The sequence below is a fragment of the Mytilus californianus genome, unplaced genomic scaffold (genome assembly GCF_021869535.1).
Source record: "Mytilus californianus isolate M0D057914Y unplaced genomic scaffold, xbMytCali1.0.p SCAF_3, whole genome shotgun sequence".
Classification (NCBI taxonomy): Eukaryota; Metazoa; Mollusca; class Bivalvia; order Mytilida; family Mytilidae; genus Mytilus; species Mytilus californianus.
The window spans coordinates 104,740,212-104,812,300 of record NW_026262679.1 but is presented as its reverse complement, the minus strand read 5'-3'; the positions used below and the strand labels follow the sequence as shown (position 1 = coordinate 104,812,300).

At 32.5% G+C, this 72,089-nt stretch overlaps 2 protein-coding genes across 2 annotated transcripts; one reads left to right on the top strand and one right to left on the bottom strand.

Moving 5' to 3' along the window:
- Positions 1–21,349: 21,349 nt before the first annotated feature.
- LOC127735657 (uncharacterized) lies at positions 21,350–23,282 on the bottom strand. The gene is made up of 2 exons (XM_052245901.1): positions 23,100–23,282; positions 21,350–22,579 (listed from the first exon to the last, which is right to left on the bottom strand). Exons 1-2 carry the CDS (start codon positions 23,212–23,214, stop codon positions 21,687–21,689), a joined length of 1,008 nt encoding a protein of 335 aa, XP_052101861.1. The 5' UTR covers positions 23,215–23,282; the 3' UTR covers positions 21,350–21,686.
- Positions 23,283–43,917: 20,635 nt separating this feature from the next.
- LOC127735660 (homeobox protein ceh-2-like) lies at positions 43,918–54,936 on the top strand. Its single transcript, XM_052245904.1, has 3 exons — positions 43,918–44,521; positions 45,450–45,619; positions 54,594–54,936. Exons 1-3 carry the CDS (start codon positions 44,110–44,112, stop codon positions 54,747–54,749), a joined length of 738 nt encoding a protein of 245 aa, XP_052101864.1. The 5' UTR covers positions 43,918–44,109; the 3' UTR covers positions 54,750–54,936.
- Positions 54,937–72,089: the final 17,153 nt, after the last annotated feature.

Below are 72,089 nucleotides of genomic sequence, written 5' to 3'. Positions count from 1 at the left end.
ATTGGTCCTGGACCCGATTGATTTTAACAGATTAATTATGAGTGGATCAGATCATCTATACAAATTTGCTTTCAACCAAGTCTTGTAAATTCCCCCACATCTATCCCAAATTGTTTTTTTCCCCTTTTACAGGAAGGTAAAAGGCCATTTCAGCATATGTTCCTCCTCATGGATTAAAAATGTACAACTAAACTATATTCTATATAACCAACTCCCTAAAAATTTGAGGTTCATTAGGATTAGAATTAAGTACACCAGACGCGTGTTTCAACTACACAAGACTGAAATACTAAACAAAATAAATAATCAAACAAATAAAGACAAGCTTATAGATACTTCTAACGAAATCTGTACAGCCGGTCGATTGTATTTACATAAAACCTTCACTACGAAGGGGTTCTTGGAAGATTAATAGAACTAATCAATAGTTTTAATAATCATTTTATTTTTAAATAATGGATTATAACCTTAGAATACAAGTTAGACCACTGCAAGTTGACTTTTGCTCTATCCATTATATAGTGTCATCTGTAGGTCCCTCAATATAACTCGTGCCGGTTGTAAGAATAACATAATTGGTGACCGTAAAACAACGCACGGGAACCTGAGATGAATGAACTCGTTGTTTTAAGACAATAAGCTGTTTCGGTTTGTATAAGATATGGTTCTCCTCACCACCCATTTTGTCATATTCTTTTATCATCAGTAAGTTGATATGCGAGCTTCAATCCTTTAGCTTTTCATGTTCTCTTCAGATTGATTACTATATGTCATTTTTTTTAATTATAGCCATTCAACAATTTTTGGCGGCTTTACTCTTTAATTTGTATAAATATACATATAAGAGACATACATGAGACTGTATTTTTATACAAAATGTAAAGAGTGTATTTGTTATTTACACTTCAAATATATTCCCATCGAAATAAACTGTTTCCATAACAGTACATCCTACTTTCATCTTTGAACCATAACAATATCTACAATTTGTATGTGTTGATCAATGGCTTTATTACTGCTAACATTGCCGAAACTATTAAACAGTCTTGCTGTTGAGTAATTTCTTTTGTGCCAATTGAAAACGACAATTGTATTTCATGTTGACGGCACTGCTATACAAGGATAGCCGATGGACTTCCACTCGCCATCATTTTTATGAGCCTCCCTATGTGTCATATTTTCTTATCGACATATTGTTAACATCGGGTCGTTGATAGACAAGATTTAATCCTTTAACATTGACCCAGATTTTATCGTCTTTCTGCAAGTTAAGATTAACACTAGCCGTCACAGACCTCTGCATGTGTGCTGGAAGAACTTCAGGGATACACCGGTTTCCAATCTTGTCTCTGCTATTCAAAATACATACAGATGCAGTGACTGACTCTTTATTACGTCTGTCACCCAAATTCAACGTTACATCGATTGAATAGGATCCAGGTTGGAGAACGCATATCATTGTGCCATTCACTTCTAATATAACGAAATTTGCGTCGATGGGTCTCCATGGAATTTTCCCAGATGTAGTTTCAAAACTACGTAAATCAAAGTTAACCTTCAGATTGACAAACTGGCTTGTACCATTTCTATTTAATATGATGTAACATACAAAAATTACTAATACTACCAGTAAAGTACATATATTAGGTAGCAATTTTTTTAATTGATTTGCTATTTTCGAAGGTTGCTCTTTCTTGTCTGTTTCCTTTTTATTATGGTTGATCGGAATAGTGTTTTCTGACGGTAAAACAGACGCCGCGTTTTCGGGTATATCAACGATACTGTGTACATCTATGGTTTTGGAGCTTTGAAGTAGGGTGGCGTGTTCGCTTCAAAATCTGTCTGAAAAATAAATTAATTTTATACAATGAGTAATAAAAGAGCTGCACAGATGCAAATATAATCAACCTCCAAAATTAAGTCACTGGTAAATATTTTAGATCACAAAAGTGTATATTTGTTGGCATTTTAAGCAATACAATGGGCTGAAATAAACAATTTTGTTTCGATCTATATGTTAAGTAGTGACAGTCACGCTTTCTATCCCTATTCCAATGGTAATGATTAAACCCTTGCCGTTTTAGAGAGCACAAGCAATATACAACAATCTGTCAAATATAATGTAAAGCGTGTTTTAGCTTTAGCTTTTCTCCACGGATACGGCAGATCAAGTTTCATCATGTACTCTTCTCTCGTGGAAACAATTATATCTAAATAATCCAAGCCAAATTAATCTTATATTGTGATTTTCAACAGATACAATGATTTTTATTCATGATATAGTAGGAAAACCCCTTAAAAACAAATATGCGGGTTTTGGCTACATATATGAAACTGATATGAATCACATAAAAATTGTTAAATATTTATGATAACAACCTCTATTGTGTTCCTAATTATAAAATTTAAGACACTACCAAATTTTGTACACACTTTTTCAATGAAAATCATAACTCTCTGCCAGAGACCAAATGACATAGAAGGTTAGCAACTAAAGGTCATCGTACGGCCTTCAACAATGAGCAAAACACATACCGCATAGCAAGCTATTAAAAAAATCCATGAAATGACAAATGTTAAGCAATTCAAACAAGAAAACTAACTGCCTGATTTATGCACACAACAATAAACATAAAACAAATATGATATACATAAAAAAAAAAACCCGACAACCAATGAATTACAGGCTCCTGACTTGGGACAGCACATACATAATTTGGCTTGTTCAAACATGGTTGCGGGCACGCCAACCCTCCCTCTTATCTGGGACACTGGTTTCACAGCACAACATAAGAACAACCAAGGCTAGTTAGGTGTTATATGATATAGCGCCAAGTGTTATAGTATGTATCTAAAACGTTATGTTACATATACCCAACCCAAATATTTTACACAATTTAATTAAATAGTGGATACAGCAAACACATATCATCACACTTGAACTTGACCTCAAAGCACATATTGAAATTCCCAATAACCCATCCATATTAGCCACACAAAGCATATCAAAGCTGATATTGTAAAAATTTCCTGGACATTATACACTCATGGCTATTTACACTAAATTAACCACTGGAAAATTAATGAGTTGAAGACGATACATGTACACGCATATTAATGAAACGGAGTGTTAAGTGGTACGTTATCATGTCAAATGTAGACAGGGATTCGAGAAATGCCAAAATCAAATAATTGAAAACAGTAAGAAAATACTACAGGGGCAAATACTGAAGTCTTCTTTGTGTATTCATCACATTAATGATATTTTTGGTCGGAAATTTAATTTATCTATATCCCGAAAAGTTTTAAAAAAATTATTTTCATTTCCGGTTGAACATTCTCTAGTTTCATGCAATTTTTTTTTTTCGAATATAGAGTATTTCATCATCTACCAAAAAGCTAGTGCTCTTGTACCAACATGAGCTAAATGATGCACTGTAAATTTCCAGTTCATGAATTATGTCATGGAACTAAAAATAAGGTGAAAACTCCCTCAGGCGAACTTGACCTTCGACTGTCTAGACTATTTTGCTAAAGTTGAATTCCGTTATATGTTTTTATGCTCTCGACGAATAAATTTAGCTTTCGACACTGTTTGTACATAATGGATGCCACTTCAGAAACATGCGACGTGCTCACGGACTATCTGCTGTTTTCACTATCACTTGTTTAGTATCATTGCACTATACAAGTATACCATCACCCAACAACAGGCCCCTCGGGACAGGCACAATTTAAATGACACATTTGTCGGTAAAGGTCCAGTTCTTATATTAAATAATTTTACAAAAGCCGACAGGAATGTTACATTTTATTGGGAAATACAATCGGATTTTGGAATGTCTCTCGTTTGTTATCAGCCTATCAATAGTTCGGATTTTTATGAAACATATATGTAATGTAATTATTCAAGTTTGGCTATCCTGTTTTTTACCTTTTTAAGGTGTTCTCTCAAACATTTCATATATTTGGCTTTACAAACTTTTCGTGCGTACATGATGACGGTCATTCTATAAACACATGTCACGCCCAACGAAATCAATGTCATGCGTATTTTTATATATCGTTAAACTCATGAAAGAGAACGATTATTCTTCATAAAATTCTGCAACCGTTTGTAATTTCCATACTTCTAACATGTCTTACAAACACACAAATATCGCGCTTCTCTTTTTCAGATTTACGTTTTACTAAGATAAAACTTTACATGCTTAATAAGTTAAAAAGCACCCACACTGTTAACTTTTCCTAGTAAGGTGAAATACTAAAAATCTTCAAATAAACGTTATCAAACCTTTTTATTTTAAATCTTACAACTCCGTTATCATCTTAACATTGTGATACAGCAATTACACAAAATCTTACCAGTACATTTGTCTTGATCTGTTATTATTTAAGTATGTCCCGGTTTCAAATAAGTAGCTGTGTCGTTTCCATCAATAGTACGAGACATATTTCTTTCGTCCTCTCTGCAATAGTTATTTTTTTTCTGAACTACACTATACACTCTTTTAAGCAGTTATATAGTTTAAATTTGTTAGACAAAATAGTTTTTTTTTATTGTGAATACACACAATTCTATTTTTAACTTTATAAACTTTTGATCTGACGTACGTTGTTCTATAAATAACTAATCATAGATAGTTAGTCACAAGTCAATTTTAGAACGTCTTGACTGAGGATGTTTACAAAATTATACTTTTTCATACACTCCTTAAAATTGTGACTTTGTTATGGCTTTGTAAATCTTTAAAACTATTTTAATTGAAACAGTTTCAAAAGGCTTTTGATGTATTACATGTATGTTCTCAGAGAAAACAGAAATGTAAGCGACATTCCTGCATTTGCTTGAGTCTTGAATTTGGTTAGATCAAGGTATTTCTGACAGGAATCGTTGCCTGTGTTCCATTCATGGACGGCAGAAAATTCCAACTTAATGGTAAATTGTTCCCTGGCAAACAAGGAATTTATACGATTATACGAGATTGAATTACGTTGTGTGTGTTTCTTAGAACGGTGCGAGGTCTATATTTCTCTTTTTTTCTCTCACTATTTTCACATTTCCCAACAGATTGTGAAACAATTGTTCTCTTCACTAGTGAAATGTTTGTTCTCGGCAAAGATTGGTCGAAATTTAATTATGACGTCAAATTTCCATGGTTTCTTCTAAATGTCCTATTGTGACGTCATGAAAAAAGGCGACCAGGCCTGATGACGTCACATATAAAGAACACATGTTTCTGCAAATCTTTGAAAAGGAAGGATAAAAGTCATTAGAGAAACAGATTCCACCACTATAACTCGTGTATTACGATATTTCGCCACTCTCAACAGTTAAATTTTAATTATTTAAAAAGCTCGGCAAGCCTCGCGCTTTAAATATTAAAATTTAACTGTCTCGAGTGGAGAAATATCGTAACACATCTGTTACAATGGTGGAATCTATATGTCTCTTGTAATGCATTCGGATAGAAATAATAAAATTTTTCTTCAACTAAAGGTAAACGCCACATAAATGATCATAAACTATATGAATAATACTGTTTAAGCTCAACTGTTTTCCACCACTCTTTTTTTTTTAATTAATAATCGGCTTTCTAGCTGTTGGAATATAGTTCGTTGTATTGACAAACAACTCACCAATGGCACATATTGAGATACAATTACAAACACAGAGCAACAAGTCAGCGTTAGTTTTATGGTGGTTATGTTGTTAATTCTTCGCGATCGTACATTTATTTCAGAAGTTGAGAAATGTGCAACGATTCTTCTGTTGAAGACATCTTATTAGACAAACAAAATCGTAAAGAAACAAGAACGAACAATCTGGATATGAAAACGATGAGGAAAACATACAATTTTACAAATTGAAAAACAAAACTAAATTAAATTTAATTCACCAGAAAGAATAAATTATAATTTAGAATCCTTTAAATATATGTTCCGGACCATATGAGTATTTGGACCATATGCGTATATACTCATATGTTCAGGGTGATTTTTTCAAAATACGATGAACGTTGAAAAGTTTTTATTTCCTGCAAATTGTATGATAACCCTTCAATGTGTCATAAATTTAGTGTTTCTACAAATAAAATTTTGAACTATTCAATTATATGGAAATCATTATTTCTCTTTTTTTCTTTTTTCTGGTTTTTAAATTTGTTTTTAGTAAAAAAAATATTTCATATTAGTTTTAGTAATTAAATGTGTTCTTGCTCATATTCATACGATTTTACAATAACAGTAGTTTATACATGCTGTCCCTTTACTTTTATATGGAAAAATTAGCAGATATTAGATTTTTTTTTCTTTTTTAAACAAATCTAAACACCGGCCGAGGAAAACGAGAAAACGTCCATTCCCAAAATAAATATAATAAAGGCGCTTTGAAACCACTCCAGCAAAGGCAAAATAACATACACCAACAAGTCAAAGATAAAGCATTTCAGTAAGTAAACGTGTACCAATTTCGGTTCGGAAAACGACTTGTGCGTTCCTGCGAAGGAAGTTAGAATTTATTTGAAAAATACCTATATGGCCTGAATACTAATATGGTCCGACCCGTTAATAACCAAACGAGTATATACTCATATGGTCCTAATAATAAGATGGTCTGGGACATATACATATACAAGATCTTCAATCAGTGATAACCAAGCACGGAACATTTCATTGTTAGAAAGATAAGCCATGAAAATCTAAAAAGATTGTTTTATATCTACATGTAGCTAATCGATAAAAAATCTCTTGATCAAAATAGTCATTTTTTATATTTAAGTATATAAAAACAATTAAAAAAAAACCGAGAAAACACTTTGCATACCATTATTTTGACACCATAAATTTAGAATTAGTGATTATCCCAAACCTTTTGACACGGGTAGGTATATACAGTTTAAGGTCAAAAGTTACACGTTCTCCGTTCGGAAATTCTGTTATAATTTCACATAAAACACAGTTTTAATAAAAATTCTACTAAGCTATTTCTTGTCCAAGTTGAATGATTTTTTTTTTATACAGAAATGTCTGCAGTTTCTTAAAAAAAATGAAATACTTTTATGATTGTTATGTTTTACATTTTTAGTGAAATCACTGTTTAAAGACAAATATGAATTTCTGCACGAAAAAAATAGTATGGCTATATAGGAAAAAAAATCACTTAATTTCCATATATGTATATGTTACAGGCATTTTCTAAACTTAGGCATTTTGTAAAATGCCTGAAAACTTTAGGCATTTTCTAAAATGTAAGGTTCAGGCATTTTATATATTGACTATTTTAATCAGGCATTCTACAAAATACCTGATTATTTTATAGAATGAAATATTCACAAAAACTGAGCAATTGAAAGTTTTGAACAACAGGGCAGTTTTATCTATGATAATTACTGAATTTTAAAGCTTGAATTTTCAGAAATCTAACAATTAAAAATATATTCTACTGAATTATTTAAAATTCCTGCACCGAACTCGACAATTATTTCTTGTTGCATATAATGTTTCACGGATGGAAGGATTTGTTACACATGTGTCCTGATTTTTTTGCAAATAAATCGTCTGACATAAAATCTGTTCTTAGCACTACAACCACATTTGGTGAAACCCGGACCATGCAACATTCAGCCTTGTCAATACTATTTCTTATAAAACACTTAACGTTCGACCCACATTGGGTTTCACAAAAAGCACATACATGATTATCGTCTTTATCATGTGTTTCCAATAGATTCAAAGTCACATTAGCATGATTAGGTTGACTGACATATTTTTGCTTATCAAAGCATTTGATAATCTGAAGCAGATATATGCACGTCGGGTGGTGCATCCATTGCAGTAGACGCTTACTCTGACTTTGCACCTTTATTTGTCTCTTTTTTGTCTATTTTTGAGATTTTAACAACGGTTAACTACTGTGGCATTAATTCATCAGATTGGAAAGACCCAACAATGCCCTTGAGATAGTGAAAATTAAGATACTCATATCTTTGCATCACAACCAAGCACGATCTTGTTTGGCGAAACCCATGCTATATATAGAGGGGAATTCGTTCCGCTGTGCAGGGTGTTTAATTTCGCATTCTTTCAAAATGGGGACATTAAATATGATGCCACATGTTAGGAAAGTGCAACACTATCTTCACGTTAAGAACTCTTTGACCGGTTTGTTGGTGGCCTGTTGAAAGGCAACTTTTCTGTCCCTATTCAACATACCTTCATATCAAGCGGCCGTCGAAATTCTTGTTTACACATTGTTGTCAATATAATAGAATTTTATGCGACTGTCATACAAGTGAGAGGTTTAGCTAGCTATAAAACCACGTTTAATCCACCATTTTCTACATAAGGAAATGCCTGTACCAAGTCAGGAATATGACAGTTGTTTCCATTCGTTTTGATGTGTTTGGGCTTTTGATTTTGCAATTTGATAAGGGACTTTCGATTTCAATTTCCCTTGGAGCTCGGTATTTATATTATTTTACTTTTTATCAGGGCCAATCCATTGCAGAACTTACCTCTTTGTTTTACATACTTCACATAGTTTCACTAAAAAGAACTTATTATGACATACAGACTGTATTTGGTGGTTTTAGAAGAATAGACTCAGTTTTACCGAACCATTAAATATTTTCTATGCATGATATTGTGTTTTGGGTCATATGAATGTAAATGATAATCATATTTTCTTTTAAAAGTTATCTGAAACTGAACAAGCAATTTGTTGAATTTTGTTTCAAAATTTCAGTCATTTTACCAAATGACTAGGTGTTTTAACCCTTTATATATAATGCCTGTCAGGGTTTTCAATTTGATTGAAGTTTAAGAAAAAACAAACCTGAAAGATAAACCGAGATATTGTTTTACTTTATTTTCAGTCAGAAGTTGTGTTGCTAAACTCCTTTTGGGTAGTATATGTAAGCTTGCAAGAGAAATGTTTAGGGTACTGCATTAAATGGTGTAATAGTAAGGCACCGACAATCATTTTTATGTGGGGGCATTTTTTTTTTTCTTTTGGAACAAGTATTTTTTTCTACTTTGGCAAAAACAAAATATTTTTTCCACAGAAATACAGGAACAAGAAAACAAATTTGAAACTCAATGTAGTATTGATGTTTTCCCCTAGCTTACAATGGAAACAAACTATTTTTTTCCTTCCCTTCTGGAAAATAATATTTTTAAAGAAATTTAGAATAAAAAAAAACATGCTCTCCCTTACGATAAATGGTCGGTGATTAAGGAGTAGTAAGGCATCGACAATTCATCATTTTCGACTTAAGTTTACACCCTAGACCATTTGACGATACTTGAATTTTTACCCATATGTTCTATGGCGACCATTTTTTTTTACAATATACATTATACATAATACAGCACATAACAACCGAAGCACACACTAACACACCGCAAAAGGCGTGTCATAGATAATTTTGAATTAAATCCGCCCAACAAAATCATTTACACATGCACTTAATTTTAATAAAATAAAAAGTCAATTCTTTCCGATGACGGTGTCTCAAAAGAAATAACTTTCTTTCTTTACAAAGAAACAAATTCTTAAAGCATAGCATACTCATTTAAAAGAAAGTACTAGAAATAAAGTCAAGGAATACACAGCCTCCTTGAAAAACATAATTATACCCCAACAATTTACAACGAATAATATATTATTTTGCAAGAGCTGTTCTTCAAGGAATAAATTACATCCTTGTTAGGACTATTCCTAATTTTTTGTTAGAAATATTTTCACAGGCATGGCAGACACGAAACAAAAATGTATACGACTTCATGATTTTGTAATGCTTTTTACACGTGTATATCCTTTGTACCAATGTGAAAATTATGTAATCATAAGTATACAAACTTAGATTATCATGTTTTATAAAATATTCAACATCACCTATAGTCATTTCCCGTATGACTGAACTTTCTAACTATTTACCTAAATTCACGTATTTAGCTATATAAGGTCTGAAATCTGAATGGCTTTCATTTCATCTAAAATATATTCAATGTCATCTTATTTGCCACGGAAACATTAAGCAAAAAAAATAGACAATGTTTTTCAACTGCATTTAAAGTCAAGTTTTGCCGCATGACCATATGTATTTTTTGGGTTGTTATGCAACACTGGCATTTCCAGTAACAGGAACTGCTACCCGTTTTTTGCTAGTTTGTGTAGTCTTCGAGAAAAAAATACGGAACACCACTGGTACCCTATGGAAAATGCATTACGAATAATTGCGCTCTTGTAACCTATAGGAAAATGACATTTTTTTTTATAAGGCTTTGGAAAATGTTAAAAATAGTCATTTGCTTGGAAAAAATGTGAAACAGAAATTTATGGGGTCAAATGGACTTTTCATCAGCGTGTATTCAAGCTAAAGTCTGTTTCCTATTTGTATTGATTTCTATATCTGAAACTAGGGTGGGCTCGAATGTTGATATAGTATGAAGAGAATAGAACGTTTTTGTGATATCTACTGATTTTATTGGGAAAAGCATGTATATAGCTTGCATTTGGAGATATATTTTGTTTTTTAAACATAATGATCGTGACTCAGTTGCTAATCTAACAAAAAGCAAATTTGGAGAAAATTGCCAGGAAGAGCCCCTCAGCAAACACCAATGATTGAGTTGAATTGCAATGTGGAAAAATTAATCTTTGCATTATGTATTGTAGTTAGAGAATAGTTTTTCATGCCAAAGTAGTAATATTCTCATATATTCGAAATTTGGAAAAACTATAGTCTGTTTCAAAAACGTATTTTTTTCAAAAAATGGTTTCATTTAAAGCCATTCTTCAAAATTCTATGTAGCTTTTCCATATCAGAACGGTTTTTTCGGCAAAATGATTAGTGCTGGATGACCTTTAAAAAATTAGGGCAGTAAATTAACATTATTTTCTTGTCCTTTTGAACAGTGCCGTATTTGGTCAAAAAATCGACGTCCAATAAATTAATCTCAAAATTCAGAGAGTGATCAGATAATGTTTTGAAGCTGTGATATGAGCTAGATAGACGCTTGCGCTTCATATGGCCCGTGCGCCTAATTTTTGAAAAATTTCTCCATCACTCTATAGGTTACAAGAGCGCAATTATTTGTTTACATTTTACCGGCAAGTTTTTTACCCCAAGATGGTACTCAGAATAGAATCGTGTACGGCTTCTGATTGGATGATACAGAATTGGAATTCCTTTTAATCGAAAGCTTATCCAATTAGGTTTAAAAAATCCAGAAAATCAAATTTCTATGATAATTACTGAATTTTAAAGCTTGAATTTTCAGAAATCTAATAATTAAAAATATATTCTACTGAATTATTTAAAATTCCTGCACCGAACTCGACAATTATTTCTTGTTGCATATAATGTTTCACGGATGGAAGGATTTGTTACACATGTGTCCTGATTTTTTTGCAAATAAATCGTCTGACATAAAATCTGTTCTTAGCACTACAACCACATTTGGTGAAACCCGGACCATGCAACATTCAGCCTTGTCAATACTATTTCTTATAAAACACTTAACGTTCGACCCACATTGGGTTTCACAAAAAGCATATACATGATTATCGTCTTTATCATGTGTTTCCAATAGATTCAAAGTCACATTAGCATGATTAGGTTGACTGACATATTTTTGCTTATCAAAGCATTTGATAATCTGAAGCAGATATATGCACGTCGGGTGGTGCATCCATTGCAGTAGACGCTTACTCTGACTTTGCACCTTTATTTGTCTCTTTTTTGTCTATTTTTGAGATTTTAACAACGGTTAACTACTGTGGCATTAATTCATCAGATTGGAAAGACCCAACAATGCCCTTGAGATAGTGAAAATTAAGATACTCATATCTTTGCATCACAACCAAGCACGATCTTGTTTGGCGAAACCCATGCTATATATAGAGGGGAATTCGTTCCGCTGTGCAGGGTGTTTAATTTCGCATTCTTTCAAAATGGGGACATTAAATATGATGCCACATGTTAGGAAAGTGCAACACTATCTTCACGTTAAGAACTCTTTGACCGGTTTGTTGGTGGCCTGTTGAAAGGCAACTTTTCTGTCCCTATTCAACATACCTTCATATCAAGCGGCCGTCGAAATTCTTGTTTACACATTGTTGTCAATATAATGGAATTTTATGCGACTGTCATACAAGTGAGAGGTTTAGCTAGCTATAAAACCACGTTTAATCCACCATTTTCTACATAAGGAAATGCCTGTACCAAGTCAGGAATATGACAATTGTTTCCATTCGTTTTGATGTGTTTGGGCTTTTGATTTTGCAATTTGATAAGGGACTTTCGATTTCAATTTCCCTTGGAGCTCGGTATTTATATTATTTTACATTTTATCAGGGCCAATCCATTGCAGAACTTACCTCTTTGTTTTACATACTTCACATAGTTTCACTAAAAAGAACTTATTATGACATACAGACTGTATTTGGTGGTTTTAGAAGAATAGACTCAGTTTTACCGAACCATTAAATATTTTCTATGCATGATATTGTGTTTTGGGTCATATGAATGTAAATGATAATCATATTTTCTTTTAAAAGTTATCTGAAACTGAACAAGCAATTTGTTGAATTTTGTTTCAAAATTTCAGTCATTTTACCAAATGACTAGGTGTTTTAACCCTTTATATATAATGCCTGTCAGGGTTTTCAATTTGATTGAAGTTTAAGAAAAAACAAACCTGAAAGATAAACCGAGATATTGTTTTACTTTATTTTCAGTCAGAAGTTGTGTTGCTAAACTCCTTTTGGGTAGTATATGTAAGCTTGCAAGAGAAATGTTTAGGGTACTGCATTAAATGGTATTATAGTAAGGCACCGACAATCATTTTTATGTGGGGGCATTTTTTTTTCTTTTGGAACAAGTATTTTTTTCTACTTTGGCAAAAACAAAATATTTTTTCCACAGAAATACAGGAACAAGAAAACAAATTTGAAACTCAATGTAGTATTGATGTGTTCCCCTGGCTTACAATGGAAACAAACTATTTTTTTCCTTCCCTTCTGGAAAATAATATTTTTAAAGAAATTTGGAATAAAAAAAAACATGCTCTCCCTTACGATAAATGGTCGGTGATTAAGGAGTAGTAAGGCAACGAGAATTCATCATTTTCGACTTAAGTTTACACCCTAGACCATTTGACGATACTTGAATTTTTACCCATATGTTCTATGGCGACCAATTTTGTTTTACACTATACATTATACATAATACAGCACATAACAACCGAAGCACACACTAACACACTGCAAAAGGCGTGTCATAAATAATTTTGAATAAAATCCGCCCAACAAAATCATTTACACATGCACTTAATTTAAAAAAAATAAAAAGTCAATTCTTTCCGGTGACGGTGTCTCAAAAGAAATAACTTTCTTTCTTTACAAAGAAACAAAATTCTTACAGCATAGCATACTCATTTAAAAGAAAGTACTAGAAATAAAGTCAAGGAATACACAGCCTCCTTGAAAAACATAATTATACCCAAACAATTTACAAAGAATAATATATTATTTTGTAAGAGCTCAGTTCTTCAAGGAATAAATTACATCCTTGTTAGAACTATTCCAAATTTTTTGTTAGAAATATTTTCACAGGCATGGCAGACACGAAACAAAAATGTATACGACTTCATGATTTTGTAATGCTTTTTATACGTGTATATCCTTTGTACCAATGTGAAAATTATGTAATCATAAGTATACAAACTTAGATTATCATGTTTTATAAAATATTCAACATCACCTATAGTCATTTCCCGTATGACTGAACTTTCTAACTATTTACCTTATTCACGTATTTAGCTATATCAGGTCTGAAATCTGAATGGCTTTCATTTCATCTAAAATATATTCAATATCATCTTATTTGCCACGGAAACTTTAGATAGCGCTATAGGTAACAAGAGCGAAATTATTTGTTTACATTTTACCGGCAAGTTTTTTACCCCAAGATGGTACTAAGAATAGAATCTTGTACGGCTTCTGATTGGATGATACAGGATTGGAATTACTTTTAATCGAAAGCTCATCCAATTAGGTTTAAAAAATCCAGAAAATCAAATTCACATTTTACAAAGTATAGAAAATATCTTCCATTTCTGCACGTCGGAGCCATTAAAAATATGCCCTTTTCATTAAGCCAAAAAAATAGACGATGTTTTTCAACTGCATTTTAAGTCAATTTTTGCCGCATGACCATATGTATATTTTGGGTTGTTATGCAACACAGGCATTTCCAGTAACAGGAACTGCTACCCGTTTTTTGCTAGTTTGTGTAGTCTTCGAGAAAAAAATACGGAACACCACTGGTACCCTATGGAAAATGCATTACGAATAATTGCGCTCTTGTAACCTATAGGAAAATGACATTTTTTTTATAAGGCTTTGAAAAATGTTAAAAATAGTCATTTTGCTTGGAAAAAATGTGAAACAGAAATTTATGGGGTCAAATGGACTTTTCATCAGCGTGTATTCAAGCTATAGTCTGTTTCCTATTTGTATTGATTTCTATATCTGAAACTAGGGTGGGCTCGAATGTTGATATAGTATGAAGAGAATAGAACGTTTTTGTGATATCTACTGATTTTATTGGGAAAAGCATGTATATAGCTTCCATTTGGAGATATATTTTGTTTTTTAAACATAATGATCGTGACTCAGTTGCTAATCTAACAAAAAGCAAATTTGGTGAAAATTGCCAGAAAGAGCCCCTCAGCAAACACAAATGATTGAGTTGAATTGCAAAGTGGAAAAATTAATCTTTGCATTAAGTATTGTAGTTAGAGAATAGTTTTTCATGCCAAAGTAGTAATATTCTCATATATTCGAGATTTGGAAAAACTATAGTCTGTTTCAAAAACGTATTTTTTCAAAAAATGGTTTCATTTAAAGCCATTCTTCAAAATTCTATGTAGCTTTTCCATATCAGAACGGTTTTGTCGGCAAAATGATTAGTGCTGGATGACCTTTAAAAAATTAGGGCAGTAAATTAGCATTATCTTCTTGTCCTTTTGAACAGTGTCGTATTTGGTCAAAAAATCAGTTCAAATTTTAGGCCAGATCGACGTCCAATAAATTAATCTCAAGATTCAGAGAGTGATCAGATAATGTTTTGAAGCTGTGATATGAGCTAGATAGACGCTTGCGCTTCATATGGCCCGTACGCTTAATTTTTGAAAAATTTCTCCATCACTCTATAGGTTACAAGAGCGCAATTATTTGTTTACCTTTTACCGGCAAGTTTTTTACCCCAAGATGGTACTCAGAATAGAATCTTGTACGGCTTCTGATTGGATGATACAGGATTGGAATTACTTATAACCGAAAGCTTATCCAATTAGGTTTAAAAAATCCAGAAAATCAAATTCACATTTTACAAAGTATAGAAAATATCTCCCATTTCTGCACGTCGGAGCCATTAAAAATATGCCCTTTTCATTAAGCCAAAAAAATAGACGATGTTTTTCAACTGCATTTTAAGTCAATTTTTGCCGCATGACCATATGTATTTTTTGGGTTGTTATGCAACACTGGCGTTTCCAGTAACAGGAACTGCTACCCTTTTTTTGCTAGTTTGTGTAGTCTTCGAGAAAAAAATACGGAACACCACTGGTACCCTATGGAAAATGCATTACGAATAATTGCGCTCTTGTAACCTATATACGAGTCACACCAACAGTTACTGATCAATGTAAATATAGATCAGGTGTTTTATATATTTTAATATATAAATAGACAGTATATGAAAGATGTAAGCAATATTAAAAGACAAGAATAATTGTGTGTTTTGTGTGTATTTTAGTGATGTCTGATAAAAAAAAATTAAAAGAATACTAGAAATTTGTTACGTTCGAAGCGCTTTTCTGGATAAAGCTTCATATGGAACGCATATACCCAAATTGATTGATAGGCAAGGATGTATAATCACCCAAACTCGTTAAGTGCTTTATGTTGCTCAGTATTTAGTTTTTTCTATGTTGGATTTTGTTTACTGTTGTTTATCTTTTAGTCTTTTCTTTCCTCTTTTTGACATGGTGTTGTCACTTTATTTTCGACTTATGAGTTTGAATGTCCCTTTCGTATCTTTCGCCTCCCTTTCAAAAGGGGTCTACAGAATAACCAATTTCATCTGTGGTCAACTTTCCCTAGGGAAAATGGATTTTTTAATTAATAAATTCTCAACCTATCGACGGAATATGTAATTGAAAAGTATGATAAAATTCAATCTGCAGTGTAAAAAGAAAAGACAATGACTAAAAATACGTAAAAAACTGTAACAATATTCGACTTATATCCCGACAAGCAAAGGGAAAGATATGCTGGTGAAATTTCTCTGATGATGATAGATTCTTGTGTAGATGTAAGTGTACTATCGTTTGACTAGAAACAGGGGGATTTTCGAAATACATAGTCTGACCAGGAAAGAACTACAAAAACAATAACATTGCCCACTATGGGATGAAAATGAATATTCTGCTCAACAAAAATGCAGGATAGCAACAGATAAAAATGAATATCCCAACCGTTTTAATGCCAATCTTTCGTAAAGATTATGTCTCGTTGGTGAATATATCTACATTTTGGTTCCTGCTCAACTTTAATACTATACTTCATGGCCTCTTGAATATTCTCATTTTATAGAGAAATTACCTTGGCATACGTCTCTGGATAGTTGGCCAACCATATGATATTGTTCTCTTGCAGGAAGCTGTGTGGCATAAGGTCTATTATACTCCTAAAGTATGTCATTATGTGTTCTTTTAAGTCCACCAATTACCTGTATGACGTCTCCTCAGGACACCATACACATATTACAGACAGTCTTTTAAGTAGAGCTGCTGCAAGATAGTTTTCCTATTACCTCTTAGTCCGAAAGGCCATATGACATTTCACCCCACTTGTGATGATGGTCTCATTCTGTAATAGAATCAAAATTTGTAAATCCCTCCAAGATACAATAAATATAAATGTATGTAGTGTGACTATATGTAATCCTCGCCTATAAAGCATCTACTGCTCTCGTGAATGAATCAGCCTAATATTTCAATAAAAATGTGGTCTCCTCCTTTCCTTTGGTCTTCCTTTTTCCCAAACTCCTTTCTCAAGATCAAAAGTTATCCAAGTTTTCCCTACCCACTGTTCGCAATGTCAAGTTACGGAAGTAACTTCAAATCTGCCATTCAATTTGCAGGAAGGTCCAGCCCTCTTTTGCTCTGGTAAACAATGTTCATTTGTCCCCCTTATCTACCTGTTCTTCTAGGATTGATCCAACCATAGGAATTCTAACTTTACTCTCGCATTTCCGAGGATATAAAAAAATAAAATAAAAAGGGAACAACTTGTTATAACCAAGGTCCTCTGATCTTAATACGAATAACAACACCGAAAGGCTCCTCGAGCATTTAATCTGGAGAACTAAGTCGGTGTATTTCGTCCTTGATAGGACAGTATCAATGTTTTGACCTTGTTGTTTCTTTTTTCAAAGAGTAAGTAATGTCATCAATTTTTATTGTAACTTTTCATTTCGATGTCATTTATGACAAGTTCTAACCCTTTTTATGCATCATACAGCAATAGAGCTTGTCCAATTTGTCATTTTCGTTTTACTGCCTTTAAATCGTAGTACTTTTTAGTATCGTTTCTGATAAAATTGAGAATGGAAACGGGGAATGTGTCAAAGAGACAACAACCCGACCAAAGAGCAGAAAACAGCCCAATGCCACCAATCGGTCTTCAAAACAGCAACAAAATCCCGCACCCGTAGGCGGGCTTCATTTGTAATTTGTAATTATGACTTTAAAACAATCCTGCTCAAGTTCATTTATCGCATCTGGTATTTTACAAAACGATTTTTCATGAGGAATATAGATACTACCAATTTAAACATCTTCCAAAGTACCAAAATTGTCTGTCTGCAGAGATTTGACCCAAAGCACCAATTTCTCAATTTACTGTCTGTTTCAATAAGATGTACATTTTTTAAAACTTTTCTTTATAACAAAAAGCTATGCCACATGAAACTATTGTTTACTCAGTTTTTCTATTTTTGAATACAAATTTATACCTCGGTACCATATCGAATTCATCTCAGTTTTTTGCTAAGATAAACAAATGAAATCACATTTCCGTGTAAGGTCAGCAAATTCTGGATATTGCATTGTAATCTTTCAGCCAACTTAATGTCCCACACCTTTATCCTGATATAAGCTCGAGCATTTGTATATATTCATATTTATAAATAAATGATTTACTTGGTTTTCCCTATCAAATTCCTGACTTGGACAATGGTACAGGCATTTCGTATTGTTGAAAATGGTGGATTAAACCTGGTTTTATAGCTAGCGAAACGTCTCACTTTTATGACAGTCACATAGAATAAGAACAGAATGTCGAGTTTCAAAAACGTTTATCGGTTAATCGGACCTATTTAAATTTTAATACATCCAAGGTTTGGTCATACAAAATATTGATTAACAAAAGAATCTCTTTTTCCTTTTGATAAACAGAACACTTGCAATGCTTCATGATCAATCAATTGTACTTAATCATTTGTACATGGCCACAAGCTTTTTTTTAGACGAGTTTAAATTGCATTCCGTGCAGAACGTATTTTCATTCTTCCCTTTCATCAGATAGGAAACAATTTCATTAAAAAAAACAAGATTAGAAACAGGTTGTTACTACATTACGGTCTCTGTTCAACGGATAACGTTATGATGATGATAGAAGGGAAAGGGTTTCTTTATTAATAGTTCTACACAGGGAACCTTGTACTCAGTACACCCCTTCCCTGGAGCACTGAATGAGCGTGAATTTGTAAGAGGGGTGTATATAAATGTATCGATAAATATCGCCTTTTACAGCGAGATTGTCAAAATATTGGGAATATGATTGATTTATTTAACCTGTCTTAAAGTACGTTTGTCTTGAAACTGAATTACTGTATCAAATAACCCTTTGAAAAGGATATTATTATACAGACACCTTATCAGAAATACATGTAAGTAGATACATCTAGATATCATTTTGTGAACAGAGCCTTATGATCTGCTGACATCATTTTGCATCAGTTTTTTTCTTTATCAAACTATTTCTTTTTGTCCTAGTTTCTTCTGTAATATCAAGGCCACTTCCAACCAATCATTGTGGATTATATGGATAGCTTTTAAAAGTAAAAACAGAATTGTCATCAACTAAACAAAACACAGCAAGCTATCGATGACCATTGTATGGTGTGACAACTTAATATTATTGTACAGAAGAATTTCGGGCGAATTTCAAGATATGCCCTCAATAAGAATTTTCTGAAACTGTCATGAAATTCGAAATCATCACGTTTTTCATAAATTTTAGTTTGAAGTCGTCCATCTGTGTAAATATTGAGGAAGGATCAAGATATAAAGCAACCTTTTTACTTACGGTAGAATCCTAAATGTCACGTTCACTGGAATTAAAGAGATGTAAGAATTCATTGAAATGTGGGCTATTAAGTGACAGGACAACATCAGTATATTTGAAAGTGAAATTAAAAATATTTTGCATAATGCTTTTTTTGTCTTTGAGACAGTTTTGTGTGATTTCTGCTGCATAAGAGTACAAAAACAAATAGGCCAGTTGTGGTGCCGAATTCATACCCATTGGATAAACGGCTGTCTGCTGAAATTGCAATCCACCCACCTCAACAAATTTGTTGTAGATCGTAACTCCAGCATTATCATACTTTTATGTTCAGTGTATTTGTTGTAGAAACCATTGTGGTTTTTCACAAATTAAAATGTGTGCATGACTCTAAACAATGAACTTGTATCTACGTTTCTAACTTTTGTAGAAATAATTGTGTTTAAATCATCAAACCTCTTCTAAAATCATAACATGTACTACTATTCTTTCTACAGTAAAAGATGGCCTTAAATAATATTGTGATGTTGTATACTCAACCAGCAATGCCAATCAAATTCGATGCTTAAAGATTCTGAAGATCTAAATCAAATGGCAAAACACAATCAAGAACACCTTTGATTTGTCTAAGCTCTATTCTTCTATTCCGAATGCTCAATTTAAAGATTCACTACTTTTTCTAATGCAAATCGTGGATATAAATTTGTCTTGGGTTACGAAGAATTGTTATTTGCCATTCCCAGTTGTAACATACCCTCTTAAACATCGTATGGTGTTAAAATTTAATTGACATTTTACAAGGATGCATGTTCATTTTAAACAGACTTCATTCACAGAGAGTGATCATAATGCAAAAAACTGCTACAGCAGGGTTTTGAGGAAGAATACTTTAAATATGAAAACAACACGTTATATAAGTTTCATACGTCCGAGGCGCTTTTCTAGATTTACCTTCATCAGGAACGCTCAACGCCAAATGTTTGAAAGCCAAGGAGTTATAAGAACCGAAACAATTGAACAGCTATATGACCAAAAAGAACCTAAAAAATAACCAAATTCATATAAGGCCAACTTTGCCTGAGGGAGTTGACACCTTAGTTTCTTTAAAGTTTCAAAATTTATAAACGGACAATTTTAGAAAGGATTGTTATAAATCATGTCACTGATGTCAGTACCGAAGTACTGATTACTGAGCTGATGATACCCCCAGTGACTGATAGTCCACCAGCAGAGGTATCGGCCCAGTGCTGTAAAAAATGAAAACAACACGTTATATAAATTTCATGCGTCCGAATCGCTTTTCTGGATTTACCTTCATCAAGAACGCTCAAAGCCAAATATTTGAAAGCCAAAGATTTATAAAAGTTTTACAGTCACCTTCACAAATTGATCGATACCATAATATCCGTTTTATTTGTAAACATACCGATGGATCATCTTCCGTATCATGACATTTTAAGTCTGGGTTTGCATGGCAGGTAATTAATGTACAACAGGAGACGCTAAACCTTTCGGCGTACCTGGTCTTGCTCTTTTCGGAGTTCATACTTTTCCCTCAGTAGTTTTCAATTACTTTTTATATCTAAAATAATTTTAAAAAAAGTAACCTATAGTTGTTTATATACACGTCATTTTGTCGTTGGTGGATATAACTAAAGCATATTTGTCTCATAAATTGCAGTTATACCACATCTCCTTATTCGAACATTAATTTGGTTAACTACTGTTATCTCTTATTTGTTTTAGGTATAATCGTTTGTCTGTTTGAGCTTTTGATATCTTAAATCCTGTATTTTAATCTAACATCCAATTTATATGCTTTATATATAATCATTTCGTGAATATTGTTGTTTTAATAATTAACATATCGCATACAAAATTCAATTAAACGATTTAAAAATAAACCAATAATAAAACGTCAAAATGTTATTTTAAAATTTTAATAAAATTGACATTAATGCAATCTAAGCGACACATTACTTTAGTTCATGAATTTTCACATAAATACAATTCTGCAGATACAAAAGACTAAAATACTATTGAAATATCTGAAACAAGGACGTAGTAAGTGTATTCATTCATGACACATTATCCAAACATGCACTCGACGAAAAGGCAAAGCAAAGGAACACAATTTCTACTGCTGTTCGTTATTAGTCGATTATTGTAAATTGTAATTTTACTCTATGACTCATCTCTAAAGAGGCATCATCCCTTTGTACCCAATAATCTTCAGCATATATATGAATCTCCAAACCATACATTATTTGTCAAATTTTCTTATTGTCATAAAGTTAGCATCCGAACGTTGATAGACACGCTTTAATCCTTCAACACTGACCCAGATTGTATCGTCTTTCATTAAGTGCAGGTCAACTGTGACAAATACAGAACGTTGTGTGTGTGCATGAAGAACTTCAGGGTTACACCGTACCTCAGTTCTGTTTCTGCTGTTCAAAATACAAACAAATACAGGGTACTGGTATTTCTTAGATCTGTTATCAAAATTCAACGAAACACTAATTGAGTAGGATCCAGATTCGAGCATACGGATAACTTTGCCGTGTCCGTCTAATGTAACGAAAGATGTGTTTATAGGTTTCCATGGAATTTTTCCAGATGTATAATTGTTCTTTTTAAGTAAATCTAAGTTTATTTTAGGATTGACAAACGTGAATTCTCCATGTGATTCATGGCATGTGTTATCTCTATTGTCTTTGAAGTAACAAACTAGTGCATAACTTACTATTAAAATTATACAAAAAATTACACAAGGAGACCACAACTTACATTTGTTTCCTATATAATGTTTTTTTGAATCTTTCAGTTTGTTTTTAATATCTGTTCCGTTAACGTCGATAGTAGAGCTGTCTCCTGACCGTACTGAATTCACATTTGGGGGTATATGAACAATGCTTTGTTCACCTGAAGTATTTGCACTGACGCAACCGTTCGTGTTATTTAAGGGGTAAGTATTTCTTCCACTTTGAGTAATATCAACACGTGGGTTGAGAGCTCTGCAGTTAACAAAATTTGAATTACAATTTTTAAATTCCGTTTCATTAGTGTTCTCGTTAAGACACAAATTTGAAAACGTTTCTGCCTTGAGTTGTGATACATGTAACTGGTTGGTGTGTTCATCACTACAATCAGAGTCTGAAATATAAGATTAAATATCAAATTCAATTATTATTTTAAATCCATATAAAATGAAGCGAATACTAAAAACTAAGTATATAGAAAAAACTAGATATCGTTGTTCTATACAATATAAAATAAATAAAACATGTGAACTGTAAGTATGGTACATATAATATGAATGTTAGAAGTAATACGAGATTTACCAGATGCTTGAGTTGGGAAATGGCAACAATGCTTAATATCAACGAACCAATGACGTGTTGATGGTAATGTAAGTACAACGCTATATTTCTTCAAATGGAAAAGAAAATACATAGCTTTTAGTCTGTCTAAGCTAAGTTTGAGCAGGCAGTTACCCCCCCCCCCCCCTCGTTTTTCTATCTTGATCTGTGAAAAAAAGGTAAATATATAGGCGAAATCACATTAAATGATAAAAGTGCTTAATGCAGAATACACACAGCTACATTATCAAATACGTAAAATATTCAGCAATCATTCTTTACATTGTGATACAGCTACAATCTAGAAAACTTACCAGTCCGAGGCCTGTCCATAAATTGACATGCTGTTGTGTTCAACATATGATCTGTGATGTCTATTGGTATCGTATTTCCATGTTTTCTTTGAGTCGCTGAGTCGTTGTCTTCCATAATCGGAGAAAAAATATTTCACTCTGTAATACTAATACCTAACGGGAAGCATTTATATACCATAAAATTTAGTAAACATACAGGTTATCTTAGGGGATTTTGATACATTTATTAATTGTGGATTTCCCTTTTCTATTTATAGGTTAAATTAAAATTCAAATATATTAACGTAAACAGCTCATGATATATATATGACATAGCGGGACCCAAGTGTACAACAAAAACAACATCACAAATAATACACAATAAGTTAAAATTAGTTGATAAACAGACTTTGTCAATAATTATTGTGTTAGTCTTCTATGAAGAGTGGGGGAGGGAAGGGGGGGGGATAATAAGAGCAAAACAGCAAATCGATTTTTCTTTAAACAGATAACAGGGAATTGAAATTATTGAAAACAGTAAATAAAAATCAATAACAGATAACAGTAAAATGAAAATAGCTAATAACAGTTAATAGCATCGGTCTTCGATTTGTTTAATGTCTTAAATTTCTCTACCCGCTGTTTCTTCAATAAATAATAATTAAAACAAACATAAGACAAAGTTGACTCTTTGATAATCAATGGTTAACGGAATTTCATCGAAATTCTTATACTCCTCCCACGTGTTCTGGTGGTAACATAACAGCTCTCATGAAGTCCAAAGCTGTTGAAGAAATTGATGGTCCCAACTCGGATGGTATTGTTTTTTTTTTTATTATAATTTTAATTTATTTAATTTTATTTAATCTTATTTAACAAATGCAAAGATTCCCATCAGCAACATACATACTAAAAAAATCTCAAGACTAAGAAAGAATTAGATCTAACATCTTTTTCAAAAGTTATTTTGGAGAACAATGAGTTCCAATTATTGGAACCTTATATAAACAAGTTATAGGGACGCCTCAAGGTTGAATATTATCACCCACTGTGACCGATCTGCATCTGTCAACAATGATGACGACATAATATCTCGATCAGTTTAATTGAGGCCTGGGGCTGTCATGTCAGTAACTGCTAGTAGTCCTTTGTTAATGTATGTTGATCATTGTCATTTTGCTTAGTTTCTTCTGTTACCTATTCTAACATCGGACTCGGAATTCTTTTAAACTGTAATAGAATTGAGAATGGAAACGGGGAATATGCCATGGAAACATCTTAGTCTTGATTTTTTTTTCTGTGCGTATTGTTGTGTGTTTGTTTATTCTATATTAGTTAGACGTATAGGGGAGGGTTGAGATCTCACAAAACATGTTTAACCCCGCCGAATTTTTGCGCCTGTCCCAAGCCAGGAACCTCTGGCCTTTGCTAGTCTTGAATGTCTTTTAATTTTGGTTCATTTATTTGTTTCGTAGTTAAGTGTGACGTGCATTTCTCTGAACTAGTACACATTTTTGTTTAGGGGCCAGCTGAAACCCGCCTACGGGTGCGGGATTTTCTCTCTGTGTTGAAGACCGTTTGGTGGCATTGAGTTGTTTTCTGCTCTTTGGTTGGGTTGTTGTCTCTTTTTAACATCGGACTCGGACTTCTTTTCAACTGAGTTTTTGCTGTGTGTCTGTTTATTCCACATTGGCTTGAAGTATTAGGGGAGGGTTGAGATCTAACAAAACATGTTTAACCCCGCCGCATTTTTGCTCCTGTCCCAAGTCAGGAACCTCTAGCATTTCAACTGTTAGTATTGTGGTTTATTTTACATTTTGGTTCATTTGTATGTTTCAGAGTTTAGTGTGGCATCAATTCCGCTGAACTAGCATACCATGCATGCATTGTTGTTGAGGGGACAGCTGACGCCTGCCTCCTGATGCGGGAATTTTCTCGCTGCGTTGAAGACCCATTGGTGGCCTTGGCCTGTTTTCTGCTCTTTGGTCGGGTTTTTGTCTCCATGGCATATTCCCCGTTTCCATTCTCAATTCTATTACAAACATCGTAAACAGATTTCTATTTACAAATAGTATAAGTATGATTTGTCAATACCGTGATGATGGCTGCATGGTTGCAGCGTGCAACAAATCACAAGTTCTGTGAAATTCCAAATAGTATTGACTTGTGACTTATGATTGACGTATGATTTCTCCAAAACAGAAGTGACGTACTTAGATAATGAGATGTACAAAGAGGAGCCAGCTGGTTACATGCCAAACATATTGAAACTTATCAGTATATTTCTCCCAATTACTAGTTCACATCCTTGACATACTTTTAAAAGTATTATTACAGGTGAAACAATTCTTCACATAAGAAATAATAGCAACACAACTGACTATGGAGAATAAATTCATAGATAGAGGTTCTGATAAAAAAAAACTCACATAAAAGATGTGAAACACAGGATTAAATGACGCAACTAACTCTGTCAGATAATTTTAGAAAAAGGGAAATTCCACTTTCACTGGTAACTAAATATAATATCAATCCAATATGACCGATTTTGCAAATAGATAAATATTATAACATATATCATATTATAGCGTATAAACGCATTAAAAATTTAAGAGAGAACCTAGCAAAAACGAAAGACTTTTTAAATAGGGAAACTTTTGAGAAGGGACCCCTGCTAAGTATGCCATAGAACTTAGCTAAAACAAAATCCGGAAACACTATTGGTCACTGTTATTTAAAAATATATACTTCTAGTTAATATGTGATTAGTCTTTCAACTCTATAAAATAGGTGTCAAGTCTTGGGGTTTTAGTATGTATGTTGGTGATGGGAGTCGTTGCATTTGTGGAAAGTTTTACCCATGTGATGTGTATGTTGCTGGAATCCTTCTCCGAATTAGGGAAAACCATAAAAACAGTGGTGAGACCATAATAATTCCTAATGTCCAATTTCAACTGATCATGTGCTGCCAAATGTTAAAAATGAAATTTTCATCAACAGTTAACAGCAAATACATTCTCAAATAACAGATGACAAATAATTAAATTGTCCTAAAACAGCTAACAATGAATTAGCCAATAACAACTAACAGCAAATACATTTTCAGAATAATAGATAACAGAGAATTAAATTTGTCCCAAATCAGCATAACAATCAAACCCTTTGCCCCCTCTTCTATATTGAACAATAAACAGAGGGTTGGTATGTGAATAATATGTATGTGTGTGTCTGTGTGAAAGCATAGGTGCGTGAGGACAGCAACCTGTTTTGAGCCCGCCCATATAGTCCATCCCCTTTGTTATTTAATTTCACATACAGGTATATTGATGATGTTCTTTCCATTAACAATCCAAACTTTTCTGATTGGGTTCCATTAATATATCCTCCTGAACATAGATCAAAGGACAAAGAAACTACAGATACAGCTTCCTCCGCATCATTTTTAGACTTTAACCTTGAATTTGAAAACAGCACGGTTTTCGGTCAATATTTCATTTGACCCTTTCTTGATGCATAAATTAGGATTAAAACAAATCAATTTTATGTATTATTCAAAAGTTAACTGTCTTGATTCCTCCTTTGAATCGAAATCAAATATAAACTGATTTTGATAAATTTAGAGGTATGTTTTATCATATAATTAAGCGATGATTCCGTTTTTGCCGTGTTAGACGTAACAACAAAACCCAACCATCCAAATCAAAACGAAGAAAAAAGTACAAACTGCTGAATGGATTTCCATAAAATTGGTACAGGTGGGAAATGATATGATCATATTCATGAGTTAAACGTTCACGACAAATATCATGTCAGTTCTAGCAGCCATTTTCGAAATTCCGTATAGCTGTAATATTTGAAAATTCTAGTACACAAAAATGACAGTAAGCAGTTCGAAATTGTAATATTTTCACACAAATTATAGAAAAGGTCTGTCGCATCAAATTTAAAATGAGATTTTATAAGATTTTACGGTCAAGTATTTATCTTTAACATATATATCATTTAAATTTTTTTCAACATTTTCCTTGTCTCCCTTAAATGTTACCATAAAGCCATTTGTCAAGTTTTTTCAGTACCATGAATTGATATTTTAGTGTAGTTCAAATTTGTGACCGACAAATAAACGTTAAAAACAAATATTATAACCGAAATGAGATTTTTTTTAAAGTTTCATTTAAGCCTTCAATGTTTAGGGAATGTTCGATTATTCATCAATTTCCATCATCAAGTTGTTTGTGTCCTCCAAAATGTTACCAAGTCCAAATTGAACGTTTTTGCACGGAACGGCAATGTAACGTAACTAATATATATAATTTCATTTCCATTTATTAAAAGATTTGCATGTGTATATGTCTTTTGCATTTCACACTTTCTGCATAATGATATCATTTTGGGAGATGATTTCTGATAAAAGTGTTTTATATAATAATAATCGGTTGTGGTTATACGATATAATTACGGTTGACATACTTTGGGATCTCGAGGCCTGCGACGAATGATTCTGTCAATAAAGGTAGGCGTGTTATACACCATTGTGTAGATAAATCAATTTAGATTTACTGCATAACAAGTTTGAGTGGGGTAGACAACCAAGAAATCGAAATATAACGGAAGTACGCTACCGGGTGACATTTTTCAAAAAAAAAAAGACATTCACCAGATCAATCAATCAATCAATCAATCAATATTCATTTTACAAAATACCTTATATTGCACCAGTGTAAATTATGTATTAATTATTGTATAAACACCTATTTATTAGCGTAAACCTATGTGTACCTCTCGTTGCCTTTTTTGTGTCGCTGAATTGCTTTCTTCTTGACATATACACCGCATATTCGTGTATTGTTATCAAAAATTGCAAAAAAATAACACCCAGTACGTACAACGGACCACAACTAGCACTCATCCGAATATACAGACATACAAACAAAGACAAACAAAAACAAAGGACAATACATCGTCCATATAGCATGACTTAGTACAGGCAAAATATGTGGTAGGGTTAAACCAGTTTTACGTGCCTATGAAAAGGGATAATGGTACATGTAATCGTCAAAAATAGCGCACCGTTTAACAGGCCAAATCAAACACCAAAATCAACAAGAAGGTATCGCTAACTTTTGACAATGTTTATTATGTGAACTACCAAAAACCATTCAGTTATAACAACATGTCATCTCCTACATCTATAATAATATCATTGTAAGTGCATTTTCCCAGATGCAAACGTCTGGTGACAAATGTTTCATATGTGCAAAAGTTTTGTAAAATTCATTTAGTATAAATCTGTTCAATGGAAAAAATACATGTAGGTGTCTATTCCGAAACTACAAAGCATTTATGTGCATAAATACCTATAAAATAATAACTTTAATTTCAACATAATTATCGCTAAATTATATATGATTATATCTTAAGTTTGAATTGTCGTCTTAGTTGAATAAAAGGTTTACATTGTAGGTATTGATTAAGTACATTTTTAACATTTGAACATTAGACGTATATATCACTTTATACATATCAATTAATAATGAATTGTGCATCTAGTTAGCTTTAAAAGGAGCCTTATTTCGCACTTTTCATGTTTAATATATATAATAGAATAAATTCATTCCTATTACAGTTTCCTTCCGAACAATGGTTTTGAAAATAATTGGACCTCCCGTTATAAGCAACTCCTGCCTTGGCCTTTTTTTGATATTATCATGGTATTATCCACCCAAGTTCATTGTCAATGATGATGACTATTAAAAAAGACATCAATTACTGTCAATTTTCATAATTGATGATATAACCAGTGCTAATATAATTGTGTAATTATCGCCCTTTTCCATACAAAATAATTCCGAGGTTAGTGCATTGGACCCTGAGTATTTGGTGTCGCACAGGATGAGAAATACTATGTGAAAACTTTTAAAAACAACATAAATTTGCATTTAATGTAAACAAGTTTATTCGTAAAACAATGAATTTCAGTTCATTGACTTTTCAAATTAGTTTCTATCTCCTTAATTAGGTCTTAGTTTGGTTGCTTTGTTTTGTGAAATCAAGATTATCATACTGATTAACAGAAATGTGTGGATTTTCATAAAGACAGCAAACTAGCAACAAAAACAATTTTAAATAATTAAAAAATCAACATTTCCAATGTTGGACAACCTCAATATCATATCTTCCAAACTAAAAGTCTAGACAATTATAAATGAATTTATTGACATGCAAATAAATATTATTTTTCACTCTATATTATGCGGGAATTTTTCATTGTACACGATGGTCCGTCATATTAACAGACCTGGGGATAACAAACGTATACAGCCTGAGCTGTGTCGTGATAGAGTGCTTGCAACTTGAGCGGGAACACGTAAGTTCGAACCATGGATAGGCATAGCCAATGCAATGACATTCAAATTGTGTTTGCTGCTTTGCCTGCAAGCGTGTAACATTTAAAAAATGAAATATAATTTTCAGGTTCATATCAATTTGATAAAGTGTTAAATTCCCCCAATGACTCTTCTTAATTCTAGAAGTGACAAAGCTGAATAATCTCTAAATAACTTGTTAAAAAAGGCATCATTTTTTTAATTGTACATTTAAAATTTCCTTCAATCAAAATCAATCTATTGACTGGACATAGTCTAGCCTAAACATATTTATTCGATCAAAGCAAAAAGTATCTGATACAAGTAAAGCATACTTATGAAGTCTTCTCCACAATACAATATATACTCTGCAAAAAAAGAAACGCATAATGGATTTTTAAGAATTTTAATACATGTATTTTGAATAGAAATTTTACAATTACAAATAAATATATTCACTTAAAACGTGTTTGATTGAGAAGAGGACAGTCAATTCCTTAGAGATGGATGAATAAAAGTCAATTTATCACAATTAGAGTTACTTCCGGTGCCATTAAAGTTAGTACCGTGTATGACCACCTCTCGCTGCTTAGACTGCTAACTCACGCTGTCGGTCAATAACATGCATAATGTGAGGTTGGAGAATTTCGTCTCTGTACCTTTGAGCCATTAAATTACCCGGAACATGTACCAATTCCGTTTTACGGTCATTAGAGATAGCCGCTCACATCATGACACTTCCTCTAACGAAGCTGTCCACCTCTTGGACACAAGAGAAAGAAAACGTTCATTCATGCGCCGGTAGACACGAGTTCTTCCATCACGTTTCTGAAGCATAAAACGGGACTCATCACTGAACAAGATTCTGCGCCAGTTGCGGAATGTCCAGCCCCTCAATCTGTTGCACCATCGGACTCTATTCCGTCAGTGTAACGGCCTCAAAACGTGTCCAAAATACGGCCTCCTGGGTCTAATGTCATGTTGTCGCAGTCGATTGCGGACTGTTTGTGAGCTGATTCTTCTCAATCCTGCTATCCCAGCTGCAGTGGCTATTGCGACAAAGGTTCGAATCCGTAGATGAAATACCAGGATGTAGCGATCTTGACCAGGAGTTGTTAGGCGAGGTCGTCCACTCCTCGGGCGGTCCTTAGTACTGCCAGTCTGCTGGTATCTGTTCCAAAGTCGCTAAATTGTGCTCTGGTTAACATTTTCAGTTATTGCAACTTCACTTTGGGACAGTCCGACCTTGAGACGGCCGATGACGATATTTCGAATAGCAGGGTCCAACCTTGGCATGGCAGCGTTTTAACATTGTGATGAATTAAATTTTCAAACTTTGTCCTTATATGCGCAAAAGTGTAACAGTTGAATTGACAACAAAATTCTCGTGAAAAACGTTAGCAAAATTTCGCGGCGAAAAAGGTCATATGCACTTTTAGCGAGTCGCAAATTTCATGGGGCAGAGCTCCAAAGCAAAAGAACGGGCATTTAAAGTTTAAAACTTACATGTCAAAATCCGACGATGCAATTGACCGTTTCCTTTTACCTTGTAAAATATATATTTTGCATTTTGAAAAATTCATCCGAGCTATGCGTTTCTTTTTTTGAACAGTATATATAACAATACAAATTGAATGTGAGCATGCATTATATGATATAAACAACATAAATATTACTAAACTATGCTGAAAAAAAGTAAAGGGGATAAACAAACCGAGATAGCACATCCTCATTTTTACGGAGATGTTGTTTACCGTGCCCGGAAATTTAGAAACGATCCTGGTAAACTTATCGATCCTTTAAATAAACTTATTCTAAAAGGTTACCAATTCAACACTGTAATTAGATCTTTGAATATTGTTTTTATTGGTATTAATATTGATTTTGTTATCAGTAAATTAAAAGCAAACTAAATATTATTGTTATATACATATGCACTTTCATGGATCTACAATCTGTCGATACCTGTATATTGGCATTGCACAAGGTCATGTTTTTCTCTGACTGTTTATGACGTCTTTACACTAAATCTATTGGATGTTGGATGTGTACTGATTGATAATTTAGTCTTAGATGCATGATTTTTTTTATTAGTTGTTATTGGCTTTGAGCAAGCTGTCAGTAACTGCGAGTACACTCAGATCTGTACTTAGTGTCTTTTTGTTGTTTGGATGTACAAGTACCCGGCTACGTCCACTCTGTGTTTTTGTTATATGCATTTCTATTTGTATCCATCTGATGAGTTAAGCCTTTTTCAACTGATTTTTATATTCTGTTCTTATGTTGTACTGTTACACAACTGTCTCAGGTTAGGGGGAGGGTTGGGATCCCGCTAACATGTTTAACCCCGCCACTTTCTGTATGTATGTGCCTGTCCCAAGTCAGCAGCCTGTAATTCAGTGGTTGTCGTTTGTTGCTGTGTTACATATTTGTTTTTCGTTCATTTTTTTGTACATTATTTAGGCCGTTAGTTTTCTCGTTTGAATTGTTTTACATTTGTCGTTTCGTGGCCTTTTATAGCTGACTATGCGGTATGGACTTTTCTCATTGTTGAAGGCCGTACGGTGACCTATAGTTGTTAATTTCTGTGTCATTTGGTCTCTTGTGAAGAATTGTCTCATTGGCAATCATACCACATCTTCTTTTTTATAGACATTAGGATGATGATAATAATGATGATGTGTGATGTAGCTATGTTGATACTATACAACGAGGAATCTTTGTGATCTCTTTATAACATTTAAGACGTGTTTAATTTTTTTCATATTTTGATCATAGATAATAGAATATTTTCCCAAAACAAATAGTTTTGAGTCCTAATTACAGTCTACAGGAAGTCAGCTGAGACCATTAAACAGAATAGCCCTTTCGTTTAAATAGAAGGGACAATTAAAGAAAAAATGGCGCATGTCCTCAATATCCAATCCATAAATACATGTTGGATCAGATATAATGTTAGCTCTAAATGTGTCATAATTCATAAATCTAAATTGGGTTAAGATTATATTCAATTTTCTAGGACCATATAAATAATGTTGAGATGGATTCTCATTTCGAATGTTGTGTTTTTTAATTCTATTTTGAATTTTGATAATAAGTATACATTTCGAACTGACATGTTCAGATAATTCCATGGCAAAGTTTAATTGTTGAGGTAATAAATGATTGAGAAGTCAGTGTCAGCATGCAAAATGGTAAAATAATATCTTGTCCATTTCGCAAGGGATATTGTGTTGTACTTTGAATGTTAGGGGTCACAAGACTATAAAAATATTATGGGGCATTATTATTTTGAATTGTATAAAACAATTGTAATGTTCTTCTTTTTCTTCGTTCCTCTAAAGTAAACCTGTTACAATTCTTGCAGCGTTCTTGTTAAATGTATTTCTATTTATATCCATCAGATGATTTAAGCCTTTTTCAACTGATTTTATAGTTTGTTCTTATGTTGTACTGTTACACCACTGTCCCAGGTTAGGGGGTGGCGCCTTCAAACTAGTTTTACCCCGCCACATTATTTAGATGACTTTGTATTTTGCTATTACTTTTTTCCAGGCTTGTCTACAATCATGGCGATTTAGAACTTGACTTATGATGAAGACATGTATGTATACTGTTAAAGATTGTATTTTGACCCCTAATAAGTTTAGTGTTATTTAGCCTCTGTCTATTTGAAGTTTAGACTACATTTGCCTTCATTCATGTTTTTTTGAAAAAGCCCATCTGAAAAACCTACCGAATTATACCTATCACCGGTTATGTACTTACATGAGCAAGACGACAGATGCTAATCTGCTAATCCTTCCGGAGCACATGCGATCCCCATCGGTTTTGTGGGGTTCGTGTTTCTCAGTTTTGTGTTTGTATACTGTTGATTGTCTTTTAGTCGTTTTTGGTTTGAAGTCAGCCCTTTGTCAGTTTGTTTATTCCTTTGATATCTTTCACCCCTCTTTTACAAATATTATAATAATGTTTATCCGTACTAATATCGGTATTGTATTAATTCATTCAGACTTGATTGCCTCGTAACTTGTCATTTCTTAACTGCACCTAGATCTTTTACTATGACAATGAATTATAAAATAATACCATAGAAGAAATATTTTGATTTATTTGTTTATGATTTCCCCTGTTGTTGACCCGATGTCTTTTTGAATTTACATTTGTTCCGTTATTAATTTTTTTTTTATCGAAGTTGAATATTCTTAGAAATCGATACAATTATGAGATCAACCCCTATTTTTTTGGTGGGGTTCGTGTTGTTCAGTCTTTTGTTTTATATATTTTCTATGTTGTGTTTTGTTAACTGACGTTTGTCATTTCGTCTGTTTTTCGTCATCACATTATTATAGTTTTTCGTCGACTTATGATTTTCGATTGACCATAGGTTTCTCTTGTCTCCTTTCTTCTCTCTCTATGTTTTGTTTTAAAAAATAGTTCAACATTTAGAACAATATTTTGTCTAGTTAAATAGTCCTACAGACAGGATAAAACTAAAAATTATAGTTTTATTTCGCATTTCTTGAATTCCAGTATTCCCTACGGTATGTCATTATCCCAAGTACATTGACAGCCATATAAAGGAAATTGACGTCCATACAGAAATGAACATTGTGCTTTCATTTCATCAACATGCTGTTTTGTTAGTAAACACAAGTACACGCTAAATTACTATAAGATAGAGTGTTTGGGTGTGATTAAAGCTCTCATCGAAGATTGTTTCTGTGTAACACCATCCGTCTTAGTTGTAAGCTTGTTTTCACTAATATCTAATCTAATCATTTCATTCAATGTTATTGAATTTCATTGTAGTCAGTCCTTATTCCAATGTTCGACATTTGTTTGTATGACACGGACAATCATGTTAGATCTAAAATCTAACAATTAGACGACAAATAGCTTCGATTAACCGTAAACATGTTTTACATCAAACTAATTATTTTCTGATCTCAGACTCTTAATTCATCTAATTTGAACCCATTTTCTGTCATATAGAGTCAGAATAAAATAGCATATCGCAACGCTAATACGATTGTTTTAATTGATTTGCTTTTATTAGAAGATGAGATGTCTTTAAAATGGCCATTACTGAAAGTATCATGTGTCCTTTGTCTTGTCCTATTCATAACAAATTCAAGTGCTTCAACTGTTAATTTTATATGAAATGAGACTTCAATTGTTTGATAATATTTCAGTAGCAAAAGTTGCATTAATTATAAACGTGATATGCGTTGACAAGGAAGGTCATTAAATTTTGACTAAACCTGTTTGACATATGGTCTAGATAGACAAGGAGGCGGTTTATGCACACGTCATACTTGTTTAACCCCACCACTTTTGTGACTGTACCAAGTTAACTTATCTTGACCATGTGCTGTTGTTTGTCGTAAGGGATTAGGCTATTTTTCCAGAGGAGTCAGTTGTTGGTGGTTGGTTTGGTCTGTTGTCAACTGTCCAATATCTTTCGTAACTGCTGTTATCTAACTTGGGAGATAACTAATAAAATCATGATTGCGTTTGTAATAGACATTTTTCTTCAATGCTATTTAAGCATTCGTGTGAAATAGAATTAAAACTATCTGTGTTTCTAAAAAGCTTATAATATATTTATGAAAAGGATTGACACAAACGTTACAATGGTTTTTAAGGGTTATGTCCCTTAATCAAGTGTTACCTCCTTAAGCAGTTGAGGATATTGTTAATAAACTTCTTCGCATACTTCTTGTGATTCGTTACTTTTGAATATCATCGTTCTTCATGTCGAATATTAACCCAGAGAAGCGCAACAATTGCGGAATAATTTGATTCTGATTTAAAAAACTAAAACAGCCTTTAAGGATGTTCGCTACTCTGTTTCAAAATAACAAGCTTTTTAAAAGACTGTTATCAAATGATAGTATATAAATAAAGGAACTAAAAAAGCAGAAAAAAATGAAGGGTCCGTGTGCTTGTTTTCGAGATAAAAGCCATTGAAAATTTGGCGGGAAATGATTCTCTCTAGATTTTTCATACTTTTAACATTGGCGGCTTTTTTGTTTCTAAAACTATGAAAAAATAACAAGGATTTTATAAGATTTTCAAATATGGCTTTTTAAACTATATGTAATAAAATTATGAAAAGAAAAGTAGGGGTTAGTGGGCAAATTTTTTTTAATGGCAATACATGGATAAAACCAGAGGATTCCGAAAATCTGGCAGAAATTCAAAAAACAAGAGGAGCAAACATCCTTAAGTTAAACTGTTCATCTTAACTCACACGTCATATATTAAACAAGGAAAAATAGCGAAAAGTTTATGAACTTTTTTTTATGTATAACAACACATCATGATCAGGAATTTCCTGATCAATAATGTATCATCAGAAATAAATCAGTTTCATAAACTTAGCTTGAATGGTGTATGTTTTCTTTTGATAGTTGTAGTGTAAAGCTGGTCTTTTCCGTGTTATTTATTTTTAGAGTCATTGGCAATTGTATTAGAGTGGAATGAATATTTATGTGTCGTTTTGCTTTATCTTTTACGTTAAGATTTATGACGAACCACACATTTCGAAATTACAAGATAATTTATCAATGCTTAACAGAAAGTCACCTCAAAATCAAAGTACACCCCTTTGCATGTATTTAAACATCTCGTTTTCAATGCTTACACTAGGATGGTTCATGTATTGAATACGATTAGGTTTTGATATTGGGTATTTAGTACTTAATTGGCCCTGAAGTCGTGTCAAAATAAACTATTTAATAATATTTAAATAGTAGTCATTAAAATATGACACTAATTTGATAAAAAATTGAAATTCTATATAATAACTTAAGAAAAGCTCATAAGAAGGGAACATTTACAAATTGTACTATCAAAAACTGTCAGTTTAGAAATGTTCAGCTTTAAAGAGACATTAGAATTATCTTTGAAAAAATCATAAGATTGCGATAATTGAGTAACTTAATTATGAAATTGTGTAATTGATACTTATTTATTATTTTGAATTTTTATTCATCTGTCACTCATAAAAGAAAAATTGCCAAATCGGGTACATAGTTCAATGCCACGCTTGAAAACAAGAGGTTAACATTTATTAATCAAATTTATTAATAGTAACTTATAAACTAATTAAACTCTCGTATAACCTTATTGGTAATTAGCCTAAATATTTGAATTATTTGGAAGTTAAAAACAAAACAAGTCTGTCTGGGTTGATGAAATTGTAAACCCTCAATAGTTTACACAGTGCGTTAGAAATTGCATTAAGAGAGAGTACAATACAACCTAACATTATGGTCCACATATTTTCCATACAATTGGGTATAACGATCTTGATAATGTCGTATTTGAGAATCTTTAAATTATACACAGTCAGTGAATTTTTTTGTGCTGTCGGAAGTGTTTTAAAATATACTCATCCGTAGATATCCTAAGATTACTAGTCTTTCCTTACCATCATGTAAACTGTTTATCGAGTTTTATTTTACTACCGTTGTAAAAGTATAGTGCAGATAGTTATTCTTTTTCATTTTTGGAGACTTTTGGTTCTTGGTGGCATCATCAAACCTATAGAAAGCGCTGTAATACTTACATTACATAGGATTGTTTGGTTAGAAAAGATCATTTGAATGCTTTCTTTGTGTTACCCCAACTTTATAAAATGTACACATTATATTAATGGATTAGCTATAATCATCAAATCATGTAACTTATAGCTTTTTCGTTACACAGGGAACAAACATACTCTTAAAGCAACAGGCACATGATGGCTATTTTGGTTTCCTCATTTAAAACACATCTACTTAAAACAACCCAATCCATTTAATCATAATGACTACGAACCACAATAGCACTAACAGTAACTTCACATAGAAAGAAAATTGGGAGATACTGTTCGCCAATGGTACTGCTTAATATAGTCGTTTAGTTTGAAGATTTTATGTTATCTATGCATACAATGCAAAACAATTCTAATTTTGGAACCAGACTTTTGACTAAATATAGGAAGCACTCATAATACCTAACCGATTCTATATGACAGCAATGATTAATGGTCATCTTATATGTTTTTTAGGTATTGGGAATACATTTTTCAATGTATTAAATATGTAACACTCAGAATTGTTTCCTTCCCTTTAAGCGTGTCCAATGCCCCATACATGTCCATATGACGTCACTGAACGTCCAAACTTATCGAGTTGGTGTAGGACGCCGAAAAGTGCCCTTTTCAAAACCACCCAATTATTTCCCTATTTTGAATAGACACAAACGTCTGCTCTTTTATGAAAAAAGTGATTCGTTATCTCAAAATAGTGTTTGAAAACAAATACAGTCGACATTATAACAAGGACCTTTGACCCGATCTACGAGTGCTCAAAAAGAAAAATTCTAGACTTCAATGGTTATCAAATGTTATTTCTTGATTGTAATTTATCAATGATGTGTTGTTTAAAAAAAATGAAAAGTAGCTCCTAACAGGGCCAATGCTCCATGATTTGAGGGAAAAGTGAGATATCTCCATATTTTTTATACAAGGTGTCAAATAAAACGTGCGGGCGTTGTCCCATGTGAAAATCGTCAAACCTGTTGTTTTTTTCTTTCATGAATCTAGTTGTTTCTATCTAATTTTGGAAATGCACATTTTCCACAGCTCGGCTCTTACCACATATATTGATTATTGATAATTATTTTTTTTCTAAGCCTGCACTTCTGTGTTGACATGAATTATCATTAATACGGTCATATTTATAATTTTTTTGTAAACAAAACTTTCAATTGTTCGAAAAACATGTACTAAAGATTTTCTACTCTTAAAAATAAATGACCTTTGGCTGTATTTGGCAAAACATTTTGGAATTTTGAGTCCTCAATGCTCTTCAACTTTGTACTTTATTTGAGCTTTTAGCTTTTCTGATTTGATCGTCACTGATGGGTATTTTGTAGACGAAACGCGCGTCTGGCGAATCATCGATGAGTTTCTTTTACAACCACTGGGTCAATAAAAAGTAAAATCACAAAAATATTGAACAGGTAGATATAAAATAATTTTGTCGTTCAAAGTATGACGGGTTACATAAGTACAGAGTCACGTCAAATGGATATCACAAAAAAAAAAACAGACTTAACAGTAAAAGTAATATTAATAAAACAAAATAATTTTGTCGTTCAAAGTATGACGGGATACATAAGTACAGAGTCACGTCAAATGAATATCACAAAAAAACAGAATTAACAGTAAATGTAAAATAAAAAAAATAAAATAATTTTGTCGTTCAAAGTATGACGAGATACATAAGTACAGAGTCACGTCAAATGGATATCACAAAAAACAGACTTAACAGTAAAAGTAATATTAGTAAATACAAATAAAAGAATACTATAACACGTTATTAAGATGATAAACAACGTCAGTACGCAGAATCTATACTTCAAGACCATCGTGTATTATTTGTGAAGTTGATACGAAATATTTATCAACAAGGTCTTGGTACCTTCCGATGAACTTTTTTAGAAAAAGGACGAGACGTTCTTTGACATAATCCTGGTTCATCAACTTTCTGCTCAGACACTGGTGACGTTTTACAAAGTCTGAGTAGGAGCTGCAAGCTCTTGAATACCGAATAAATTGGGAAATGTATATTCCATATGCAGGTGAAGTTTGTATATTGCTACTAAGGTGGGGGGAAACTGATAATTTCAAAATTAAAATCGTCTCGTTTGTCTTAGATTCTGGTACTGAGATGACTGTGTATGTCAAATTCGAGGTATACGTCTTAAAATGAGGCGGAGGAAGCCGTGTCTGTTGTTTCTTTAATTTCTAGTTCTGGGGGATATATTAAGGGAACCCAATCAGGAAAGTTCGGATTGTTAATGGAAAGAACATCATCAATATATCTGAAAGTGAAATTAAATAACCTGGCTTCTTTGATCTTCTTGTTTTTGACAAGTGTCTTAAGGAACTCCGATTCATATGAAAATAAGAAGAGGTCGGCAAGGAGAGGTGCACAGTTCGTTCCCATAGGAATGCCGACAATTTGTTTCTTTGTGGAGGCTTCATCCCCGAGGGTATCACCTGCTCAGTGGTCAGCACTTCTGTGTTGACATGACTTATCATTGATATTGTCATATTCATAAATTTACTATTTACTAAACCTTGAATTGTTCAAACATTATCGTTGAAGGTGCCATGTTTCACAGTGATATCTTTCATGTCAATGTCCAATACTGCGGTTGAACCCTCATGTTCTATAACTTACTTTAAAGGATTTAAAGGGTATAGTAATGCGGTCAACGTGAATTCATGACCCATCTGTATAAGACACTCTCTGCAATGCGTGTCGGATGTATGCATAAATACGCAACCTTGTCCGATCAAGACAGGAGCAGCGTACATAAGTAATTTATTTTTGTCAAATCTGCAGTTATAGTTACCATATACTAGAAAAACAGTGAATAGAAAAGCTTAGTCATAAGACTTTAATGTAGATCTTGTTTGCCAATCGTTTTTTTTTTTTTATGTTTACAGTTTTTGTCTATCTGTAATTGTTTTCAAGGTAACAGACAAAACAATAAGATTAGCAAAGTCGTCTTTTAATAGCATTACTGATATAAGGAGTCTACGGATGATTTTGATTATGAAGTGTTTTTGTAGGTCTTATTGATAATTCTATTGACCACAAGTTCTAATTATTGGTTATAATTTCAAGATGATATGCAAAAATGGTAAAATTAGTCGAAAATCGTCATAAGGAATAAGGCAAAACCTTTACGAATTTCGGATTCCCAATGTTCTTTAACTTGCTTTACGTACTTTATTTTACTTTAAAATATTTGATTCCAGCGTCACTGATGAGTCTTTTGCAGACGAAACGCGAGTCCGGCGTGTTGCTTTCATGTAAGTACAAAATCGGTGATAAATTTAATTCGGTAGGTCACATTCGAGGAAATTCGACGGGGTTGTGGTTTGGGCAATTCCCAATTATAGTCACAGTTACCTATTATGTCGGTTTAGGTTGATCACCCATATTTGTCAATATAACGGAACTCTTAACAATTGTCATCCAAGTGGGAGGTTAACCTAGTTATAAAACCAGGATTAAATCACCATTTTCTCCGAAAAATGCCTGTACCAAGTCAGGAATTATTGTTTTCTATTTGTTCCGTTGGTTGATAAAGCTCAACGTTCGATTTTGTCAGTTTTTATGGGCTTCCTCTTGTAGAATTTACCTTGGGGTTCGGTATTTTTGTTAAACTTTTTTTAGAACATATCCGTGGTCATCTGTGACACATATATTGTATACGATCAATCAACCCGTGGTGGCGTCCGTTAAACTTCTAAAAGGGATGACTTCAACTTTACTGCTAAAACCCTTGGTTAAATAACTTCACAGTAAGCAGCAATCCTCTATAAAGGAAATTATGAGAGAAAACGTAAGCTCTGGAATATCATATCAACTGAGAGATATATACTTCATGTGCAGACGCTGCTAGAGTGTTGTTACATAGAAAGTTCACAATCGGGAACCTGAAATAATCATTTTGCCATAAAATTTTGCTCTCAACCGACCCTTGTTGTCAATTTCTAGACAAGTCATGATACAAGGAAGATTTATCTGTATCTGGTGTATACTTTATTTCAAGTTTGAAATGATCAATGCGATCAGCATAATCATCAAACTTTGAATTATTTAGTGAGAGGACATCATCTACATAGCGGAACATGAAGTTAAAGGATAATGCTAGCTTCTTTTCATTCTTCCTGAGAAGTTCCTGTGTGAAATCTCCCTTATATCCCTTATAAGAATAAATGTCAAACTCGGCAAGATCAGCAGCACGATTAGTTCCAATAGGACTACCATTTGTTCTTTGAAAAACTCGTCCCCCAAACGGAACAAATAAAAATATAATAATAAACAAACAAACAAGCATCTTGATCATGTTAGCATCAGAGAATATTTTGTATGAATCAGTAGGGTTGTTTGCAAAGGCTTTACAAAATGGCAAAATCAAAAGCTCAAACACATCAAACAACTGTCATATTCCTGATTTGATACAGGCATTCCCTTATGCAGAGAATTGTGAATTTAACTTTTTTTATAGCTTAAACCTCTTACTTGTATGACAATCGCATATATTCCATCATATTGACAACAATGTGTGAGCAAAACAAACAGACATAATAGGTAAAAATGTCAAAAATTGGGGTACAACAGTCAACATTGTAATATAATCTTAATCAATATAAAAACAAATAACTATTTCAACAAAGAAAAGCAACATGGCATATAGACACTCTATAGACAAAGTACAAAAGCAATTCATTCAATCTGTCCTAATTTGTGTCAATTTCAAGAAAAAAGATCCAGATATGAAGTAGACATTCTAGTTCAATGGTATCCTTAATGTAATGTTCACTGGGATATAAAAGATGCAAACACTAGCTGAAATGTGGCTTATTGAGTGACAGGACTTCATCAGTATATTTGAACGTGAAATTAAAGACGTTGGAAAGATGTTTTTTGTCTTTTGAAAAGATTGTGTATATACACAAGCTGGTCAATAGGAATGATCAATAAGTGCCCACTTACCGACTGTTTACTGTAATACCAACCCACCAAACCCGACAAATATGTTAACGATAAATAAAGGTCCAGCATTAGGATGATGTCGTCTTGAGTGTTTTGAATCTTTTTGGAATCAGTTTGGTTCTTCACAGAGTAATATTTTTAGTGAAATAAAACAAGAATGTATTTACGATTCCAATTTTTTTTTAAATACTGCTTGATAAGACAGTGTAATCGATCTTTCAATTAAACATGCACGAGGTATAATAGTATAAAGTGTAGAAAATCCGAAGTTATTGTTGTCAAGTTCAAATTATTATGACTAGCTATTTTGTAGTAGATCCTTAGAATTTATAAGAATTTATATCTTATTAACACCAATGGTGGGTATAACTCACTACAATACTTTTTAAAAGCATATGTTACTGTAAAACAAATAGTAGTAACAAATTTTGTAAAATGTTAAGTTACACAACTAGAACATCGTTCTACTTATCCTTTTTATTATAAGTTTTACATGTAAGTATTCAATAAAAAGAATTGTGACATTATGATTACGACAAATGATATATAGCCATGATTATCTGTAATCACAGATGTTTCATAACGGCCAACGAAATCATGATGGCATCTTAAGAGATTACATGTACTTCAGCTTTACCATTAATAAACTTTGGTTCAATAACTTGCTTGCATCAGCAACATTAGCAAGGAAATTCTACAAAACTGAAGCCATCTCTTTTGTCGTAAAGTTAAGTTTTCAATCGACCCTCACTGTCAATTTCTAGTAGTAAGTCGACGGGTGATGAAAACCTATAGCTAGCTGTATCTTTTGCATCGCTTCAAGTTCAATGGGATAGTTGCAATCAAGATCTTATCGTCATATCTTGATTATGTTTTTGTCATTTGGGAAATTTTGTGTTGTAGTGCGTTGACCAAGGACAGATTTTTTTTGGATTTAATGTCCCCACATGTGTAAAAAATCAAAATACAAGTAAAAAACATTTGTAAACATGTGGGTTGCAAAAATACTCAAAACAATATTTAGGTGGAAGAATTTTACGATCATGAGGGTGCAATAAATCAATGATAATAAAATGAAATGAAATAAAATAAAATAGACATATATTAACAACTTGTTTAGACTCGATTCGGTGTCAAGAATGGCATATTTTGACTGCTAGATGTCTTTTTGTCTGTGAGTTCTCATTGATATCCAAATATTCTCATTCAAATATACCGGAAGTGATCAGAGTTTTAACATTTATTTTTTTCAATTAAAGGACAGAATTGTAAAAATTATTTTACCCTTCAAATATTTAAAATTTTATGTTGTTTTCTTCGGAATATAAAACGGGAAGTCCAGTGTCTACGATGTAGTCTACTGTCATTAAAATACGCGTATTCGTAAATACAGATCGTCGAATATAACTGGACCTTGTATAATGGGCTCTGAAACATAGTAGCACAAAAAGTTAAAAGAGAAGCAAATGTTTTATTATTCTGATGCAATGAATATATTATTTTATTATTTTGTCACACTTAATGTCACAGAAAAAGAAGATATTGGATTAAAAAACTCTACCAGTATTTTTTTTAGATTTCATTTTATCTGTAAAATACTTCATAAAATATACTTAAAAACAAACCATAAATACATATTTCATCATCGTTAAACTTTGCTTTTGTTTAGGCTTTACATTAGTTTTTTATTCTGGTTTTCTTCATATGACAGAAATATTGCTGTTGTTAAACATTTGTTGTTCTAAGCAGTAAACGGTTCTTAATTTTTGATTTATGAATCAGTCTGTAATGTAAAATTAACACGTTTTAAAGACCGCCCTCTGCCACTTTAGTGATTAGATTTAAATGGAGTTGTTGACCTTACGAGGCGACACCGACATCGACACTATGAAACAGTCCAGTCAGTCAGAAATAGTGAGGGCGGAGCTTTATCATTCAATTCAGTTTCTTTGTTTGAAATTAAAATAATATTGATTACACCAAATAAAGGAAATCATAAATTTATTTTCCGCTAAGGTTGAAACTGCAATAATATTTCTAGGTGAATGATTATTGGGATGTTGATTAAAATTTCTGTGGTTTTATGATAAAAAAATGACAATCATGTCAATTTCTACTCCTCGGCACAACTCAGGGTTTACCATACAGTCAATACTTGGTGATACTGACAAAGAGAAAACAAACTCTCAAGATAAGGAACCGAGACGGAAACGTAAAAATTCGTCAGAAAGTGATGACTGCAATTCATGTACTCTAAACCGAAACAGTGAAGAACACTTCGACGCCTGCAGAGTACCACTACAGTTCGGAACATATGATGCTTTTTCAAATGACAATCTTTTGAGAAAACTGCAGTATGCGCAGTATGGACATTATTTGTCTCAAGAATATATGTCTCGGACACAAGAAGATTTCAGAACTTTTTGCATTCCTGGATCTAATGAGAGAAATAACCCTTTTTATTTGCCATTACAACTCCCAAACAATTTTCAGCCGAGCAATCAAGGTAAGTATTTTTGTTAATTGTTGTGTTTATAAATCACATTGGTCGATGACTTTTTATCACAATATAAGACAGTGTTGAAGTGTTACATGTACACAAAGACTTTGGGAATACTTTAAACGAACCAGTGAAACTTCAACACATTGCAGGCATCGGCTGTCTGTTTGGTAGTGCTACCGCTTCTTTTTGAAATAAAGCAAATTGAAATTGTTTATCCACAACCCGAAAGAAGGATAAAATAACTGAAACTAGTATATTGAGATATTTACAAGAACCTGAAACATTCAAGATAATTTCTTATGATTATTATATAGAGTAAATCTCGTGTTTTACAGCATTAAGTTTAAACTAATAGAATATAAAAAAATAAAAACAACCATTTATTAGGTTACCTTTTCTCAAGATGTTAATGAAAACAATAAATGCTTTTATAATAATATATAAAAATAAATTAACAAGCCGAGCACATTAAGGTATTTAAAACATTCTCCTTTACTATATATTAAACAGAAATAATTTAAATCACATATAAAAAAGAATAAGAATACTAAAAAACAAGGCATTTTTATTCTACTTTTTACATTTCCTCTTTAAATTTCTGTATTCTTATATTAATTACTAATTAATTTATGTATTAATTGGGTAAACAAAAATAGAAGACTGAATCATAAAAAATATAACAAAATACATCATTCACATGACAAAAAAAATATTACCATGGATTTTTTTTCTGATATTTGGAAAATATTAATGCAAGTTTCAAAGTTTGCTAATTCCTTACTAAAATCATCCAGTTTATCGTCGAATACCCAAATTTAGATATGAACAAAACTGACAATAAATATAACACAAAAGTTTAATCACTGAGATATAATGTAAACCCCCTTATTTGTTTTACAATGATACCGATTATTATTTCATTTATATGCAGGTACAAATTCCAATTTACTTTTCCCACACTTGCGGAAGCCAAAACGAATGAGAACAGCCTTTTCCCCTTCTCAGTTACTACGCCTAGAACATGCCTTTGAGAACAATCACTACGTTGTTGGACAAGAAAGAAAACAGTTGGCCACAGGACTAGCTTTAACTGAAACACAGGTAAGGTACCTTTTCAATTAGTTTCAAAATATAATTTTAATACTAGAAACTTTTGTGTATGAAGTAACTACATCTGATACCATTTGCATGCGTTATATTAGATAGAGATGTGAAAGATCATATTTATTGCAGAACAGACCCATTAAATGCTTTCTGACACATACTTATTAGATATTATATGGTTAATCTTGCTGATTGAAAAATCTGCAAATGGTTGTTAAAAGTTTTCTTATCTAAATCTAAAATGCACAAATAACCACATACATATCATGTTCAGTTAAATGGGTGCATATATACGTTATAATCGTTAAACAAAAGCACCACGATGAACAAAGAAGTATTTTATTTCGAATGGTAATTGTCAATCGTAACATTTCAGCAATCGCATTTCATAATTCTTAAAATTTGTCAGACGTAAAAAATTCGATGCAATTCAATATTCTATATGCAATTCTACATTGAATTTGTATATTTTGTATCTATCAAATTCTTGTATTCCTTAAGATGTCTTATCTCGTGTATACTACTAATATAAAACGGATTGGATAAGATTTTCGACAATTTATGAATGTTTATGCTTAAATTGAAGTAAATAATGAACTCAAATTAGTATAGAGGAAGCCAATGAAGGAAAATTCACATCGATTGCGGTGGTCTTTATTAGTTCATGACAGTTCAACATGCTAGACACCTACACATTCTAGTTTATGCAGAGATTGGATAATATATGGTCTAAATGTATATGTAATTATTCGACCGACGCTGGACTAAAAAGATAAATATTTTTAATACAGTCAATATTCTGTTTTTATTTCAAGACATTCTTTTAATTGAGAAATATTTGTGAATGGCGTGTCGATTGAAACATTTTTCAGCATTTTTAATTTAAATTTAAGTTGGAACCAATTTCCTTGAAATCATTTCTTATATGGGATATTCTGAAAATAAGATAGTCTTAATTATAATTGCGTAAATATGGTTCAACACTGCATTTTTTTTTTTTTAAGTTTGAGTAGTTTCAATATAAAGTAAAGCTATCATGCATGTTTCATCTTTCAATTCCAAACAAAAACAAAATCTCATTTTCGAAGGAACATTTCATGAAAAATTATTTTGATATCATTATAATCCTTTTCGACAGCAACGAAGAGCGGCTGAAAACAATTTTAAACAGTGGATGAACGAAAAATTGACTAGAAACATTTAGATAATTATATGAGTTTGACTAGGCCTCATATTTTTGAATTTTGAGCCTTGAAGTGAAATCAAATATTGCGTGTATGGTGGATGGGGACTTGCTATACCTCTTTTTTTTTTTATCTTAACGAAAGCTGTTTCAATGTTACTATTTTCAGTAATGAGTAGATTTGAGCTTTTGGAACAGATTTCCTTCTAATAATCTAATAGAATTATTAATTAGTGATGAAGATGCAGAAAAATCATTTCTTCGCCAAAAGTGCTACCGGAAAATATTCAAGTCAAAGGAAAAAAAATTAAACTGACTTGGACGGTTTTTTTAAGCGCATACAAGTGTCACAAATATAAACATATAAACAAACGTTGTGGTGAATTACTCAGTTGGTACTTGCATGCGTTCAATATTTGTGGGTCTAAAAACTATTAAAAAATTACCAAAACCTTTGTATTTTTCAAGAATACAAACAGAAGGTCTTTTTCATGACGTCAAAACTTCATTTATTGTGACGTAAATAACTCTTTGTTTTTAATTTTCCCAAACCACAACTTTTAAACAGACATTAATTGAAATCTTAAATTAAAAGTTTAAATTGCAGTTAAAGGTTAGAACAAATAAAGCCCTAATCGCACACTGTCCTTTCTTTGTCAATGTAAAATTACGCCGTTTTATTTGTTGACGTTAGGTAAGACAAAATATAGCACGTATTTAATGTCATTCATAATAAAAATTCACCTTCATGTTCCATGTGATTTGTGGAGTTGTTTTTGTTATTTCGTCGTATTTCTTTTGTTTAGCATGTTGTTGTCTGTTTTCTACGGAAGCCGATAAGGGCCATTCAAAAAAAAAAAATTATGTCGTAATTACGACATAGCATGTCGTAATTTCGACATAACATGTCGTTATAACGACATCGCTATATCGTAATTTCGACATAACATGTCGTTATAACGACATCGCTATGTCGTAATTTCGACATAACATGTCGTTATTACGACATCACTATGTCGTAATAACGACATCGCTATATATATATATATAAGAATATGTATTATGATTGCCAAGAGACTTAATGACACAGAAATTAACAACTATAGGTCATCATAATGGCCTCAATAATGAGAAAAGCCCCCGCATAGTCAGCTATAAAAGAGGGACGAAAGATACCAGAGGGAGAGTTCCCGACATGACAGCTGTTTAATCATTTAATTCAAACGAATGAAAATAACGGTTTTAATAATGTACAAACAAAGACCGAAAAACGAATATGTAACACAGCAAACAAATGACAACCACTGAATTACAGACTCCTGACCGCTATGTGATAATAACGGCAACCTTATAGTTTAACTTTTCACTTTTTGATGCGATAGGCATTTCAAAATGGTTGTCAGTAAAGGCAAAGTTTGTAGCGGAAACAAATTCATCTTTTTTTTTTAGAATAATGAACACTATATGCAATCAAGCTTAATTAAAGTTATTCACTTGCACCTCAGACTTGCACATACTAGAACTTTATTTATAATCAAGTCAAATGAGACCCAGTTGAATAGGGGAGCAATTCAAGCTCCTTGGAGCCTCTAATTATGTTTGGCATGTACAGATTTGTGTAAATTATGAAGTCCTGCATTTCCATTGCAGGTTCTGAATAAGATGAATTTTAAGCTTTTCCCAATAAAGACTATGTTAAACTTTGGACTCATAGTGCTCAGACCCACGGATCTCTGTACCTTCATTTGTACACACTTGAATCTTAATGAACTACTGAGGCTTGAAGCAAATTATAACTGTATTGCTATTGTTGGTTCTTAATGAGATTCTTCAAGCGTCCTCCCCATTGAAGCCCTATTAAAACTTTGTACCCCAAGTTCTTTTAACCACTGTTCCCCAGGGCAACTATTCCTACAAACTTAAGGGGAGGGTTAGGATTCCGCTAACATGTTTAACCCCGCCACATTCTTTATGTATGTGTATGTCCCAAGTCTTTAATTTACATATTTGTTTTTCGTTTATTTTTGTACATAAAATAGGCCGCTAGTTTTTCTCGTTTGAATTGTATTACATTTGTCATTTCGGGGCCTTTTATGGCTGACTATGCGGTATGGGCTGTGATCATTGTTGAAGGCCGTACGGTGACTTTAATTGTAAATTTCTGTGTCATTTGGTTTCTTGTTGAGAGTTGCGTTTTTGAACAAACCAGCGTATCCCAAGGCCTTGATAACCTCTGAAGGCCCCAAAGAAGACGAAAAAAAACATCAAAATTGGAGAGAAAACTGAAAAAAATTGTTTCTAACCTCAGGGATATTAACCCTTGGCTATCTTAGATTTAATGCAATCAGTATGCATCAGCATCAGGGTACAGCTCATTTGCATATAATTTGCATATTTTTACAAATACTCGAAATTTAGACAATTTCTGATAACAATTCAGCATGCCAAGGGTTAATATCCCTGAGGTTAGAAACCATTTATTTTCTGTTTTCTCTCCAATTTTGATGTTTTTTTTTCGTCTTATTTGGGGCCTACAGAGGTTATCAAGTCTTTGGGATACTCTGGTTTGTTCAAAAACGCAACTCTCAACAAGAAACCAAAGGACACAGAAATTAACAATTATAGGTCACCGTACGGCCTTCAACAATGATCACAGCCCATACCGCATAGTCAGCTATAAAAGGCCCCGAAATGACAAATGTAATACAATTCAAACGAGAAAAACTAGCGGCCTATTCTATGTACAAAAATAAACGAAAAACAAATATGTAAATTAAAGACTTGGGACAGACACATACATTAAGAATGTGGCGGGGTTAAACATGTTAGCGGGGTCCCAAACCTCCCTCTAAGTTTGTAGGAATAGTTGTCCTGGGGAACAGTGGTTAAAAGAACTTGGGGTACAAAGTTTTAATAGGGCTTCAATGGGGAGGACGCTTGAAGAATCTCATTAAGAACCAACAATAGCAATACAGTTATAATTTGCTTCAAGCCTCAGTAGTTCATTAAGATTCAAGTGTGTACAAATGAAGGTACAGAGATCCGTGGGTCTGAGCACTATGAGTCCAAAGTTTAACATAGTCTTTATTGGGAAAAGCTTAAAATTCATCTTATTCAGAACCTGCAATGCCAAACATAATTAGAGGATCCAGGGAGCTTGAATTGCTCCCCTATTCAACTGGGTCTCATTTGACTTGATTATAAATAAAGTTCTAGTATGTGCAAGTCTGAGGTGCTAGTGAATAACTTTAATTAAGCTTGATTGCATAAAGTGTTCAATATTCTAAAAAAAAAAGATGAATTTGTTTACGATACATACTTTGCCTTTACTGGCGACCATTTTGAAATTCCTATCGCTTCAAAAAGTGAAAAGTTAAACTATAAGGTTGTCGTTATTATCAGATAGCGGTCAGGAGTCTGTAATTCAGTGGTTGTCATTTGTTGCTGTGTTACATATTCGTGTTTCGGTCTTTGTTTGTACATTATTAAAACCGTTATTTTCACTCGTTTGAATTAAATTGTTAAACAGCTGTCATTTCGGGGACTCTCCCTCTGGTATCTTTCGTCCCTCTTTCATAGCTGACTATGCGGGGGCTTTTCTCATTATTGAGGGCATTATGATGACCTATAGTTGCTTATTTCTGTGTCATTTAGTCTCTTGGCAATCATAATACATATTCTTTTATATATATAGCGATGTCGTTTTTACGACATAGCTATGTCGTAATTACGACATAGCTATAGTGATGTCGTAATTACGACTTGTTATGTCGAAATTACGACATAGCGATGTCGTTTAAACGACATGTTATGTCGAAATTACGACATAGTGATGTCGTTATTACGACATGTTATGTCGTAATTACGACATAAAATTTTTTTTTTTTGAATGGCCCTTATCGGCTTCCGTAGTTTTCCTTCTGCTTTTAAATTTTTGACTGTCCCAATGGTATCTTTTCTCCTAACATTTTAAATAACATCATTTTTTATTCAATATGGTCGATTCATAAAGTGTCCAGTATTCCAACTGTGATATTCCCATCCAGTAACGAATAAATTAATGGATAATTGTTAAAAAATAATTGTGTAAATTACCATGTTGAAGCAATAAATTCTCACCAAGGTCAACATGTTGTGGTATTTAAGTAATTTGAGGATACATTTTGAATACGGAAAATTAACTTTGAACAAAACTGTGACTTGACAGACAATTAACCCTTTACCTCTTCGAATGCAGCTAGACTTGTGTAATAAATAACTTATAAATTAAGTAACATTTATTGTGTAAAGTTATTGCAGCGGAATTTCATATCGGCATTTAAAATGATCTATTGTCGATTAGAACTCATTAGCGATTTAAAAATGCAATTTACCGTTGATCCATTTTAAGTTCAAACTCGGGCTGTCCGTAGTGTGCTTTGTTAACGACAAAGCTATAAATAAATGAAGACTATATATACATTTGCTTAAACACCCAGTAACAAATATTTCAAAGATATTCAGGACAACAATATTTTGCTAAAAAATGTCCATGTAAATTGAAGCAGGTATTTTTAAGTTAGAGCAAATTGCCAATCGTCAATTTCCTGTACCAGCTACTCTCCCGTCGGAGGATACAGGGCTACATTATCGTCTGGATGGACGCCATTTAAAGACATTTAGACATATTTTCCAGTTAAAATAGATATGAACGTTCAAAATTATAAAATTGCCAGAACATATTATCATTTTCTCATAAGTTAAGCATGAAATTATAATCAATAAATAAAACCACGATGCATTGCATGGGTAAGATACACCAGTTTCAGATGTAGAATACTTTTATTAGTATATACAAAAGAAGAAATTGTTCTAGCGTTTTTAAAAACTTTCTTTTATCTTTTTTTGAATATTATTTACAATATAAAGATAAGATTTTTTTTTTTTTTTTTTTTTAAATATTATTTACAATATAAAGATAAGAGGATTTATTGTGCTTGCCAATGAGACAAATCCACCAGAGAGAAAAAAAAAGTAGATGCTAGCAAGTATAGGTCACCGTACGGCCTTCACCTATCAGCAGAACCCATACCGCTAGCAAACTATATATATATAAGGCCCCTACCCACTTCACGGTTTCACTTGGATACTAAAATATGGTCAACTTGACTTGTATTTCTTCTGTCCGTCCATGTCCAGTAGTATGAATGAAAAACGTAAAGATGTCTCGTTTTGGGAGAAGAGCGTGCCCTCTAAGAGGGTTTAGAAAATTCCTTGCAATACAAACTACTACTTCTACACAAATACCCGTTTTACGGTTGCAGTCCCGACCATTATACAGATCAATCCATTTTGCATCCTAATTGATACTCTCGTTTGGAATTGTATGAAAGATTGGCCAATGGATATTAGGCAAACAACTGTCATTTCGTCAATAGTATCATTCTTTTCAAAAATCCTAACGATATTTTGAGAAGGGTGATAAGATTATATTTGTAGAGTCATTTCACATCTGAAATTTGAATAGGGCCACATTGAAAAGTTATATTCTGCAATGTTATGCTAAAAAAACAGTGATAATAAGTACTCACTTTCCGATTAAACCGACAAACGTTCGAAGGCTTTTACCCAGAATTACCAAGAAACCCTCAGGCAAAATTAACCTTGGGTGAATGTGGCTATTCTGTTTAAGCCCCTTTTTTGCTCGCATTTCTAAATAGGTGGTGAGAGTTCCTAGTGAAGGTTAATCCAGAAAATAGCTTCGGACGCACAGAATTTAGAAAGTGTGCTATTTCAATTTTATATCTTTTTTCTGGTCACTCGGCATCTCATTTAATGAAGTAGTAGGTTATGATGGATAGTAACTCTTTCATTCTATTTAAGATGCAGTGGTATATTACCTATCTGGCTAACATCTGCTTTTATGTGTGTTTTTCGACAGAAATGTGCCGTTATTGTTGAATATTGTTTGAGAATATCGTTGTCTCAAATGACTATCTACCCGATAACACGTGTTCTTTCGACTCTCCCTTTCCCCCGTTCATATATCGTTACTACATTTAATGTAAGAGAAACAGTACCTCACCCAGAGCATAAGAGTTTATCCCAATGATAAACGTGGTTCCGATATTCAGTAGTTCTCCTTGTATAATATTCGGGTTCGTTCGATTGGTTCTGCAATGTCGTTTGTTTCCAAAGTTGAAGGTTTTTTTAAATGTTACTTTAATCCATACAATATCATTTCAGTATTCGCGTGAATCATATAATCTAACTGTTACTGGTACAATTAACATGAGTGTGATACTCTCCTCTCTAGCAATAATTTCCGGTTCGATATTACTTTGGTTGTGTTTAAAACATCCCACACAATCGAAGGAGGGAGCTCGTTAGTCACTACGGAAAGGTCAAAATCACTCAAGCTATCTTTGCAGTTGGATTTAAGTAACCACCAATATCTCCACAAAAAGAAAAAAAAAGCATCGATAACCCTTAAATTTGTAATTGGTTATATTCTACGGGACTTTAAAGCAAGATAAATCGTACCAGTAGAAATTTGATTGAACTCCTTGCTCGTTTTAATCACATAAAGAAGTTAATACTTCATATTGGATGATTTTTGCAATATGGTCGAATTTGAATAATTTAGAATACATTTATTAACGTTTACTTTCTTTACTATTTAATGGCATCTAATGGTTTTAGAATACAATAATCAGAAGACTGATTTTCGTCTCAGACATGATCGAGATATTCAATACTCGAAACTGGCTCGGATCGCTACATTTCGACATGCCATCTTAAGGACTAATTCGTGCAGCATTATATACAGAACAAAAATTGCCATCTCAAATTAAAACATAGTGTGAAAAAAGTTTTGTTACCTTTTGTTCTTAGCCAATAAGGCATTAGAATTACCCGTTCTTACAATTAGAGTCCTGTCACTTAGATCCTTGTCTAAATGGAAATATGTCAGTATATATGACACTTTATCGGAATAAGATCGGGATCAGATAGTCTTAAATTATGCGTCGTTAACAATACTAATGAGATATTTGTATTATTCTCAGATCGACATTTTATGGGCTAATAACCTATATAAATTTCATATTACAATACAGTTTTTACATGATCATTTATCAAGAGTTCAAGGTGTTAAGAATATCTACAAGTACCTACACGGTGGTTAGGATATCTACCCAGAACATATTGACCCATGACCCGCAATAATATGGACTTCGGTGTTTAAGGAACAAAACAAGTTTTTGTGCATTCGTCAGTGCTGACAAAAGCATTATAAATTACATTTCAAAAATGATTTATTGAAGAAGATCAGCGGGTTATCTAAAGATCTACAAAAACTACATGGACAAATATACAAATTACGACATAAGAAACACATGCATATACACATGAAATTTCATATACATCTACGTCTATTACAAAAAAATAATATTTAGAAACGCAAATTTCAGAATGATTTATTCAGCGTAGTTGTAATCAGTACATAGCAAATAAGAAAAAAAATCACTATTACAATTAAGGTTTTCACACTTCTCTATCGGATAATCATAACTAATGCCTTATTTAACAAACAAGGGAAAACATTTACAATTGTGTTAAATGAAGCTTTACAAATTTCTACTTGTTTTATCTGATTGCGTGATTAAAATCATAATTTTAGTATTGCACCATTCGTTGAATGTTACTTAAAGTTGGATTGCAGATATTAATCATTTCTATCGACAATTAAACTTTTGAACAATGCATTAGAGATTCATTAAAATGTAAATTGATCTTTATGTGTTGCAGGTCAAGGTTTGGTTTCAAAATCGGCGTACGAAACACAAACGTATTAAGGCTGAAGATGAAATGACAAGGTCGTTAACAAGAAGTTTGGGAGGACAAGACAATAGTCATCCATCACAATATAGTCCATCAGACTCAGAAAGTGACATTGAGGTGTGATTCAACACAAACCTGAATCAACTACTTTGATGCGGGAAACAGACTGCAATAAAATTTTATACAGATAATTGAAGCTTTAAAATTTGAAAATAAGATAATGTACATCGAATCATAATGACGTTACTTGGGAAAACTACTATTGATAGTATTTTCATATTTAATAAAATGTATTATCATTTGCTCCTAACCTTTTTGTTCTTGTTTTACAATAAATAGACAAAAGACTATCTCATCATACAAAAGTCTCATTAAGTTCATGAACAACTTTCATACATTGCATTTCAAAGACCCAAAGAATGACTGGGGTATAGCTATATGGTCACCTGGACCATTTCTATGTTGCAACATGGAAGTATAATATTAACTTGATTACTTCCATTGGTTGCAGTAAGACAGGGAGAGTTCTTTTGACTGTGCGGCAAATATAAGTAAGCAGCCACATCCGTTTGGAATACAATGTAGAGAGCACTTGATCAGATACCCTGCATTAAGAGACCGCCACGGTCTGTGGTTATGAAAGAATTCCTTAAACAACTCTTTTAATTGGCTTCTAATTATATAAGTGGCCTGTTGCAAGGCGAAGTATTTGAACAACATTCGAATGAATGAATCAGCGGCAGTCTAATTCTTCCGAGTGCAGTCTCGGTCGTTCGTACTGTACTCTGTAGTTACGTAATAAATGATACGAGCTGGATTTACATTTATTTTATTTTAACTCGACTTATGTTGATTATATTTTTATAACAAATGTGTCGTTCGCTTGATCCCGGCTCTTCATTTGTCAAAAAAAGAGGAGGTAACTATGACAAAAGCCATAATTTATTTAGTAAACTTATTCAAATCATTCAAAAGTGTGATAGTTTTTTTCGTAATTGATCTATTTAATTTGATATGGAATCTTTAGTGCAGACATGTCACTTGTAATGTTACTATGACCCCATAGGCATGTCGTAATTCAAGTATTTGACCTAAAACAGCCATTTCGCGCATTTTTTTGGTCAAATTATATGTGAGCAAGAGCTTTAACCAATAAAATATTTTACACAAATAAACATTTTTGTAACAATCATTTTGTAGCAAATTATCTATTTTGCTTAAGCCCTTGCTCATCGTATAAAAATATTAATGGCAATATATCAAAATGAGGCTACTTTTGGCAGATTTTGCTATTTTGCGCTACATTTAAGAAGTCTTAAGCCATAATACCAATATGTAAGAGAAACATATAAAATGTAAATACTGATGTGTGACAGACTAATGTCTTATGAACATCTGAATGATGTTTATTTGAATATTTTTAAAATATTTTTTGAATTTCGAATTCAAGGGGCTAAAAAAAGTGGCCTTATCATACCGTCTTCTTTCTTGCTTTCCTCCAATTCTGCTATTGAGACGTCATGCATTGAGGCGATCTTGCCTGGTGTCGTCTCACAGAAAAAACGCAATCTATATCAAATCGACAAAGTTTGCCTACATTTCGTTTTAGTATAATTACAGAAACAAATGCCACCACCGGCTCTTGTGCGGTACAATATTTCTCCACTCTCGACAAACTTCGCATTTCAACTGAAAACTAGATTGTCTCTAGTCTAATTATATATTAATGCTATACTTGAACAATAATGAGGCAGTGTTTTATAGTATATTTTATTTCACATGTAACCGTATTAAATTTGACACACCATATGCATGCGCATTCTGAAAATGAATTTTCATCAGTGGTTCTCGAATCTACATTTAAAAAATCTGAAAGTATTGAGGCAAATGCAGCTTAAAAATGTGCAACGGAAGGATAAATTTAGAATTAAGAATCTTCGAGTTAACATCAAAATTCTAAAGTATCAATCTATTTCATAAGAGCGCAATAACAAAAATTGCTACCCTGCTAATGCAACAGATACAGCTATTAGACACTATATACTCATTTTGAAAATAATATAACCAACATTTCTCTAAAAGGAAAGATAAGGAAAAACTGGAATATAATGGAAAACCCCCATCATTTTTTGAATAATTTTTATTTTCAATAGTAGGGACAAGTGCATTTCTAACAAGCGCCTAGTGATTAATCATTTATTTTGAATGAAAGAACACATATTCTACAGAAAGGGTATACTGTTGAAAGATCAATGTTCAAAGGTATTACATTAATTAAATAGCAGATATATTGACGTGCGAGGTTTATTTGTTCAAGATTAACATGTATAATGCTTTGAAGTACCATTTTACCGAGATAATTAGTAAATTAAAAAGTAAACCAAAAAAAGGAGTTAAAAGAAACCCTCGCTTTTTCCAAAATGATTTCTTTACATTTGTCAGCTGTGAATGGCCGAAGAGTGTTTATTTGTGCATTATTTCTCGTTCTTTAATGTTGATTACCCTTAAAATGAAGTGTCTTTATCCTTCTGCATACTTGTTGATCTGTAAGGATTATCCGTAGGGCAAATATTGGCTTTGTAAAGTGTTATAGAGCAACACGTGCCCATATTTTGAATATTGATAGTTCACAGAACTATACTCAACCAAAGTACGTCTATCATTTAATGTTGAAATGAAGAATGCCTTTGAAGAATTAATGGTATTTTGCGTTGTTCAAAATGGTTTCAAATAGAAATACAAAAGTATTATTTTTGAGAGCTTTGAAGGGATTTTTTTTTTATTGAAGATCATTTTAGGTAACGAACAACAAGTGACTGAAAATTATCCCCACAAAATGAAAGCACTAAATTTTATATATAAAGGTTGTAAAGCTAATGAAAATGGACTATCTTTTTAAACATAAAACAGATATTAAATTATATCAAATCATAAGACTTTGCAGTTGCATCAAAATACATGTTTTACCTTAATTTATGCAAAATACGACGAAAACAAAATTTTTATTGTATGCTTGAAATTGCAAGATGCTGTTACCTTGGAGATGATATATCTGTGCAGCTCATCTGATTTACCATATATCGTAAAGGGTGGATATGTAAATACGTGTTATTTTTTGTTATCATTCTTACCTACAACTTCTAATGAAGAAAATATCGTAGATGAAAGCGCTTCAACAACGAATGAATTAAATATAGAATAAGGAGATTTGGTATGATCGCCAATGATATAACTATCCACAGGAGTCCAATAACGTTGATGTACGCAACTATATGTCATTGTACGACCTTCAACAATGAGCAAAATCCCTACCGTATAATTAGCTATAAAAGGTCCCGACATAACAAAATGTGAAACAATTCAAACGAAAAAAAAATCCAACGGCCTGATTTATGACAAAGTAAGAAACGAAACACAAATATGACTGCCAGCAACCAACGACAACCACTGAACCACATACTCTTTGGCTCCTTATGAAGGCTCCTACCGAACAAAGCAGGGTTCTACTGATTTGTGCTTATAAAACATGTTTAGGAACTCATTTATATAATAGAGTTTAAAAGCATATGTTAATAGTGGTAGGAGCTATTTCTCTGATACGCTACACTCCTTTCAAAGTTATGTTTTTTCACAAAAGTCGGATATAATTATACTCTGAATATTACACTACCTCATTATCTTATATAACAGAACTTTCGTATTGAATACAATAGTTTTTCGATAAATTTAGGAGTAAATCGTTTACCATTCATTTACAGTAAAAATAAAAACTTGTTATCAAAATAAACGTTGTCCTCAGGTGATTAGTAACCCAAAAGGTTGCAGATTTATTCTTTTTTTTCTGTTTTAAATTTAAATATTTACAAGTTATGTGTATTTACAGCTTAAATAATAGGCGATAAAAAAAAACATAAATCAACTAATTAAAACATTATCAAATTGTTAATTGTTTCCGTATTAGGAGTTATTGCCCCTTAATTACAATAAGAACTAATATTTGCCGTTAACCATTATAGAAAGTCAGAAACTGTACACAGCTAAATGATCAGCAATGCAAAATCTTCATATCCGTCAATGTGATTGAAATCGTTATTTGACTTTTTATAGGATTTATTGGCTTAAATTATGTTTTTTACGACTTTTAGCGTTTCGACGAAATCGCGATTTCAAATTATATTTATTACAAGATGCTTTCAACATCTAAAATTCTAAAATTAATGTTACCTCAGGCTAAAATCATATTTTTATTGCAGTTATTCTTCAACGATATCTATTTATATGTGCGAGGTACTCCATTTTCTTTAAAATACTGTGACTTTCTGTTTTGACTTCAATAGTAAGAAGACCTTTAATGAAGGATAAAGTCATCTTTGAAGTTTGTGTCTTGCGGAACGTTTAATGTTTCAGTGCACATTACATTATAATAAATCTTTAAATAAATATCTAGAATCAGCTATTCTTTTTTATATGAGTTATCTGATTTGATGTAAATTGAATGTAATTAGATAAATATAGTATTAATACCAGATACCTACAGCAGACTAGGATTTGTTAAACCTCTTGTCTGAGGTTCTGGATGGGGTTTACAAAATAGAGAATAATATGGGTCAAATCTGCAGGAAAATTAGACAAAACATGAAGAATAAAGAAAACTAGGCCAAGAATAAAGAATGGGCAATAACGGGGTGCTAAAATATAAAGAATAGAGAAAAATGGGCTAAAAAATATACAAAATAGAAAATTTTAAAGAATACAGAAATGAAAGACCCCCATCCAGACCCTTTTGTCTGCTTAAATGTTTACCTTTTACCACAGTAAATTATACAAATGATGTTTTGTGACGTAACATTATCTTATTTTTTATTAGTAATCTGATGGTGTGTTTAGAGGTTCATAATTGTTTGAAAATCTTTAGATTATACATGTAGATATAGTTACACATGAACTTACAGAATGGAAATCTCGACATACCCATCTATAATAGAAATATAGTAGATAGCACTTGTGGTTTTAATCAATACAATTGCCATTTCTAGCAACAATGAAATGCACCAAAACTTATTTTATGTATTGCATATAAGAGATAACATATCGATTATTCATATGTCCAGGGTATTAACATCTTGTGTCTCATGAAGACATATTTAAATTTCCTGATTGATAATCTTGACAGTTTATCTTTCATTTCAAAATTAATTATGTAACCGTTGGTCTTTCAGATTCAGCATGGCAAGGAAACACCCAAATATGACATTAGTCATATTTAATTGAACCCAGTGAAATACTGAGAGTAAATACAGCTGAAATTGTTTGGTTCTAATGTTACCGTGACAATTGTTCGCATAGACAATGCAAATAAAGGTGACAGTAATTTACTGATGTTAAAATCTCGTAAATCAATTAAAAAATGAAAACAACACTTTATAAATTTCATGCGTCCGAATTTCATGTTTTTTTTCGGATTAAGAAGAGACAAAGCAAAGAAACATACAAAAACTGAGGGAAGGCGCAGTACTGGGTGTGTCTCCTACTATCACCTACCATGCGGATCCACACATAGTCAAAATTCCACAATCGATAATAGTACACAAACGTAAAACTACCGATCTAACGACTAAACTGGTATCTAAAGATCTAAAACCGCCACAACATTCCGCTAGTGAGTTGAGACAATGACACATCGTATTGGTCAACCAATTCGTGATGATATGCGTGCAACTTATGTAGTGTCGAAATCAATCGTTTTGTCTGTTGAAGCATGTTTTTGTGTAAGGGTACACCCCTGTCACGAAGTGTGACCATAATGCAACGTAAAACAACAAAATATGTAAACGCCCTACGACGAGGCAGAGGGTAATTAACATGTTATTACTGAGGAACGGGAAGTTGACAATTGGACAGTTGAAATCATCACGTTTGTCATATATTCTGGTTTGAAGTCGTTCGTCTGTGTCTATATCGAGGAAAGATCAAGATATGAAGGTGTCCTCCGACTATTGGTTGTATCCTTAATATCAAAATCACAGGGATATATGAGATGTAAGCACTCATTGAAATGTGGGTTATTTAGTGACAGAACGTCATCAATATATCTGAAAGTGAAATTAAAGAACTTCGATGATGCTTTTTCTGTTCGTCTTGGAGAAGGTTATGTATGAATCATGCTGCTTTAATAAGTACAAAATAAATCGGCCAGTAGTAGTGCATATTATGTACCTATTGGAATACCGACTGTATATTGAAATATTAACCAAAATAAAACAACAAATATGTTATTGATCAGTAATTTTATTTGTTGTGGAAATCAGTTTGGTTCTTCAAAAAGTAAGATTGTTTATGACCCAAAACAAGGAATTTGTAAATACGTTTCCTATTGTTGTAGGAAAAGCTCCGTGTAATTAGTCGATGTAGTTCTTTCATCATTCTTTCAACTGAACACGGGAAATAAAAATGTAAAGCGTAGCAAATTCAAAGGATTTGGAATTGCTACTATATTGTTAATATTGTGATTGGGAAATTTTGGAGTAGATCTTTAGAATTTTCAAAAATCCATATCTAATAGACACTGTTGGTTGAATATGCAGAAATCTTGACGACCCGACTATATATCTTTCTGTATAAGGATTTTTTGTGAAGATTAGGTATCTAGTACAAAGATGTTAGATTTTCATTGTCCCTTTTTATGTTAATAACCTGAAATTCTTCTTCCAGTTGATAGGTTATGGGGAATTTGGTAATTCGGGTCTTTGGCTAACAACTCTCTTGTTCATAGTTTACAGTGCCAGTGTCTTTAGTTATTACATGGCCATCAGAAATGAAACTGGTAACTGGAGTTTACTCAAAGGAGGAGGTATGATAAGAGCCATTATTTGTCCCCTGAAATTGTAAATATAGATAAATAAATATTATTTCTGTATAAAAGATATATATGCGACATACAGTGTGTTGTCCTTAGGTCAAAGCCAACAATTAATGATACTTATCCGTAGAAGAACGTGTTCAAAACTGAGACGTTACATGTCAGAATTGTCGTCCTTGATTGAAATAAAGTTTTTAGTATCAATGTTGAATTCAAGATGGTCGTCATATACTGTAATGTAATTTACAATCACGTAAAAAAGTAAATATCAAATATCAGTTTGGGAAGAAAATTTAATGTTTTTCGTATAGAATAAACCAAATAAACGGAATTATAAATGATAATGTTAATGTTCTTGTATATCGTTAAATATATTGGACCGATCCAAATTTTAAAACTGTCACCAATGTCATTTTGAATAAGACCCTTATGATGCAAATATATAATTCTTACCGGGAATGGAAAACGCTCACGTAATGAGCCATTTGTTTGGATGGATAATGAAATCATTTCATATTGGTGTAACGTTTACATGGGGTTCCTTGAGAATGTATACACCCCATAAATAAATTTTATCAGAAATCAGAAATTTTAAACAATGCGATCTGAAGTAGTATACCAATACTCATAACTTTAAAGAAATACAACATGGTGGCTATCGCTGTACAGTTTTGTTCTTGAAACAAATAAAAAAAATATGAAAAAAGCAATTTCTGGTGTCACACGCCAAAGCTCCGTTGTAACTAATTGACTTCAATGAAAATTTCACACAAATTTTATTGAAAACATTTCATGCCCTTCCTATTTTATCTATTCATCGGATTTGCATTAGTATCTTACCCCATACTGCATGATGATTTATAATTTTGTTGTATTTTAATGCTTTGGTAAATGATGATTACAGACATTATTCTTTTTTAATTATAATTGTCAATTTTTATATTTATTTTGTACTTCCAAATAAAACTACTTTTAAACAAGTGCTATCCTGGGAATGCTGCACCTCTTTACCTCGGACAGTTTAATGGTTAAACAATCGGTCCTGAACAGGTGTGAGTAAACCTAGGTCTCGTCTTATTAAAACATTGATTAACATTAGCTTTGGTTCTCCAGTAGACCCTAAAAAACGGAGCAGACAGTTGGTTCGCTGTCCAAAACGTCCTAGCAGTTTCAAAAAGCCAGCAATCGACGTTTGGGTGCAAATTATGTCCCAACTGTACTTTTGAAGATGGAAGAGCAAACGAGTTGCTATAGTCACCCTACGACAATGTCAATACTTCTATTTATACACCTCCTTCACATATCAATTGTCTAACAAATGATAAAAAAAGATAAACGGAAAAGTTCATTGAAGAGTTATTCACTTTTTTAATGAAGTTTTATAATAAGTCCAATATAATTGTAATTTATTATCATATACAATTAATCCGAACAAAACTCTTATTCAAACCTTTCTAAAGAATGGTTCCCTGAACAAACTTAATCGTACAATAAGATGTAATAGGAGGAGATAAAAATATAAGTGGTACATAATCTGCTTTATTTTTCTTACATTAACAAATAATGCCTACCTATATCAAACTGGGTTTTTTTTGGTACCATTTTGAATATATCACACCGTAGCTATCAATAAACGATCTATTCTAAACGCCCGTCTCTGTTTGGCATTCATCTGATTATATTGTGTGATACTATTATAAATGAAGGATATAGTAAGATTTGTTTAGCCTTTGTAGTGTCATACGGTTTACAAATAAACTCCTTATTGATACCATGCTTAAAATTCTGTACGCCAGACGCACGTTTCGTCTTCAAGAGACTCATCAGTGACGCTCGATTCAAAAATGTTCAAAAGGCCAAATAAAGTACGAAGTTGAAGAGCATTGAGGACCCAAAATTACAAAAAGGTTTAAGAAAATCTCAGTGATATATGTAATGCACTCTGCTTTACATTTTGTGCTTGTTAATCTCCCCACACATGCAACCTGAGTTAACTTCAATCCTTATTAGTAGATTCGAAAAGAGCCCAATGTTGCCACTTATTCTAGCTAAAAATTCAAATAAAGAAATATAGATAAAAATGATTAGATAGGAATTAGATCTCTTTGTAAAAAAATTACGAGTCATCGTTCTTTTTATGATGTCGCAAAAAGCACAAATTTAGATTTTCGATTTTCCACGAATTTCACTGATAACGGGTCGACAAATACAGTAATTCATTGTGTTTCCCTTTCTTAAATGTTAATTCATCAACTTGAAACATTTGCTATCTTGAAACAATGGACTTAATATTTCGGGCCAAATATGGCCTTTCCGAACTTACTCCCTCAGTTTTGTTTGTTACCTTGATTTATCTCTTTTAAATCGATGTACAACATTTGAACATCGGTAACTACTGTCGCTTCAACTAAGGTATAAAATATACAGTTATATACCGATGATCATTGTAAGTGTCTTCCGAAACACTCAGTTTTTTCGTAACTTCATATACAGATGGCATTAACCGTATTTGGCACAATTTTTCGGAATTTTTGGCATAGACCTTTGCGTTTGATTTGGCCGTCCAACTTTTTATAGGAGCACCACTGATGAGTCTTATGTAGACGAAACGCGCGTTTGCCGTAACAAATGATAAGCCTGGTATCTTTTATGACTTTTTACAACCACTGAGTCGATGCAACAGCTGATGTGAGTTACCGAGGGAATCACCAACCCAGAAGGTATCACTTTGATCACTGATGTGGTCTTTTTCTATAAAGTTCCTGTTAATAACATTTTGGAATTATTCAAAACACTATGTTTTTTTTTCCCACCAGACATAGATGATCTTAGCCGAATATGGAACATATTTTCGGTATTTTAGGCTTCAAGTGCTCTTGAAAATTGTGTTTGATTTGGTCGTCCAAATTCTTATAAGAGCGCCAATGTCGAGTCATGTGTAAACGTAATGCGCGTCTGGCGTAACAAATTATAACATGGTATCGTTGTTCGTGTTGCCCAGTCTTTAGTTTTCTATGTTGTGTTTTGTGTACTATTGTTTGTCTGTTGGTCTTTTTCTTTTTTAGCCATGGCGTTGTCAGGTTATTTTCGACTTATGAGTTTGAATGTCCCTATGGTATCTTTCGCCTCTCTTTGGGTAGTTGATTTCATAATTCCTGGTATATAATATGAAAATATATACCGATATTTATTATAGGTTTCATAAGTTCAGGTATAAAATAGGCAAAGATAGATTAGATAATCCTAGTAATCTATTAAGAGTGAGACCAAGAAAGTCAACGGGATAAGCCATCACCAGTTAAACGATTCATGTGTTACATCCAGCTGTAAGATTAAAGCAACATAACAAACTAATGATAATATCGTACTGTCACTTGGCCTCGAGCGTACTTGAAGGACTTTTTCAGAAGCATATGTTGTTTGTCCGGCAATCGGTATCGTATGTTTTATTCTGCCCATATACATAATATGCTAAAGCTCGAGAAAGGGAAGTTGATAAAACAAAATATAGAAAAGCGTTTGTAAAAGATTCCAGTTTCCAGCTATTAGTCAGCATAAATTAAAAAAAAAATGTTTCGATATGAATTCCTAGCAAACCTTCTTGTCTCTATAAAACAGTTATAGTGGAAGAAAATTTGTTAGCAGGCTTCATATTAAAAAACCGCAAATTAGGGAAAAAATCAATGATACCAGACTATAATAGGGTGCGTCAGATAAGTAGAAAAGGTCTTTCCTGAAAAGACTTTTATCAATGTTGATTATTTTCTGATACTGGTTTCAATTGAGTAACGGAAAGGAGTCTCTCAAGAAATCAATGGTGTTATTCCAGCGGTATGAATGATCATGACTGTGATAGTCTCTTTTATTTTAATGTTTCCATGTTTTTCTGTAATAACGAAACGAAAGCAAAGTTGTAATAATATTAAACATTCAATTAAATCTTTATAGAATGTATTCGCTTACGGTAAAAACTTGTAAGACGCTATAGAATTTTTATGTTTGTTTTTGTTATAAAACTCTATGAAGTATTTGCATGTATCTTGTTTTAACATTGAGAGATATGTGAACTTTAAAATATTAGTAATTGATTACATTAATATGTAAGATACTTTTAAATGGACGGTTGCATAGATTTAATGGATGATTAATGTTTATCGACAATTGTTTTTCATTCATATTTACTCGTACCTAATTAATGTTAATGTACAGTTAAAAAAGATAAAATAAACGTTGTAAATTTTCTAGATATAACCAAAGTTTTAAATTTTCCAAATCGTACGAATGAAAACTGGCCTTTTTTAAGGCTTATTGGGTAAGTAAGTTGATCTACTACACAAATGTTATAAAGAAATTGACTTGATATTAGGCAGCAAACCATGTCGATTTTAATAGAATAACATAAATAAACTCATCATAGATACCAGGATTGAAACTTTGTATTTGCGCCAGACGCGCGTTTCGTCTACAAAAGACTCATCAGTGACGCTTGAATAAAAAAAAAGTTAAAAAGGCCAAATAAAGTAAGAAGTTGAAGAGCATCGAGGACCAAAACAAAGAAGTTGTATCTGTAACATTAAAACGGTAACTCTCCGTATTAATAAAACCTCAAATATTAAGGTGATAAATTGACTACCATGCATTTCTTTTTTGTATGCTCATTCAATTATCTCCATAACAAGCTTCATGTATGAGTTTCAGCTGATATTTTATAATATCTTTTTATATATTGTTCCTGATCTCAATTCTTGTTTGTAGTAAAAAAAAAATTATCTTATTTTCCAGTTTTGATCATGGCTTAAATGTCCCAAATAAAACACGAAATATAACCAACGATCTAAACAATTGAAATCACAACTTCAAACAGGAAGTTTGGTTGTGCAATGTTGGACTTAGCGATGTTTTGGTCCTGTGACACATAAACAAGATTGTAGTTTTATTTGTACTGTACATGTATAATAATACTTTATTTCAAAAGCATATACAGTTTATAGGATACGTCAATATAATGATAATATGTTATGTGCACCAATAGTAAGAGTTTCTTTTACAACAGGACACACAATATATAGATTTAAAAGTGTACATAAAATATGAAATAATTCATAATATAAAATACAAGCGGAGAATGATATATTGTTATGAACACTCTATTAGAAAACACATATAGTATGTACATGCAATTTTTTGGGGTGCTGATTTTAAGAATTATACCCTAATTACCGTTTCTTTAATGTGTGTGACAGATAGCAAATGTATTAATTTCCATGCCCAGAAATTTCTCCTATAATACTTATAATATACTTCTCTCGGATTTGTCAATAGTTGAACTATGAGTTCGTCCTTTTAGAATATGTCGTCAAATCGTACCTATACGACTTTTAAATTAATGAAATGAATCTTTGGATAGTTAATCACCGACAAGTTTAATTAATAGATCTAATTTCATTTTTATTAACCATAAGTATTCAATAACCTGTGTTTATCACGATTTAAAACACATTCATTACGCCTAGTTAGCTGTTATTTACGATCTTAATTTATAGTTATTTTTCTATTTGATTACCCCAAAAGAAATAAGCATCATATCGAGTTTAACTATAGTTGACTATTTAAACAATCGACTATTGTCAACAACAGTAGTCAATTGACTACTTAAATAGTGTAGCAGTTACATTGATTTCTCCCTTCGGAGGAAGTACATCTATTTCGAATGATTTACGATTATGGGGGTTCTATTAAGGACATTAATGCCATAGTCTTGAAACTATTAGACTTGGAAAAAATTCTAAGCCTCAAACTTTTGTTTCCCACCATTTTGATAATGTTAACAGTTCAGGAAACATGAATTCCGAACCTGTCAATCGTTTTCAACTTTTAATTTTTAAATTCCTCACCAAATTATCTAGTAATGTTTTAAATTTCGTACTTGAAAAACAATAGCAAATATTTTTTTTTATTGATTTTAACTAGACATAAAAGGTTTTCCATACTTTGTCCATCTCTAATGTTCACTCAACGATTGTTTTCTAACACATTTCAGGGTTTACACATCCATGTACCTTAATGCACAAATTAATGAATGTCAGAAAGATGTTTGCGTAAAACTTTTAAAAGGTTTGCTAGTCGACATTCGGTGCTCACCTTTAAATAAGGTATCGGTATTGCAAAGGATGTATTGATACTTGATTATAAAAAATATCATTTTGGCTAATAAAATGTAAAATAATACTGATTTATTGTAAAGCCTCCCGGTACCTTGTTTATGATTGATTTACGACCTCAATACCCTTTTAAAATGCATCAGATCAGTTTACAGTGGTTATAATTAATCATTTACTACAACACTGGTTCAAAGTAATTTGTAACTATTAACTTGAATTAAATTGTTAATAATCCAAATTATTTTTGTCCACCCAAACATTTTAGTCTGAATTAAAGATGAGTTTTCACCCAGTGCGTGAATAACGTTATTAAGTTATTTTTAAAAAACTGTCTGAACACGAGAAATATAGATTTAGACATATAGAAACAACCTTAATATTATCCGAATGAAATAATTAGACCCTGATAATCCATCAATTTCGTCCATTAAAGTAGTGTTTAGGTGTAATGGCATAGCTAAATAAGAGGTGGAAGTTACAAAATGGTGGATTAATCTTCATTATAATGCAATTGCCTAAAAAAAATTGTTCTGGCATAAAGTTTTATGGTATTGTTCGGCAATTCAGAGCTGTTTGACATGTGACAGTAATTATGCAATTCTAAAAAACACTATTTAAACGCTCGAGGACTCAAATACCCAGAGACTTTTCTTCAAATATAAATGTTATAGCGTAAATATTTAATCATGTACTAACATAATACATGTAATAAGAATCAAAGGCGATGTTAGATATAAAAATACGTCAATGGGACCTCATCCCAAACAACAACAAAAATCAGAAGACATCTAGAAAATCTTTTAAAGTCCTTTGAAATTTCAAGCAAGATACAAAACGGATTTTCCATATATGTCCGAGTGTGTGTTTGTGTGCATGACTATTTCCAAAACATTTTGTAAAGTTGTTCAATTTTGACGTTTTTTTTTTTGTTTTTTTTGGGGGGGGGGGGGGGAAATTTAATGTTAAGCTAGGTGCACGAGGTACAAATGGGTTAATAGTATCGTATATCGGACGAACAGAACAGGAAAAGTGGGTACCATTTTCTGTGAATAACCCACTCTTTAAATTTTCATTGAATTAATTTTTACACATTTCCAAGACTTGGAAGCTTAGTCAATTTGATTCATAAAATTTGCAAAAATCGGTTCCAACTTTGTGGAAGCAATTCCTCCTACAGTTTTTAACCAAGACCATTGAATTTTTACAAAACAGTTCTCACACATATTCAAATTTTGCATATCCCATTGTGGAGGTTTTGAAGCATTTGTCTTCATTTTTTGCATTTCATATAACCAATATAATAGAAAATAGCCCATTGTGTTAAGAAAAATTTAGTGTTTGGTCCAATTCTTGGAATTGGTATGTTTTGCAAAAACTGAAAACGGTGTAATAGAGGACAAACATTAATTATTTCCGCTTGGGAGCATTTTTATGTATAATGTCATATGTTCCTTTCTAGAACAAAGTAAAAACAAGACGGCTGTTATTTTCTTTTCCATGTTGTATTGTGGTATGATATATGAAAACTCGAATGGTGGCGGAGTTTCCATGGTTTCCATGGATCAGCACCACAAACTAAGGTATACTACAGCATAGCAGACCTTATATGGTTCTTTGAATAGTAGTTTTATTATCCTGTGCTTTGCTTTGATTTATACATGTAGTCTCATATGTTTTCTTCAGTTTAAAATATAGAAGATTTTTTTAAATCCATTGCATAATATATTGACAGCTTGGTTAGATGTTTTTCGATTATATGACCAAACGTATTTATCTGATGGGAGGATTTTTCGGACAACGAAGTTAATAAGCAGAACCCCTTTTTATGTTGAATATAAACTAGCTCAGCAACTCATTATTTTCAGTCGAAAAGGCATAACTGTGTTATGGGGGTTTTGTTGTTTTGCAGGTCATTGAAATATGAGTGTTTCAGTCCCGTAAATTGACTTTTGAGTTTCCCTGATTGTAGTGTACATTCAAATTATCAACTAACGTATCACATATTTCCTTTTAAACGGGAGGTCTGTATCCGTTACAACATAAATGCCAAAAATGATAAGAGGGTGATAAATAAAAGCGTTAATAAGGTAAATTACATCCTTAATGGCACATACAAAATAAAGCTTTATGTATATAAGGACTTTAAACAACTTCCTAATAAGGCAGATATACCAAGTGTCACCCAGATTAATATCACAGCTGTCTTAAATCACATTAGTTTATAAAATACGAGTGCTGTGGATACAGCGGGGTACTGGAATATTTACTGACATTATAGACTTTTAAAGACACGACGTGGAGAACAAAATACCAATTAAAGACTTAAGTTTCTCATTTTGGAATAATAATCTGTTTATTTTGACACATAATTAATTTTGAACATTAAGCAAAAATGTTGAACTATAAGGTATTAATTTCAATCAAACATCAGCATAAATTCAGGTGGTAAAGAGAGGTGGAATATTAGTATGAAATATATTGAAATGGTATATCAAAGTAAATCACAATATGACAAAAGGAAACAAAATAACTGCCCATAAAAAGAAATAGACCACACACACTATGTTAGAATATGTATTTCAACTGGCAATATGTTTTGAATACATTTATACATTTCTTTAAACAGTCGATTGGTTTCTAAAATCCAACTGGGCAAGACGTTGGAAGGGTATATTTTACTCATTTTAACAGTGATGCTTTGTGTTGTTTAGTTGAAGAGATTGAAAACACTTGTATATAAAAACAGGAAATGTGGTATGATTGCCGATGACACTACTATTCAACAGAGTTCAAATGAAGCGGATTTAAGCAACTATTTATAGGTCACCGTAAGGCCTTCTACAATGAGCAATACCCATACCGTATAGTCAGCTATAAAAGGCCCGGACATGACAAAATGTGTAACAATTCAAACGAAAATACATATGCACGATTCATGACAAAACAATAATCGAAAAATAAATATGACAGACAGCAACCAATGGCAAGCACTGAATTACAGGCTCCTGACTTGGGACATGCACATATTGAATGTGGATGGATTAAACATGTGTGTAACTGCTCAGCCTAAACAAAAATGGACAGTGGTGTAACAGCACAACATAAAAACAAAATCGGATGGAAATGGCATTACTCATGCATTAGATCGGCACGATGCACTAAAACACAACTAACAAACAGACAAAAGACACAAAGTACAGCTTATATGTTTTTAATGAACTAATGATTTTGAATGTCCCACTTGGTATTTTCTCTCCATTTTTACTTTTTTTACCTACAACAATGACACCGAATCCGACTTGAAGCATAGCAAATGATTTCGAAAAAGAACAAATGTGAACATGGGAAAATGTCAAAGCATATCTTTACGTCATGGTACAAATTTCTTTTATAGTATTTACTTTTATTGCTTATTGTCCAGTGACAAATATTTCGTGAATATTCATGATTTGAACAAATGAACAAATTGAACTTTTGATCAATTAGATATGTTCTGTTAAGAGGGGTCAAACGGGTTGATAAAGGGTGAAATTTAGACTGGCGTTAAAGGAAGATGTTTCCGACATGGCAGCAAATGTGTGTTGGAACATGCTAGCTACGGATACCTCAAAGAGTTGTTGCAAGTGTTCTTTAAAGTGGCAACAGTGGTTACGGGGCATCCAATTTAACGACCTCATTCTGACCGTACATGGCTGTACATTTTACCATTTTACACAGCTAAACAGGTCATCATGTTTGTATACTAGTACCCTAATATGTGTTTGTTTGTGTCTGAATCACTTGGATCTAAACGTCACTTGAAAGATTCATATATTAGAACATTAACTGCATGGGTTCATTCAAGAATGTCACGGGCCCATTTTAATAACATCATAAATACTGTAGATTGCTTCCGAGACAATGTCCACCGGTGATATACTGTAATATTTGGTCATATTTTAATACGTGTGTCCTAAAGGAGACTTTTTACTGATGCCAGAGATTTTCTGATTGGTATAGAATTTGTAAAGATAAAGTATTTGTCTTGTCTTTTCTTGATAAAATGTTTTACAACTTGTATATCTAGACATGGGGTACAGAGACTATTGTAGTGTTACAGATTGTATATATATATTAACCTCTAGATATCTTGCTCTGTTTGTTCTTTGGTTGCTATTTCGTCATTTTGTTTTATTTATATTTGACTCGATTTTGAAGAGTTTAACAAAAAGGGAGTAACAAAACGCGTTTCAAAAACAAATAATAATAATAATAAAACTAGTAATAATTTGTCACTTCAAATATAAACTCCGGTGACGATCATTACAGTAAAATGTAAAATGAACTTTTGCTAGATGTCCCTCATTCTTCGGTGAAAATGGCACCACTATTTCCTCGTCTTAATAGAACGGTAAACCATTTCAACATTGGTTTGGAAATACAGGTTTTACTTGTCTAGTCACA

Coding starts and splice junctions, on each gene's coding strand:
- LOC127735657 (XM_052245901.1), bottom strand. CDS start 23,214: ATGGAAGACAACGACTCAGCGACTCAAAGAAAACATGGAAATACGATA. Junction 22,580..23,099: donor TATGGACAGGCCTCGGACTG/GTAAGTTTTCTA, acceptor CTTATATTTCAG/ACTCTGATTGTAGTGATGAA.
- LOC127735660 (XM_052245904.1), top strand. CDS start 44,110: ATGACAATCATGTCAATTTCTACTCCTCGGCACAACTCAGGGTTTACC. Junction 44,522..45,449: donor TTTTCAGCCGAGCAATCAAG/GTAAGTATTTTT, acceptor ATTTATATGCAG/GTACAAATTCCAATTTACTT. Junction 45,620..54,593: donor TAGCTTTAACTGAAACACAG/GTAAGGTACCTT, acceptor TATGTGTTGCAG/GTCAAGGTTTGGTTTCAAAA.